The sequence below is a fragment of the Ornithorhynchus anatinus genome, chromosome 9 (genome assembly GCF_004115215.2).
Source record: "Ornithorhynchus anatinus isolate Pmale09 chromosome 9, mOrnAna1.pri.v4, whole genome shotgun sequence".
Taxonomy (NCBI): domain Eukaryota; kingdom Metazoa; phylum Chordata; class Mammalia; order Monotremata; family Ornithorhynchidae; genus Ornithorhynchus; species Ornithorhynchus anatinus.
In genome coordinates, this window is record NC_041736.1 from 31,551,713 (window position 1) to 31,608,778 (window position 57,066).

General features: G+C 44.9%; 1 protein-coding gene across 2 annotated transcripts; it reads right to left on the reverse strand.

Annotated features, from left to right (window-relative positions):
• Window positions 1–9,595: 9,595 nt before the first annotated feature.
• Window positions 9,596–48,347, reverse strand: APOB (apolipoprotein B). Of its 2 annotated transcripts, none has more exons than XM_007655840.4 (29): window positions 48,210–48,347; window positions 46,570–46,608; window positions 44,543–44,658; window positions 42,402–42,547; window positions 40,515–40,668; window positions 39,479–39,634; window positions 37,623–37,747; window positions 37,443–37,528; window positions 36,033–36,252; window positions 34,930–35,157; window positions 34,594–34,711; window positions 34,329–34,472; window positions 33,539–33,750; window positions 33,005–33,239; window positions 32,320–32,496; window positions 31,650–31,841; window positions 30,963–31,130; window positions 29,753–29,964; window positions 28,613–28,795; window positions 27,753–27,874; window positions 26,673–26,883; window positions 25,447–25,622; window positions 24,985–25,163; window positions 24,638–24,783; window positions 23,367–23,740; window positions 14,130–21,710; window positions 13,146–13,260; window positions 12,858–13,041; window positions 9,596–11,605 (listed from the first exon to the last, which is right to left on the reverse strand). In XM_007655840.4, exons 1-29 carry the CDS (start codon window positions 48,271–48,273, stop codon window positions 9,992–9,994), a joined length of 13,677 nt encoding a protein of 4,558 aa, XP_007654030.2. In that variant the 5' UTR covers window positions 48,274–48,347; the 3' UTR covers window positions 9,596–9,991.
• Between the last annotated feature and the right edge of the window lie 8,719 nt (window positions 48,348–57,066).

Genomic DNA, 57,066 nt, shown 5'->3' on the forward strand with positions numbered 1-57,066 from the left:
TTTATTATTTACCACTGATCCTATTTTCAGCTGTCAGAGACATCCTGGCATTGTATTCTCCCATCGAGCAGTGCTATTCGATACTCACTACTGCTGTGACATGTGAAATTTGTGTGACTGTTGTTTGCCAGCCTGGAATGGGGACAAACTCACAGAAACAAATGTGTCCCGAGTATTTTTTTTTCTCCTTTCTTCATCCTGTTATTTTTGGCATGGGGTGGTCCTTTAGGGCGAGTGGAGAGTGGCCTTAATTTGCAGCCTTTGACTCTGGTGGCTGGGTGGCTGCTGGATGCTAATGATCTGTCCATGTAACGACTTGCTGGTATTAATGAGAAGAAGCTGGGTTTCTCTTGGAGATCCAGGTTCCCACTGAAAGTTCTGAAAGCCCGTGGGGTATTCAAATCAGGTGGAAGCTCCACAGCTTCAATCATTCACTCATCCATTCATTCAATTGCATTTATTGAGTGCTTACTGTGTGCAGAGCACTGTACTAAGCGTTTGGAAGAGTGCCATATAACAATAAACCGAGAGATTCCCTGACCACAACAGTCTGGGGGGAGAGGGGCATTAACATAAATAAATTACAGTTCTATACCTAAGTGCTGTGAGGCTAGAAAGGGGGAATGAATTAAGGGAGTAAGTCAGGACAACTCAGAAGGGAGTGGGAGAACAGGAAAGGAAGGCTTAGTGTGGGAAGGCATCTTGGAGGAGATGTGCCTTCAATAAGGTTTTAAAGACGAGGGGAGTAAATGTCTTTCAGATATAAGGAGCGGGGTGTTGTAGGTCAGAGGCAGGACGTGGGTGAGGGGTTGGTGACAAGAAGGAGCATACCCTAGTGGAAAGAGCACGGTCTGGAGATCAGTGGACCTGGGTTCTCATTCTGGCTCTGCCACTTGCCTGCTGTGTGACTTTGGGCAGATCGCTTAACTTCTCTGTACCTCAGTTCCCTCATCTGCGTAATGGGGACTCAATACCTATTGTCCCTCCTACTTAGACTGTGAGCCCCTTGTGGGGTCTGATTATCTTGTATCTACCCAAGCACATAATACAGTGCTTGGACCAAACCAAGATCTCAGAGTTCTTTTGCCGAGTTTTGGAGCCATCCTTGACTTGCCTCTCTCTGAGCATGGGCCTGGAAGCAGTGGGCTGCTTTGCTCCGAGTTGTGGCCCGAGACATGTAGTGAGTCATCTTCTCTTAATCAATCTATATGGGAAAGGTTAATCAGGGTAATCAGGAGCTGGCTGCCTTGTTTGGGTGTCTTTTATTCTGGTGGAACTCTCTTCTGGTAGGTTTTTTCAAGTATATCTCTGAAAAAAACATTATTTTTTAGTAGACAAGTTCAATCGAAGTCTCACAACTCTTCCAACAACTCAGGCAGAGTTCCCCTTTGGATTCTGGACAGATTTCACATCTCTTTTTATTCCTTCTGAATGCCTGTCTTTTGAGTTTCCATTCTAGGTACTGTAGCGAGGGAATGCCTTCTTCTGTGAGTCTAATAATTTGAACAATCAAGCCCAATCATTGACTAAAATCAACCCCGCAAACTGTCTTAGAAACTTAAGAGCTAAGATTAGGACTAGAGTTAGGATTCTGTATTGGGTTTCATTCATTCACTAGTATTTATTGAGCGCTTACTATGTGCAGAGCACTGTACTAAGCACTTGGAATGTATAATTCGACAACAGAGACAATCTCCGCCCATTAAGGGGCTCACAGTCTAAACGGGTTGGTTTATCATGTTTATCATATGCCAAGCACTGTTCTAAGCACTGTAATAGATACAAACTAAGCAGGTTAGATATAGTCCTTATGCCACACAGGGGTCCCACTCTTAATCCCCATTTTACAGATGAGGTAACTGAGGCCCAGAGAAGTAAAGTGCCCAAAGTCACATAGCAGACATGTGGTGGAAGTGGGATTAGAACCCATCACCTTCTGACTCCCAGACCCATGCTCTCTCCACTATACCACACACCTCCAAAGTGAAGATGATACTCAAGGTAGATAGGGCTGAACAGCCAGAACCGACAACAAATAAAGCCGGACCCCTTTGACCCAATCACCTTTTGTATCTGTATAATATTTTCAATTGCCCAAATCATTTTTACATCAGCTACGTCATTTTCTTCTCAAAGCATCCCTATGATATCATAATCCCCATTTTCCAGATGAGGAAGGAAAGGTACAGAGAAGTACAGTGACTTGCCTGAGGCTATACAACAGGCCAGGATTAGAATACAGGTCTCTTGACTCTGAACTCATTCCCATTTCACTAAGCCAGCCTGTCTTATGTGAGACTCCGGGTGCCGTGATCTTGAAGAACTGTATCCTTGATCAAAGTGTGAAACGTTAAAGTAAGAAGAGACTATTTTCATTTGTAAGACTCTCAGTACCTGGTTTCTATTATTCCATGTCATTTACAAGTGTTAACAATATCGGATTTTCTTGGGCATCACAGAAGAAAGAGGGTGTAGCCACGAGGGTCTAATATTTCTGGGACAAAACCCCAGATTGAAAGCCCTGGTACCCATAGTGTAGAGTTCCATCCTGAAAATTATAGTTCACACCATATGTAATGTTGCTCATCCAACTCCTCATCAAGCAGAAACTCTTCACCATCAGCTTTAAGGTAATCAGATCTCTCCATCCTTCCTATCCACACTCATATCCTACTGCGGCCCGACCTGAACACCTCACTTTCCTAACACCAGTTTAGGATGTCGATCTCATCTCTCTCTCTGCCGACTCCTTATCCATGTCCTCGCTCTGGACTGGAACTCCCTCTGTCTTCATATCCGGCTGACCACCATTCGAAGCCCAACTGCAATTTTATTTCCTCCAGGAAGCCATTCCCGATTAACATCTTTCATCCCCATCCTATTCTCTCTCCTTCCTGTGTTACCTATGTACTTTTATTCATAATACTAACGATGATGGCATTTGTTAAGTGCTTACTATGTGCCAAGCACTGTTCTAAGCCCGGGGTGGAGGGGCGGGGTGTGGATGGAAAGGTAATCAGGTTGTCCCATGGGGTCTCCCAGTCTTAATCCCCATTTTACAGATGAGGTCACTGAGAAGTTAAGTGACTTGCCCAAGGTCGCACAGCTAAGTGGCGGAGGTGGGATTAGAACCCATGACCTTTGACTCCCAAGCCCGTGCTCCTTCCACTGAGCGTCATACCTCAAGCACTTTGATATTCCCTCCATCCCTTCACCATCCCTGTAATTTGTGAATTTACTTTATTGCCCGTCTTCCCCATTAGATTGTAAGACTGTGGAGTCAGGGGTAGTGTCTACCAACTGTATTCATTTCTCCCGAGTGCTTAGCACAGTGCACTGCACACAGTAAAGAGTCAATAAATATCGATGATTGCTCAATCAATCAATGATAAATACTAATAATTATCCTACCTGTAATTTGCTTGACTGTCTGGCTTCCCTTCTTGAAACGAAAAGAACAAATAAAAACCCCTTCTGGGTCACATGGCTGTGAGATTGATCTTTGCTGCGATTTTGCATTTGTCACCCACAGTGCTTGGTGCTGTTTTCTTTCTTTTCTAATTAGACGATAGTATTTATTGAATGCCTATTGAATGCAGAGCACACTGTCCTAAATGCTTGTAAGAGTTAGTAAAAGCACTTATTACCCGAGCTCTGCACGCAGTAATTTATCCGTAAATACCATCGACTGATGGATGATCCTTGCCTTCAAGGGGATTACATACTTGCAGGAGAGATAGACACAAAAATAAATAACGGATAGGAGCAAGAAGAAGCGGATCCAAAGATGATTGAGAGAAGCAGTGTGGCTCAGTGGAAAGAGCACGGGCTTTGGAGTCAGAGATCATGAGTTCAAATCCCAGCTCTGCCACTTGTCAGCTGTGTGACTGTGGGCAAGTCACTTCACTTCTCTGTGCCTCAGTTACCTTATCTGTAAAATGGGGATTAAGACTGAGCCCCATGTGGGACAACCCGATTCCCCTGTGTCTACCCCAGCCCTTAGGACAGTGCTCTGCACATAGTAAGTGCTTAACAAATACCAACATTATTATTATGATTGAGTGCTTATGGTAATACAGTATGTAAATGGATGCGTTAAAAATGTCTTACAGGTGGTTGTGAATCCAGAAGGGTGTTGTTGCTTCAAAGATGCCAAGATTGTAATTAAGAGAATATTCATTCATTCATTCAATAGTATTTATTGAGCGCTTACTATGTGCAGAGCACTGTACTAAGCGCTTGGAATGAACAAGTCAGCAACAGATAGAGACAGTCCCTGCCGTTTGACGGGCTTACGGTCCGATCGGGGGAGACGGGCGGACGAGAACGATGGCGATAAATAGAGTCGAGGGGAAGAACGTCTCGTAAAAACAATGGCGACTAAATAGAATCGAGGCGATGTACATCTCATTAACAAAATAGATAGGGTAATGTAAATATATACAGCTGAGCGGACGAGTACAGTGCCGAGGGGATGGGAAGGGAGAGGGGGAGGAGCAGAGGGAGATGGGGGGGAAAGAGGGTTAAGCTGCGGAGAGGTGAAGGGAGGGCGGTAGAGGGAGTAGAGGGAGAAGGGGAGCTCAGTCTGGGAAGGCCTCTTGGAGGAGGTGAGTTTTAAGTAGGGTTTTGAAGAGGGGAAGAGAATTAGCCTGGTGGAGGTGAGGAGGGAGGGCGTTCCGGGACCGCGGGAGGACGTGGCCCGGGGGTCGACGGTGGGATGGGCGAGACCGAGGGACGGTGAGGAGGTGGGCGGCGGAGGAGCGGAGCGTGCGGGGTGGGCAGTAGAAAGGGAGAATATGACCTGGGGAGAAGAGAAATTTACTGAGGAAAGCCTCCTGTGGGAAATATGATTCCAAAAGGGCTTTGAAGATGGACAGAACTGTGGTTTGGGGAATTTTAAAAGAGAAGGGAGTCCAGGTAGGAGGAAGGAGGAAAGCAAAGGATTGGAAGTGGAGAAGAGAATAAGCTACATGGTTAGGCTAGCTTGAGAGGAATATATAGTTTGAGCTGGAGTTTAGTAGGAGGAAGTGGGAGAAAGCCAGTGGAATGCATTAGAGCTAATGGTCAGGAGCTTCTGATTGATACGGAGGAGAATGGGGAACCATCGAAGGGACTGAAGATTAGACAGACTTGGGCAGAACGGTGTTTGAAAAAAATAATTTAGGCAACCAAGTGAAGTACAGACAGAAGAGGGAATAACTGGAGTCAGGGAGACCAGTGACAAGCTTGGTGCAGTAGTCAAAGTAGGGAATGATAAGCCCCTGGTTGATTGTAGTTATAGTTCGGAGGGAGTGGTTCCTGGAAATGGAAATGGAAAAACCGACGGGATTTTGAGACAGACCGAATACGAGGTTGTAACGCCCACACGACCTCTCCAGATTCAACTCCTTCCTCTCTATTTCAACTGCTACCAGGCTGGTCCGAGTACTCGTCTCTGTCTTAGTATTACGGGCCATCCGGGATGGATGCATGTTTGACTCTCCGCCCTATGAAATGTCAGTTGGGACTGAAATGTGACATACCTAGGACCTAGAATGGGGAATGAACAACTCAGAAAGGTGAGGGACAAGGTTGAAGCAATAAATTCTTGGTCTGCTCCAGAGGTCCTTCGTGGGCTTAGTAGCCAGGATTCTACTGTAGATCCGGACCAGGATTTATGTAGACTGCAGCCCTTCTTTATGCCCTGATGGATAATCGTGACTGAAGACGGTATGATCATTGGTGCCATATTGGCACTCAGTATTAAGTTTTCTGATCCTCATCAATGATATGTACTGAGCGCTTACTGTGTGCAGAGCACCGTACTAAGTGCTTGGGAGAATACAACAGAGTTGGTAGCGTGGCTCAGTGGAAAGAGTCCGGGCTTGGGAGTCAGAGGTCATGGGTTCTAATCCCAGCTCCGCCACTTGTCAGCTGTGTGACTTTGGGTGAGTCACTTCACTTCTCTGGGCCTCAGTTACCTCATCTGTAAAATGGGGATGAAGACTGTGAGCCCCATGAGGGATAAGGCGATCACCTTGTATCCCCCCCAGCGCTTAGAACAGTGCTGTGCACATAGTAAGCGCTTAACAAATACCAACATTATTATTATTATTATAGATTCCCTGCCCACAATGAGCTTATAGCCTAGCGGGATCAGCGTGGCTCAGTGGAAAGAGCCCGGGCTTGGGAGTCAGAGGTCATGGGTTCTAATCCCGGCTCTGTCACTTGTCAGCTGTGTGACTTTGGGCAAGTCACTTCACTGCTCTGTGACTCAGTTACCTCATCTGGAAAATGGGGATTCAGACTGCGAGCCCCACCTGGGACAGCCTAATAACCCTGTATCTTCCCCCAGCGCTTAGCACAGTGCTTGGCACATAGTAAGCGCTTAACAAAAATACCATAATAATAATAATGTCCAAAACATCACTACAGAAAAATCAATTTTTGTGGACGTTCTATTGATGGCGGGATAATCCGTTTCACTTCCCCCAGACTAAATCCCTGGGCAAATAGGTGCCTCAACTTGGCAACTAGAATATCTGGGCAGCCGTATTTAGGAGAGCCGCTGTTCGATCCTCATCGGGGAGGATTTACAAAACTGCCTTTTACGTTGACATTACCTGCTCCATCCACCTCAAGCCTGGTTCACCAGAGTATTGTGTCTGGTGAAACTTCATCCTCTAGATTTTGAGCGCATCGTGGGAATATGTCTACCAATTCTGCTGTACACTCCCAAGCCCCTAGTGTACAGTTGGTATTTGTTAAGCGCTTACTATGTGCAGAGCACTGTTCTAAGCGCTGGGGTAGACACAGGGGAATCAGGTTGTCCCACGTGGGGCTCACAGTCTTAATCCCCATTTTACAGATGAGGGAACTGAGGCACAGAGAAGTTAAGTGACTTGCCCACAGTCACACAGCTGACAAGTGGCAGAGCTGGGATTCGAACTCATGAGCCCTGACTCCAAAGCCCGTGCTCTTTCCACTGCGCCACGCTGCTTCTCTACAGTGCTCTGCACACAGTAAGTACTCAATAAATACCACTGATTGATTGATATTCTCACAGTGATTAGGATTTTCCATCTGGAGGATCAATTTTGAAAGTGTATGCATAGGTTACCAAGGCTTGCATTTGATGAGATTTGGTTCCAGAGATTTTCACTGTTAATGTTTTACTGATGAGAGACTGATGATTTGTTTTCTAAGGATAGAGCTGGATATATAATCGATCAATATTATTATAACGGTTAGCTTTCCCTATGTGTCAGACACTGTTCTAAGCACTAGGATGGATACGAGTTAATTAGGCTGGACTAAGCACTCGGGGGGGGCGGGGGAACAATAGCATTAAGAGACATGAGCAGCAAAGCAAAGTGGATAGAGCTCAGGCCTGGGTGTCAGAAGGTCAGGAGTTCTAATCCCGGCTCCACGTGTTTGCGGTGTGACCTCGGACAAGCCACTTCACTTCTCTGGGCCTCAGTTCCCTCATCTGTAAAATGGGAATTAAGACTGTGAGCCCCAAGTGGGACAACATGAGTTCCTTGTAAGTACCCTAGTGCTTAGAACAGTGCTTGGCACATAGTAAGTGCTTAACCATCATTATTAATCCATCTTTATTATTATTATTATAGGGACTGTGCCCAACCCGATTTGTTTGTATATTCCCCAGTTCTTACTACAGTGCCTGGCACATAGTAAATGCTTAACAAATACCACGAGAAGCAGAGTACAGGCCTGGGAGTCAGAGGTCATGGGTTCTAATCGTGGTTCTGCCACTTGTCTGCTGTGTGATCTTGGGCAAGTCATTTCATTTCTTTGAGCTTAGGTTACCTCATCTGTAAAATAGGGATTGAGACAGTGAGCCCCGAGTGGGACAAGGACTGTGTCCAACCCGATTTGCTTGTATTCACCCCAGCGCTTAGTATAGTGCCTGGTACATCGTAAGCGCTTAGCAAATGCCATCATTATTCATCTCAAGGAATTTAAAATTTCATCATTGAAAATGATCATTAATTTCCCAAGATGTGTCCCTTTAGTTGAATTTAAAGTCTTGCCCCAAGACCTGGAATGATTACATTTGCAGTTCCTAGCAAAGATTGCAGAGTTTAAAGTAATTATACTGATGTTGATCCTCTGCCCAACCTACTTATAATTTTCTTTCCAAATGAAGTAAGTGCTGAATCCTAGCTTTTTAGCCCACGAGGAAATTGATTTAACCTTCCCTACAATGATCTTTTTCAGCTTTCCTTTTCCTGAGCCCAATTTTAAAGTTCTTAGACATGAATAATTCCTGTTTTAACTTAATAAGAATTTTGTATCAATAGAGGTTGCAGGAAAATGTCCTGTGTTTCTGTTACTGTGGGGGCATTTTCTGGGATATGAACAGTTTCAAAATCGGTAAAGGCAAAAATGAAAGATTTGGTCAAGGAGTGTGGGATTGGATTAAGCTTGGCATAGAGGAGCAGCATGGCGTAGTGAAAAGAGCACGGGCCTGGGACTCAGAAGGTCATGGGTTCTAATCCTGGCTCTGCCACTTGTCTGACCTTGGGCAAGTCACTTCACTTCTCTGGGCCTCAGATACCTCATCTGTAAAATAGAGATTGAGATTGTAAGCCCCATGTGGGACAGGGACTCAGTTTCCTCAACTTCAAAATGGGGATTCAATACCCGTTCTCCCTCTCCTCGGTTGTAAGCCCCATGTGGATCAGTATCTGTGTCTGGCTTAATTCACTTGTATGTACCCCAGCTCTTAGAACAGTGTTTGACACATAGTAAGCGCTTAACAAATACCTTTAAAAGGGGACAGGAGAGGAGAAGGGAGGAAAGTTTGACCATCTACTAGGAAACAGAGTGCACCACTGATAGTTTTGGAAAGGATATCCAGGAAAAAATGATAGAGTGCCAGAAGTAGCTGATTGTTAGGTGGAGGGGATGAAGTGAAGAAATCAGACACCAAATATGGGGACAAGTTGCGTGGGAGGGCATTTTGGATGGTGTCTGTTAAAGTCTTTCATGTAGAAATCTGTTGGAGTCAGCCAAAACCCATCTTTCCCATTCACTGCATCTTATTTCCTGAATCTAGCTGTTTGTATGTCTACATCCAACTGATTATGTATTCTCTATTCCCGTGTCTCTCTCCAGCCTATATTCTTCAAACCTGCATTTATGTACTCTGCATTCCAGAATCTATCTCTGCATCCTTTTGTCTATGCTTCTGCCTCCTGATTCTTTCCATCACTCTGCCAGATGGGCCATCCACTGCTCTTGGCCCTCTAGGTCCAACACACAGGGAGACGTTTCTTCAGAGGCTCCTGAGGCTTCCATAAAAACCAATCAATCAAGAGAAAGGAGAGGATTCCACTACCCCAGAGCCTTGGGTTCGTCTACAGTTAACTGACATTCCCTCCCACTCCCTTTGTTCAGCATGCAGTCGGTACTCTGTCTTCTTCCTCACCTTACAAACAGAATCCCTCAAGTATCTGGATTTATTGCTCTTTGGTGGAACAACTTCGGCTTTCCAAAAGACTTCTTGAGCCTCCTTTTCCGTGTCCACTTCCCGCTCACTTATCGGCACTGCAAATTGGGAATCTTTCCTCACACATTGAACGACGCAGTGTTTACTAAAGAATTCGTTTATTTGCTTTGCCTAGTTCAGCAACATAACCTAGATTATATGATTTTGTCATCTATGAAGATATAACTCCCAAAGTCTAGCTATTCTGATTGCCGTCCTCTTTAAATACACACAGAATACAAACAGGCAATTTTCATCACGACACAAATCTATTTAGGTCTTCATGAGCTTGAGCATCTGTTCGGCAACCTGCTGAAAGGTCAACTCTCTATCGACAGTGTGATGTTCATTGAGACTCTGGAAGTCTTCCCATTTCTTGAAATCTTTTTCGAAGCCCTGCTGGGTCGATGAGCGAGTCGGTTCCACTCTTCTCCCGATGACGTCGTCTTTGAGCTTGGGAACTCGGTTAAAGGTTAGTTGTTCAAGTGGGTGAAGCACTTAGAATATTATCTCTCCCTGGGACACTTGTACATATGGATTTATGCTACCGGCTGTCTCGGTCCGAAGCTTCTGGAGTAGCTCTGTAAGGAACTTTAGGAACGCATAGAAGTTTTCAACAGTCAAGTCGGCGAGCCGTTTCGTCTCGGCAGCTAAGGTTTCGTACGATCTGGAGATCTGGTCAGAAGCATCCTGCAGTTTTACCTTGAATTGTTCGTGATATTCGGCAATGCTTCTCTGAGCAATGGCGGCCCAAGTTTGAATCTTACTGTACACGGCAGAAGACAACTCTGAGATCATCTTCTTCCCTTTCCCGTCGGCATCGGTTAGAATGCTTAAATATCTTTGACCTTCTTTGCTGATGAATTCATTGACCTGCTCCACTAGTTTAGAAGTCAAGTCAGCAGTGCTATTGATGACTCTGGAACTGAATGCCTTCAGAGTGACAAGAAGATTCTTGAACAAGATCACCGCCTTGTCTTCAATTTCATAGTATTTCACTGCCCATCCAACCACACTCGGATCAAAATACTCTTCCCGAAGATCCTTCACGTGCTGATGCAGCTGTTGTGCATTTTTGGAAACTTCTTGCAGTGTATTCTGAACAAATGCGTTCAGTGCGGCCTGGTATTCATTGATTTTGTCCTTGAAGACTTTGAATGCGTATGGGAGAAGATCGTTAAAGATTGGGTTGAACATTTCCTGGAACTCGGTTTTGATATCGTCAAAGCTCTTCGCCTTCAAGCTTTCAATAGCTACTTCCATGTCTTTGAAAATCTCTTGGACAGAATGCTGCAGGTTGTTGGCCACCTCTGAAAATTTGACATCCTGAAAAACATCAGGTGCTCGTTGGATTTCTTTTATGAAATATCGGGTCGATGCCTTGAGCACCTCTATTACTTCCTCTCCTTTGATGGTTTCGGATATACCAGGAATCTTAATCTTTATGTCCTTGAGACAGGAGGCATCCAGTTCTTCTAAATAAATAACCACAATATCCAAAACCTTTTGAAATTTAGAGATGGCCTGAACCAGGGCCTCTCGAACCTCTTTGGTCAACATGGTGTAGAGTTCTTCCCCCGTATATTTTTCTCTCTGGCCGGGGAGTTGGAACTTTGTGACCCTTAGGAACTCCATGATGGAGACAATCAGATGCTTTATTTTCTTGTGGTACTCCTTTAGGACATTCATTGTAGTGTCTAAAACGTTGTTTTTCAATTCCTGGTAATCAACTTGGGTTGACATATCCTGATAGACCTCTTCAACTTTGTCCTTCAGCAGCTGATATGCCCCTGCGGCCTCCTCAACAGCTCCTCTAAGGTCCGAAGCTGCCTCATTGATCTGTTTTCTTGCTTCACTGTAGGCTCCGTTAACACTGTCTTGCACACTTCTCTTCAGTCTGGAAGAGGCCATCCTGAGGTCCATGCCTGTGTGTTCCTGGTGATACTTATTGACCCAGTCGTACACGGCCGTGGTCATTTTGGGCACGGTACTCTTCAGGGTGTTCAGGACTTCCTCAGCGGCATCCTCATTCCAACTGATTTTGTCCTGATTCTCATCCGAGTCCTCGAAAATCACCATTTGGGCTATGTTGACTTCTCTCTCGGGAGAGGACTAAAAACAACCCCAAAAGGAAAAAGACATAGTTGAAATTCAGTCAGCCATATACCAGGGACTCATGCTCCTGGAACCTAAATAGAGGTAAAACCAGGCTTCCGCTCACGCCCACTTACCCACCAGTAATCTGTCAGTGGTAAATGAAGCCTTTCCAGATTAACCTCATTGACCCTGGCTACGCCGCTCGATCCTTTCCTCCCCCGCCTCCCTCCCGCCCTTCCCTCCCAACCTCCTACACCACCACCGTCAGTGACCCTAGGGTTATATTTTTGCCGGGTCTGCCCCGCAGAAAATCCTGGGTTAGTGAAGCAGCATGGCCTCGTGGATAAAGCACAGGTCTGGGAGTCAGAAGGACCTGGTTCTAGTCCTGGCTCTGCCACCTGTCTGCTTGCTCTGTGACCTCGGTCAAGTTCTTCACTTCTCTGTGCCTCAGTTATCTCATCTGTAAAACGGGATTTAAGACTGTTGACTTCCTGTGGGACAGGGACCTGATTATCTTGTATCTACTCCAGCGCTTAGTATAGTGTCTGACACATAATAAGTGCTTAACCACTATCACAGTTATTTTTATTAGTGCATCCTGGAGTTAGAAGACCTATCTATCAGTCATTAATGTCCATTCATTAATTCATTCAATCGTATTTACGTGCTTACTGTATGCAGAGCACTCTAGTAAAAGCTTGGAAAGTACAAATCAGTGTAGAGAACTTGGGAGAGTATAGTACAATAGATTTGGGTGACACCATCCCTACCCTCAAGGATCTTACAATCCAGATGGGGGGAGTTAGGCATTCCAAAAATAACAGATAGGGGAAACCCTCGGTTCTAATCCCAGCCCCATCCCAGACCATCCCAGCTATGCGGCATGTCACTAACTTCTTTGGGTCTCAATTTCCTCATCTGTAAAATGGGGATTCACTACCCTCTCCCGGATCCTACCAAGCCCTTCGGTGGGTGAGCAGAGATGTATCGGGCACGTGGGGGAGAGGGGACTAGGCTTTGAGTGATTCCAGAGCTCTCCTCTATCTTTTATGCACTGGGAAACGAGAATCATTAAAAACGACAGAGGAAAACCGCACCATTCCAGTGACTGGAGCCTGAGGAGTAGGGGTGGGCCTCTTGCTGGACCACTCTAACATGGACCCCACTGGAGTTCGCCTCATTTTTCAGGGTGTAATTGACCCCACACTAAATTCCCTATCCAAAACTATCCATTTTCTCTGTCTCCTTAATTGCCCACCACACTCACCCAAGGGCGGAAGTACAAGTTTCCCGTAATGGTGTCACTGCTGATCTGGAGAGCAGCTCCTAGAGTGCCTGTGGGCGGTGAGGCTATCGAGAAGGTAACGCTGTTGTCGTCTTCTGTGTAGTTCAAGTAGACATTGGTGAAAGTGGGGCTGGTGATGTCAAGAGCCACATTTTGATCCCAGTCACTACAACAGGGAAAGAACCAACGTCGGGTCATCAAAAGAAGAATAATGATCCATCCTAAGGGCGAGTTTTAACTGCTCTTTACGTGAAAAGGGTATATATTTACCAAAATCCGCGAAGGGTGAAATCCTCTTTATATTCTGCACTGAAGTCCCGGTGGGAAAGTGTACCCGTCACCTTCCCTCTTAAGGTGCCACCTTCTGTTTGGTATGTTGTTTCAACTGCAGAGGAGAGATTTGGTATTCTATTAGGACAGAAGAATATTTTGCCTCCGGCTGCAAATCCTCAGACATGCTTACGGGGGGGGGGCGGGGGGGCAGTTTAAAAGGAACAGGAAAAATTAAGAGGGCTGATGTATACTATCGTTACAAACTACTGCAGAATAGCTACTTTTAAAGATTTCTCTTAAGAATGGGATAATAATAATAATGTTGGTATTTGTTAAGCACTTACTATGCGCATAGCACTCTTCTAAGCGCTGGGGTAGACACAGGGTAATCAGGTTGTTGCACATGAGGCTCACAGTCTTAGTCCCCATTTTACAGATGACGTAAACTGGGGCACAGAGAAGTGAAGTGACTTGCCCACGGTCACACAGCTGCCAAGCGGAGGAGCCGGGATTCGCACCCATGACCTCTGACTCCCAAGCCCGGGCTCTTTCCACTGAGCCACGCTTCTCCATGCTGCCTGAAAATCACGCCTATGGCTTTTGCTTTGAGTTTCTGTCATTTCTAGACACGCGTTTCTATTGAGAATCACTCTATTGGGAAGCAGCATGGCGTAATGGATCGAGCACGGGCCTGGGAGTCAGAAGGTCATGGGTTCTAATCCCGGATCCGCCACTTGTCTGCTGTGTGACCCTGGGCAAGTCACTTTACTTGCCTCAGTTACCTCATCTGTAAAATGGGGATTGAGAATGCGAGCCCCACGTGGCTTGGACAGGGATTGTGTCCAACCCGACATGCGTGTATCTACTCCAGCACTCAGTACAGTGTCTGGCCCATAGTAAGTGCTTAACACATACCATAATAATAGTAATAATAATAATAATCACAGAGTTCATAGAGCAGATTTCACAATGTGGCCTTACCATTTATATCGTATTCCAGGAACTGGAGAGTCGAACTGCACGTCAAATCAAGAGAACTCTCAATGTGATCTCCTTGGTTTTTCACGCCAGCGCTCCACGTGATGTTATATAGAGGTGAGGCTACTTTGAAATCTCCAGTCAAGAATCCAAATGAAGGAATGAAAATTCCAGCAGGTATGGAGATTTTAACCGAAGGAATCTCAACTTTCTGTTCTGGCATGGTAATGGTTGGCAAGTCAAAATCCGCAATCCTATTTGCTACTTTGTTCAGATCTAACGGGACGGTTCCAATTGTAAAGCTTTTCGGGAGAGTAAACTGTGAAAGAGTTATGTGATACTCGGGTGACCTTATTTCAAAGAAGGGAATCTGAGCGTCATCGGGAGTGGTGTATTTTATCGATACATCGATTTGAGGGAATTTTACCTTTGGCAATGATGGTAAGTTTAGGTCAAATGGGGGCGAGCTTAGCTTTTTGGGGATTTTGGCTGTACTGAAATCAAGGGTGTAGGAGGGAACCTCGAGGGTTGTGAAAGGAACCCGGAAGGCTGGAGTCGTCCAGGGAGAATTCAGGCCTTTCAGTTTCAATCCGGGGATTGTGAATCCATCAGCAAGTTGATTCACCTTCAGAGGGAACACATAGCCAGTCTTGCTCTTGGTGTAAATGAGGCCAGTTGAGACATTTAGATACTGTTTCTGGTCCTCACTGGTGGTCACGTCCAGTTTCAAGAGATCCCAGATGCTTTGTTCGTAAATTGGCACTTGAATATCTTTCAGGAATCGCATGTGTCCTCCGACGGACCCGGCGATAACCATTCGGGCCTCGGCTTGGCCGTTTGACAACTGGACCTCGTGACTGACGTAGGCTGTTTGAACGTGACCCTCTCCTCTCCAGACGACTTTCTGGTTTTCTGGGTTGGCATTCAGCAGGAAAGCTTGTTGGATGGAGGCTTCATCTAGGAGGGAACTGGGCTGGCTAGCTTGAATCTGAAGGAGGGTGGAAACACTCCAGAGTCCAAGCTCTAAAGTCACTCGGCAGTTTTGATCTCCTTTCGTGGAAAAGACTCGCTGGAGCTGCAACTGGTTTTTGCCACTGTGTTCCCAAATGGCGAAGAGGCGCCTGATAGAGGCTTCCCCCGCAAAGTTTTCTTTTGCTTCCACGTTCCAGACACCATCAACTTTGGAGTGGCCCTCGAGTTTCACCGAAGAGCGTGCCCCCTTGGAGTTCAGGTAGGTGTTGGCTTCCTTCGTGAACGCTCCAGAATACTTTTGAGAGAGAACGGAGCCACTCGTGTCGCCTTTGGTTATTGACTCGACAGAAAAATAAGACGTCAGGCTTTCGAGGGTGAGCTTGTGCTCGAGGGCTCCTTTAGTACTACTCTGCAATTTGGGATAACTGAAATCATACTTCAAGCCAAGCAAGGAAGAGACGGTGGGTTTGGATTTCGTATTGCCATTTAGCTCCTGTCTGAAATTCATTCTCAAGATCGGCGTCTGTACTTTGGCGACCGTGGTCACGGAGGCCTCCATGTTCCTGCGGGTCAAGCTGACGGTGCTGTCGTGGTTTCCCTCCACAAACTTGTTGTTCAAGGACAGAGCCGTGGCCAGCTTCAATCCCCTCTTCCTTGTCAAGCTCGTTTTGCCGTCTAATTTGTACCGCAGCGCTTCGAAGACCGAAGAGGATGAAGACCTAAAATGGGCCACGATATCCGACTGATTATAAAGCCCAGCGTGCGTATTCAAGGTGATAACGCTTGATTTAAAGGAAAAGTCATACGTAATGTTCCCCATGGTAGGGATCAAAATATAATTGGCCGTGCTTAGGATTCGGAAACTCGGCAGCGTAATTTTGCGCAGGTTATTTGGGACGTGGAGGACCGGTAATTCCAAGGATGGCAGGACGAGCGTGTAGGACGGCATAGAGAAGCCAATTCCTGGGATCGAAAAGCCGGTGGTACTAATTTCCTTGGGGACCATGTAACCGAATGCTGGCAGCTCGGCGGTGAAGGGAGAGACTTCGATGTTGACCATGGGAATGGTGTATCCTGGAATTCTGAAGGTCCTGGGGAGTTTGTTGAGGGATGGCTCTACTTTAAACTTGTCAAACTTAATCTTTGCTTCATTGTACGACTTGGTGAGGAAATCTAATGCGTTGTCCCTGCCTTTCTCAAAGTACTTGTTCAAGGATTTGAGGTTTTGCTCAATTGCTTCGTAAACTGCTCCCACTGGCAAAGGGATCGCGTGCCAGTCTTGGTTCTTGTTATACTGGGCTTTGACATTTAAATCAAATGACTGCTTCGTGGTTTTCAAGAAGTCTTTCAGGCCTGTTTTCTCCCACACAGAGAAGTCTTTCACAGGGGGGGTTTGGATTGTGAAGAAAGGCAGAGGAATAGATTGCTCTGGAATGGTTAGAGGGATACTGAGGAAATCGAGGTTGGCGTCCCCATTCATTTCCACCTGCGCTTCAATGCTGTTCTCATTGTTTCCTGCAGAAAAGTTGTGGTTGTACCTGTACTGGTTGAATCTCCCTCCGGCTTGCCAGCTGACCTGCTGGACCCCCGAGTTCAGGACCAACGCGTACTTATTCAGGAAGTCAATCTTGCCCGACAACTTCAACGGGAAGCTAATTTTAACGTTTCCTTCGTTGTCGGTCGCCGTGCTGATTTCAAACGGCTGGGCTAAAAAGGAAAGCGAATTTCTTAAGGTGCCATCGACTTTTCCCTTGAGGTTCGCCTCGTGGTGGCCAGTGAGCTGCAGTTTCATCTCCCCAAGGAGCCCCGAGCCTTTGGCCGTCAGGACGCTTTGCCCCAGGTGCTGAGAGCCAACTTCGGACTGGACTTCAAATTTTGCAAAGCTGAGGAAGCCGGATTCAAAGGTCAACTTTTGATTCACTTTTAGGTGCTTGCCACTGATCTGATTGGACAGATCCAAGAGGGAGATTGGACCATCTACACTGAATTTAAATAGGGACTCGTGGGTTCCCTCGTCAGAGAAGTGCGGGCAAGCCCATTTCCAGGACCCTGTGCCCTCAGAGACGATGCTGACATGCCCAGCCTCCAACAGGGCCTTGACTTCATTGCGCAGATCAGCCTGGCTTGAGAAATCAGCTTGGGGGATATTTAATTTGTGGGTGTATTTTGTGTTACTCTCGAATGTCACCTGCTTCTGCAGCTTGACAAACATGTTGTTATTCAGCTCTAATACATTTTTCTCAGTGTGCAGGCTTGCCAGCGAATCAGCTGTACCCTGGATGGAGTTTCCTAGAAATACCACCTCGCTCTCATGCTGGGTCTTTAGGTACCGCTGGGAGAATTTTGCCGATTGCTTCAAGATGAGCTTTTCCATTTGGGGAGCTGAGAGGTGCGTGCTTGCATCAAAAGTGAAAGCCAGAAGGTCAGATTTGGATTTCGAATCCACCGTGACGGAGGCCACAAATTCTGGAGTATTCATCAGTGTGGTGGTGTTCTGAACGCCAGCGTTTGTATTCAGGGTGAAAAAGGGAGATGTTATTCTAAAAACGGCAGACAGCTTCCCAAAAGCAGGAAGAGCCACGGCACGCGGAACCTGCGGGAGCTGGTATGTTGGAATCTGAATGTCGGGCACTTGAAATTCATTTAGATTGAGCTTAGGGATCACAATTTCCGGGATCTTTACCTCCGGCAGACGGAAATCGGGCAAAGTGATTCCGGAGAAAACGAAATCTCTCATTTTCAAATCTCTAAAATATACTTCTGGCAAGGGCCACCGAAGCTCACTGGAGAGCAGTTGGTCGATTGTTCTGACAATCTTTAGTTTTAGCTCTTTAAAGTCAATTGTATAGGAGGGAACCGTAAAGGTGTCGAGAACAGTAAATTCGGGGGTGGTGAACCGAGATGGGACTTTGACCTCTTTCCATTTCTTTATGTTTATCTGAACGGATGGGATGTGCAAGTCTGTCAGTGGAACCCTGAAAGCCGGGGTCTGAAAGGTGGCTAGTTGAAGGGCCCGGAGACTGACTTCAAAGGCCGGGACAGTGATGATGCTGGTTTTGATCTCAGGGACTGTAAAACCACGTTCCACAAAAACCTTTAGGTTTTCAGCCCAGTTTTTCATATCATACTGCTCAGCCACTTTATCAATCTCCTTCGCCACAAAGCTCCATCGGTTAGAAATAAAAGTGATGACCGTATGGTAAGCTTGGCCTGCCTTCTGTAGGTATAATTGAATTTCCCTCGGAATGTCTATACCGTAGATGAGGTTTCTGAGGTCTTCGAGGATTTCCCGGATACTAGCTTTCAGATGAGCCAGGGAAGTTGAGCTTATGAGATCCCCGAACCAGTCAATTATGACTGTGATTTTAGTGTCCTTCAGCTTCTCTACATAATGAGCAATCACTGCATTGACATCTGCTATGTACACTTTTGCTGCTTCAACTTTCTGAGGCAGTTCTAGAGACTTAATTTCATCATTTATTTTCTGGGTAATCACCAGGATTTTGTTGTTGGTCTCATCCACAAACTGATTGTAATCAAAAGCGGCTACCTTCTTTATGAGCATGTCAAGGCACTGGTTCACATCCTCAATCAACTGGTCATAATGAAGTGTTTTGGCCTTCTTAACAGCATCATCGACAAAGCCCACTAATTTCTCAAAGTATATTCTTAAGTCAATTTTTTTCAGTGAAGCGGTCAGTTTCTGAAGTGTTTCCTTCAGTTTGTATTGGTCGGCCAAGTGCACTAACTTATCCATTAGGATGTGGATCTCTTTGTCTACTTCAAACTTCTTAACTAGTGCATGGATTTTGCCTCTAAAAGCACTGACTTTTTCCGCTACTTCATAATCCTCCAGAAGATTTATGAGAATATCTTTGATTTGTTCAAAAATAGCCTTTATTCTTTGAAGTGGAAAAGACACCTTCAATCGATCAAGATAGATTTTGAGATCTAAGGCCTGCACCTGTTGTTTCAGATTCTCAGCGTGATGTTGGAGGTCAATATTCTGAATCTGCACCTTAAGCTGTTGCAGTTTTTCTTGTATTTGAGCTTTGATTTGGTACTTTCCATCTAAATCCCGAACCCAGGAAGCGGTAGCGCTCCCCAATTTGTTAATATCAATGTTTTCGACAACTGAATGCATTTCTTGTACTGCTTTTATTGTATTTATTCTGATTTTATAGTGTTCATCAAGATTTTTCCATTTTTTAACGAGATAGTCAATAAAGTCAGTAATGGCCGTTTTAAAAGAACGGAGGTCATAATGATTTCTAATATACTGATCAAATTGTATCACATAACTTTGTAGCTGCACCAGGATTTTTTCCAAGTTGATTTTGGCATTATCCAGTGTCATCTGCAGATCATCCGTTGTGATTTGATAGCTGTCGGTGAAAGCGATTAATTTCTCCTTTGCACTTCTAACTTTTCCTTCTAGATCGTATTGATTTAGGTAGTCATTCACTTGCTGAGGGAGTTTGTCCAAAGCTGCTTGGTATTTTCTCACATACTGATTGATATTTATGCTCTTCAGGTATTTCTGTATGTGCTGCAGGGCGTTTAGGATGGCCTCTTGGATTTTTTGGAAATAAGCTGGGAGGCTTTCCAAGAATGGGAGATCGATGACGTGAACATGCAGGTTCTTATCGTATTTTACAGAACCAGAGAGGCTGAATTCTTGAGGCTGGCCCACAGTGTCCCTTAAAGCAAAAACATCGATCAAATTCACTGGTTCCGTTAGCAGAAGCGGCACTTTTATCGGCGAGTCCAACACCGTGAGGTCGGCTAGAGCTCTTCCGCTGAATTCCACCCCCACCTTATCTTTAACATTGTAGGCGTGAAAATCTTGGGTGAATTCATTTTGGTTCAGCTGGGTCTTCAGTTTCCAGATGCTCGACTGTTCCTCTGGAGTAAAGAGAGCACTGACTTTATTTTCGAGGCCTGTATTGATTTTTTGGCCAGATTCCAAGGAATGTCCGGAAGAACCTTTGAAATCGTGGGAGAGAGAGAAGGCAAGAGGCTCCCCTTTAAACAGCAGTTTGCTGTAAAGCTGTCCGGTATGCTCCCCCAGAACGCTCAGTTTCCCGTTGCTCGTGGTGTGAGCATCAACCGTAATGGTAAACGGGCTCAGGGCGGACCGGAAGACATTATTGAAATGCAGGGGTTTTGAGTCGTAGCTCGTACTGATGTCCACGGCAGAAGACAGCCCAGCGGCCCCCAAGTTAACTCTGTTGGAAAATTCTGTGCCCTGAACGCTGGCAATGGTGTCCGCTTTATAACTTGCCGTCAGATCGGCATACGTCAGGGCGTAGATGTGCTTGAATTCGTCCGATTTGTAGGACCCTTTCACGTTACCTGCGAGGTTGAGCTTCAGGGGCTCGAGTCTTAACTTCCCATTGTTGGTTGCAGCAAGAGTACCGAACTGGAAGTCATTGGTCAGGGTAGCCAAAAGTGAAAAAGGTTGCAGCTGGAAGTTGAAATTGTGCTTGTAGGACTTGTCGGAGCTAATGGTGTTCTCTAGCTTGGAAGTGAAGTCTAAGGTTAGACCAGCAAGGTTCAGATTATTGTTGTTCTCTAGCTTGATTTCTTTATACGCTCCCATGATGCCATTGGAAAACTTAAGTCCTTCTCTGTTGATTCTGAAGTCGAAAACGTTTTTGCTGTCGGCACCAAAAATTGTAGCTTGATAGAGACTCCCGAGGGCTATTTCCGTCAGGGCTACTCTTCCGTCCAGGGTGAATTTTGCGTTGTGTTCCCGGAAGCGACCGTTGCTTGTGACTTTGACCAGAGCACCTGAAGTACCGAGTCCGGCGTTCACTTCGTTCTCCAGGAACAGAGCGCTTAGCCGCAAGTTGCTGGTGGCACTGGTAGACAAACCATCCTGGCTAATTCTCAGCGTCGCTTTGTGAGCGCCTCTGTTGGTCTGATCGGTTCCGAGGAGGTCAGCGTTCAGTTCAAGGCCCTGGGAATTGAGGGAGCTCGAGAACAAGGCGTAGAATCTCAGGTTTTTGTAATCAGTCTGGGTCTCTGAGCGCAATTGAGCATTCTGCCTGGAGAGGGACACATCTATCTTGTTGGTTGCTGCAAAGTCCTGGAATTTGCCACTGGTGTCAGACTTCAGGGTCAGCTGGCTGTTTTCATAGTTCAGGGAAGCGGTGTTCTTTAAGGTGCCACTCTGAATATCCGAGGCAGAGGAAATGGACAGTGCTCCGTCAGCGTATCTTCCGGTTATTTGATTGGAGCCCTTGAGGTAGGGGGAACTGAACCGCAGATTGGATTCTCCATTTATGTGTTGGGTGTTGACATCCCGGTTGTATGACAGAGAGTAAGCGCCTTTGGCGACGAATGAGGATATTGTGAGCTGACCATCGATTTTCGCGTCTTTGATCGACAAATGCTGCTTCCTTTTTGAGTCAAAATTGGCAGAAACGGACACCTGTGTCCCCAAGGAGCTTGACGAATCAAATGTTAGGGAAGCTTTAGAAACTGGATGGTTTCCTAGAGTTTCTCTGTGATTGAATTTCAGACGGGAGTCCAGGAATTTGTGGTGCAGAGATCCATCCAGAGCAACGGTGAATGTGTTTTTGTAGTCATAAGTGGTTTCTCCAGAACCTAGGAAAAAAAGGAGAAAACAATTTGTTTTGATAAAAGTTTTTCCCAAACAAAATATAGGTCTCAATAAAATACGCTTAATGCCTTTCACAAATTCTTTCAAAACATTTAATTTCTGAGGTAATCCAAAAACCCACTGAAAAAAATAGAAATGCCCTCTGCAAACTGTAGTGGGTTCCAACCCAGGAGGTACCTGGGTAACTCCCAGGTTACAAGCCAAATTTTGCCAAAAGGTAAAGGGATAAAGCCCATTTTTGATGGCATGCAGAAAATCCAACATAAAAATGTTACATGAATCAACCAATCAGTCAAATTTACTGAGGGCCTACTGTGTGCAGAGCACTGTACTGAGTCCTTGAAAGAGTGCAATATGGCAGAATAGAGTGACACAAGAAAGTACTTGGAAATGCAAGGTAGCCTATTTTCATTCAACCCTTTGCTCCAAGACTCAAGGTTTTGGAAAGAGTCCCCATTTCTCACTCGGGACTGGAACTTGAGAAGCGATCTCTCTTCCACTTAGACTGTGAGCCCCCTGTGGGAAAGGGACTGTTTCTGACCCGATTAATCTTGGATCTACTCCGGCACAAAGAACAGTCCTTGACTAGTTATGGGCAGGGAGCGTGTCTGCTAATTCTGTGGTTACTGGACTCTCCCAGGCACTTAATGCACACTCGGCATATAGTAAGTGATTAATAAATATGATTTATTGATGGATCTAGCAAATGCCATTATTATTATTATTATTATTATTAGCAGTGACCTGATCTCTTTTCCAGGCATAATTATTTTAGCTTTTCTTTATAGATCTCTTCGATAGGTTTTTTTGATCCTCTATGTGGCTGTCTACATAATCATCTCAACATTTTTCTTACTCCTTTTAAAATGCTTTGAAACTCATTATTGGGGCCAAAGTTCTAAGAATCTAAATAGAAGCAAAAGTAATGGGAGGAATAGCTAACGGTCCCTACATTGGTCTATTTATGTGCTGGCTGCAAAATGCAAGTTGGATTGTGAGTTTTCTCAATATGACTGGCTCTGGAAACAAGCTAGAGCCACTAGTGATTTGCCTGGAGTCCGCAAGAAGAGTCAGCTCTTAAGAAAATTGCCCTCCTCCACTTCCTTCTTTTAGACTAGGTGTTTCCTCTCTTCTGTCCCTCTTTTCTTGTTGATTTTGTTGATTCTTTATTGTGTTCTGCCTGCAATCTCTGTCTTTTCTTGTGAGTTGCTTCAGAAAAGAGCTCTAGATCAGACACAAACAGTCAAGCTCCATCACCTCAACAGGAGTGATTTTTGCCCGACTGAAGTCAATATGCCCTCTAAAAATTCTCCACTCTTGGAATAACAAATGCAAAATAAGAACACATTTCCTTGCTCCTCCACTTGTCTGCTGTGTGACCGTGGGGAATCACTTGACTTAGTCACTTAGAAGAGAGATCACTTAACTTCATCTGGAAAATGAGGATGGATACTGTGAGCCCCACATGGGACGGGGACTGTGTCCAATCTGATTAGCTCGTATCTACCCCAGCACTTAGTTCAGTGCCTGGCATATAGTAAGTGCTCAACGAATACTATAACAAAATAAGGAAAAGGCCCTAAGCATTCCGAGATCTGTTTTAGGTCATTATAATTGCCGTATCGCTGAAAACGTCTTACCTTGGACATTGTACGAGAGAAGATCTACGATGGAATCGGCTTTCACATGGTATCGCGACTGGAGACTGAAGTTATCTTGGCTGGTGTTGCCCCCTGTATAGGAAGCTGACCAGTTGTAGAGATTACTGTACACGTTGGTCGAGAGCTCCAGGACACCAAGCAGGGGCACTTGCAGTTGATAAAACTTTGGAACAGCAAAGGGAGGAATTGTGAACTCTTGGGATGGCAGGTGGATCCCCACTGACTCCAGCTTCAGTTCTGGCATCCGTACGGACTGTGGGACCTTCATGTCTTGGGATGATTTTCCCCCAAAAGGTACTGGAATCGCGATTTCAAATTTGTTCTCATTCCATGAGTATTTGATCCGGCCATCGCTGTAATGAATCAAAGAAAAGCACATGTCAACCTCCCCAAAAAAGTTCAGGTAGGCTGTGTAGTCTCAGCACAGAAAAAATAATGCTCAAGAAAATTAAATAACAATGAGAATGTCATCTAATGCCTAAAAATACTATACTTTTCTCTTGGTTTTTATTCTTGAGTCATGCAGTTTAAAAATCTGTAATAATGAGGTTTATTGAAAGTACAAGAGGACTTTCACCCAAATAGGGGGGAGAAAAAAGCTCTCGTTTCTCTACAGCATGATCCCCATAATGCTTGATTCTCCCAACTGAAGAATATATAATCTTGGCTTCACAGGAAATTTACCATCTCTTTCCATGTACATTTTATCTTTTGCAAACCTTTCCATAAGATTAAGAATAATTATGAATAATAATAGTATTTTTAAGTGCTTACTATGTAGCAAGCACTGAGTCAATGCAGTGCAATCAAAGCAGATACAGTTCCTGTATTAACGAAACTGAGGCACAGAGAAATTTTTAAAAAATTGCCCGTGGTCACTCAGCAGGCAAGTGGTGGAGCTGGGATTAGAACCCATGTTGCTGAGATCAGGGCTGGAGATGGAGATTTGGGTATCATCCACATAGAGGACGCCATGGGAGCACATGAGTTCTCCAAGGGAGTGGGTGTAGACGGAGAATAGAAGGGGACCCAGAACTGAGCCTTTGAGGGACCCCCACAGTTAGGGGGTGGGAGGCAGAAGAGGAGCCCACAAAAGAGACTGAGAATGAGCAGCCAGAGAGATAGGAAGAGAAGCAGAAGAGGACAGAGTCAGTGAAGCCCAAATTTACCAACTGAGTATCTCAGATACCAACTGGTATCTCAGATACCACTGTATCTGAGAGGAGGAATGGCCTCGGGGTTTTCTGTACCTTTTCAAGAACAGATTCTCAGGGACTTGGAAATCTGGCAACCCCATCTTCTCCATGCTCAGTTCCTGTAGATTTCTTAGCTTCTTTTGCAGCGTCTGAGCATATGGAACATTCTTAGCAGCCGACTGAAGCCATGTGCTTGTTGCCTGAAAAAGACAGGAGTCATTTTCCAAAATGTCTAAAACAACAGATTAAAGTTAAACTGATCGAGGTTCCAACTCTTTTAAGCAGTTGGAATACCATAAAACCTACTAATTTGATTTTTCTTTGCTGATCAATTTGGAAATGAGAAATTCATTATGAAATTAAACACTGTAGATGAACATACAATGAACTTTCATACTTACCTCCACTGAGTTTGAAACAATGTGCCTGAAAGTCATATCGGGATCCGCGACTTTATGATCTAACAGGTCATTGGCATACTGATGTAAACTCTTAGAGATGTCCACAGGGAAGATGGCAGCCACTTTTTTGGTGTTAGTATTGCTTCCTGTATTCCATTCAAATTCTACCTTCTCATCATCTGAAAAGGCAAATGTAAAAATAAATTTCCATGCCTATTTCTTTCATGGGCTTATAGGTCTCATAACATCTTCCTTAAATTACGGAACATGAAAGTGAATGTAATTTCAGATAGTTTTTTTTTTTATTTAATGGTGCTTGATAAGTGCTTGGGCAGATACAAGGTAGGTTGGACCCTGTCCCACTTGAGGCTTACGGTCTAAGTAGGAAGGAGTAGGAGTTAATCCCCATTTTCACTGAGGCACAGAGAAGTAAAGTGACTTATGTTTAGAGTGTTTACGCACCGTAGTGGAATCCAATTTTCTTTGAAAGTGTCATCCCATAAGCAGTGGCAGAGGAGTCTGTTTGGAGCACCAGTTTTTTAAGGGACCGTTGGAACAATGTCTCAGTTCTGGCCTCAGCCTGTAGACGAGGAATGGATATGATGCCTCCAATCATTCCTTCTTCATTTCCATCAAATCTATTTTTTAAAAAAATAAGGTTGCAGTAAAAATAACCTGTTAGACTTTTTAGTGGTATGTGTTAAGTGCTTACTATGTGATAAATACTATAATAAGTCCTGGGGTGAACACAAGATTATCAGAGTCCTTGTTCCTCAAGGGGCTCACAAATATAAGCAGGAGGGAGTAATAATAATGTTGGTATTTGTTAAGCGCTTACTATGTGCCGAGCACTGTTCTAAGCGCTGGGTAGACATAGGGGAAGCAGGTTGTCCCACGTGGGGCTCACAGTCTTAATCCCCATTTTACAGATGAGGGAACTGAGGCACAGAGAAGTTAAGTGACTTGCCCACAGTCACACAGCCAAGTGGCAGAGCGGGGATTCGAACTCATGAGTCCTGATTCCAGGGCCCGTGCTCTTTCCACTGAGCCACGCTGCTTCTCTGGATTTAGGATTTAGTCCTCGTTTTATAGATGAGGAAACTGAGCCACAGAGCAGTTAAGTGACTCGCCCAAGGTCACCAGACGGACAAGTGGCAGAGTCGGAATTAGAACCCAGATCTGCCGACTCCTATGGCAGTGCTCTTTCCACAAGGCTGTGCTGTTTCTAATATAGAACTTAAGCCTGAGAAAGTGGTTGGTTTTTTTTCAGGATGAAATTCCTGCATGGAATAACAAGCTGGAAAATGGTGTCTGTGGGAGTGAAAATATGCAACTAAGCATTTAAAGTCCTTCAGATCCAATAAAGAACTGGAGGAAACTGTGGAAACTGATGAGGGAAATAGCTGCTTGACAGAGTCATTTCACAGATTCTAAATGGTAATTGAGGGATTTGGGCTCCCGTGGCCCCGCTGACCCCGGGATAGGCCCCCCACATGATAAAAAAAATGTGGTATTTTTCGTGCTTACTGTGTTCCAAACACTGTGCCGAACCTTAGGTAGACATAACTCCCTGCCCCACAGTGCGATCACAGTCTAAGTATGTGGCGGGATTTGGAATTTTACTATCCCTGAATTCCTAAGTACTTGTTCTAGCGGTTGGAAGGAAGCTATGTGAGCTTCAGAAATACCTCATTTGGCCAGTAATGGTAATTTCAGGGATTTTGTTGTTGTTGATGTCCAAGATCAGGGTGTATGCCTTTTTGTCCTGAGCCGAGTCATCCTTCACACGCAAATTGGCTCCGAAGTCAACACCAAATTCTGGAATCTGCAAATCACCAGTCAAAGACCTCTTGCCTCGGTTGTATCTCAGAATCACTGCAGCCTCAGTTAGCTTTGCACCTGGAAAAACATAATTAATAGGCTCTTCAAAGAACAGTATTGCTTCTCCTACTGGAACAGAACAAGAATGGAACTAGATTTGAACTGGAGTGAAACTAGAACCAACCTAAAAAGCTAAAATGCATATAAGTGGTCCATAATTAGTAGTAATAGCACCATATATAGGTTTGTGTTTATAAATATATATATATGTATATATGTATATATATATAAACGGCTATATATATAATAATATGACGGCATTTGTTAAGCACTTACTATGTGCCAAGCACTGTTCTAAGCACTAATATGTGTGTGTGTGTGTATAAACTATATACACCTTGCTCTCTCTCTCTATATATATTTATATTTATTTTTTAGCTTCTCTATTTGTAAATATTTTTTTGTTTATCTCCTCCATTAGAAGGTAAGCTTCCTGTGGACAGGGAACGTATCACGCTGCTGTGTTTATTTCCCAACAGCAAGTTCAGTACACAGCATGAAGTATGTATTAAATAAATGTATTATCAACCAATCGATCAACCAATCATTTATAATTATAAGTATTTATAAAGCATTTAGTGTGTGCAGACTAATGAGCTAGGTATTTGGGAGAGTCCAGTACAACTGAGTTAGTAGACACATTCCCTGCCCACAACAAGCTACAGTCTCCCTTCCAACTCTGCCTTCCTCTGCAGGGGTTTGCTTTGTCTTGATTTTCCTTATTAAAACCTATGGATTATGGTTTGTTTAGAGACATGTATACCCCAGAATTTACATTGCATTCAACATTGAGTTACTAAAATGAGAAAATATTTTCTTCTGATTATCGTAACATTCCCCACCTCAAGGATGAAATAAGTTACGAGTGCTGTATCACATCGTTTTACCTTCAGCTTGAACTCCAAATTTCAAACTGTCCACCAGGTCTTTTCCCTCTTTCTGTGATTCGTACTTCACACTTGCAGAGTACTCCTGCACTTCTCCTGTGGGTTGCAGTTCGAACTCAAACCTGAAGGTGTTTTAATGCAAAAAAGTTACACTCTTTCAGAACAGAGAGCAATGTTCTCATCAATTTCATGTGAAGAAAAAACCCCTTTTCTCCCATCTTGAGAAATAGCATGGTCTAATGGAAAGAATGTGGGCCTGGGAGTCAAAGGCTCTAATCCTGACTCTGCCACTTGTCTACTGTGTGATCTTGGACAAGTCACTTAACTTCTTGGTGCCTCAGTTTCCTCACCTGCAAAATGGGGATTCAGTTCTCTCCTGATGAGGTGTTCAACCTTAAGCTTTTATCTACCCCAGCACTTAGTATAGTGCCTAGTATATAGTAAGTGCTTGACAAATGATACATAAAGATATACACACGGATATGCGTACTATATATAATAATTATGATAATTATGGTATTTGTTAAGCACTTACTGGGGCTCACAGTCTTAGTCCCCATTTTACAGAAGAGATAACGGAGCCACAGAGAAGTGAAGCTACTTGCCCAAGGTCACACAGCGGACATGTGGTGGAACCGGGATTAGAGCACATGTCCTCCGATTTCCAGGCCTGTGCTTTTCCCACTAGGCCATGTTGCTTCCCATCTCTATATGTATGTGAAGAAATAAAAAAAAAAACTCCTCTAAAGGCAATTGCAATATTAACCTTGGTTGGGTCAGTACATTACATGAGTATTACATCATCTAGGATTTCTCTGTTTGCCTACATTTTGCGATTTTTCAGGTGCAACACTACTGACCTGGTATCTCCAGTCAGTGGGTAGTAAGGGGCCGCATCAGTAGAGCTCGCGTTGGAATAGACTACAGTGGTGCAGTAGTTTAGCCCGGTAAAGAAATGTTTGCACGTTGACTGCGACTGCCTGTTCTCAATGAAGGGTGGAATGACGTCAGTTTTGGTGGTGGAGACCAGATGAAGAGTGTTACTGGTAAAACAAAACGAAACAAAAATATAGTGAACATCGTCATCTTCAAAAGATTCCTAGTGCCACATTGCACATCCTTTGATTCTTCACAAGGTAATTATCAATTAGAGAAACCACTTCCAACTAATTACATTCTCAACTCCATTTTGGAAATTAGTACTACAAACTGTGACTCCATGAGTTGGGAACCAAGGCAGAATTTTAAGACATATCAAAATACCGATTGTTTTACCTGACGTAAACTTTGTTCCTGGGAGAAATAAAGGAACAAAGTTTACGTCAGGTAAAACAATCGGTATTTTGATGTCTTAAAATTCTAAGGGAGACTTTGTGGTATATTATTGGTCCTGGGATAAATAAAAGAACAATAATATACCACAAAGTCTCCCTTAGCTAAACCTCTGGTAAAGTTAGGAGCCCACATAAAGGTTGTAAGCTTGAAACTACTTTTAGTCGGGAACAGTAGGTTATTAATTTTTTAATCCAATACGATTCAAATCTCTGAGATGTGTCTGAACAGTTCATTTTCTGAGGCAGATTCGATTTGGGCAGGGAACATGTCCGCAAATTTGATTGAATAGTACTCTCCTAAGTGCTTAATACAGTGCTCTGTACACAGTGCCAAGTGCTTAGTACAGTGTGCTCTGCACACAGTAAGCGCTCAAGAAATACGACCGAATGAATAGTAAGCACTCAATGAATACCATCGATTGATTCAATTACACATCACATCATCCACAGTCAGGACAGTACTTCCCGGAAACGTAAGGAAAGCAAAAAGGATGATATAGATCCATCCAATAGAAAGTGAAGTGGAGAGCTGGTAATTTGGGGAATTAGGATCATATAAACAGCACTGTGCTCTTCCAAATGCTTCATACAGAGCTCTGCTTCATACAGTAGGGGCTCAATGAGTAACACTGATTGATGGATCAGTAGATTGGTCGATTCTGGTACCTGGCACTGAAGAGCTTGACTGGGCCCGTGGGAGATGGTATGATAAACTTGAGCTGTCCAGCTTTCAGAGTAACTCGTGCTTCAAGTCCAGATTCATGGTACAAGTTGGAATTCATCTGCACACCACTTCTAGCGAAGTCGGGAATGACAACTCCTATGTGTGTTACAAACTCAACGGACACTGCCGGTTTAGCGATCAGCTCTGCCTGCATCTGTGAGCCAGAAAAATCACTCTCTGAGTGTCACAAGAAGCATCACTCGATTTAACTCAGTTACAAGAGCATAGCCTAGTGAAAAGAAAATGATCCTGGGACTCAGAAGACTTGGGCTCTAATCTCTGCTCTGCCAATTGCTGGCCTTGTGACCTTGGGCAAGTCGATTAACTTCTCTGTGCCTCAGTTTCCTCAACTGTAAAATGAGGATTCCGTGCCTGTTCCCCCTCTTCCTTAAACTGAGTCCTGTGTGGACAGTGACTGGGTCCAACCCGATCTGTTGTATTGTACTCTCTCACGTGCTTAGAACAGTGCTCTGCACATAGTAAGTGCTTAATAAATACCATTGATTGATTGAATAATTGACTTACATCTACTGCAGTGCTTAGGGCAGTGTTTGACACATAGTAAGTGCTTAACAAAACCATGATAATAGTGGTTATGAGTGAGAAACCAGGGGTAGCATAAGTGTGGCCTGTTGGACCAAGCGCTTAGTACAGTGCCCTGCACATAGTAAGTGCTCAATAAATACTATTGAATGAATGACTTATGAGGAGCAGGAAACTCTGCTCCTCTGTGCACAGGATCTATTTTTTTAATTGCATTATGACTATTCTTATCATTTAGATTTCTTCTGTGCTTTGACAGCTTCATTTTTCCTTATTTGCCTGTTGCCGTCCTCCTCCCCAACACCCCTTATTCTTGCGAACCCCTTGGGTAGCCGGGGACCGTGTCTAATTCCCATCCAGGTAGTTCTGTCCCAGGAATAAGTTCAGTGCTTTTCACACAGTAGGTGCTTGGTAAATGCTACTACTATGACTTCGGGAGTTCCCCTCACTCCCACTGGTCATGAGGTAGCTGTACAATAACTGAGCCTGAGGCACTCAGCTCCTTCGTTGTCCACGGTACAGGATCCCCTTCACCTACTCTGCTAACTTCTCTGCTTTGTGAAATGAGTCTTTATGAATAATATGGTCACGGAAGGAATTGAGACTCACATTTGCTGCTTGAATCTTCATCCCTGCTCTGGCTCCCGGGGCCACTATTCCAGAAAATGCGACCTGAAGCGGCAATCCAGCTCCGGTTGGGAGATCGAAGTTGTTGTCCATGAAAATGTAGTGAACAAACAGATCACTCTGTGTGCCTTTCGACAGAGCCTCGGCAATCTGGTGGTCAAACCACAACAGGGTGTGAAACGTAAATACTACAGGTTGTAACAAAATGAGAGAACATTGAAGCGGACTCTTTAGGCGCATGATTGGTTTGCTTTATAACTGTGAAATCAGTTGGAATAAACGGGCTTTCTTGAAACAAAATTTCCTTCATCCCACAACTCGCAGCACACCTATCATTGACTTTAAAGCTTGATCATTCTGCCTTCCAAAGTTAGTGCATGAGCTCTGCTGCGTTGAAAACAATGACAGATGGGGAGAAAAGCTACCGTGTTAAAGAAAAAAAATGGCAAATGACTGTGGGGGCATCAGCCTCATCAAAAGGTTATTGATTGGAGTTCCTTAGATGTGGACAGTAGTTTCTAAAAACAATTTGGATTGGATATGGTGCCTGATTTCAGCCATGAGGAACTATTACTCTATCAGATATTTCCAAATGCAAATAAACAACAGACAACTTAGGGACACAACAAGAATTATAACTGCTTCCATATTCACCATTGAAATGCCTACCATTTGAGGAATTGTTTGCATGGTGTTAGCACTTTTGAAGAGCAGATGTCCTAGTAACTTTAGATCACTGAGTTTCAAATAGCCAAGTTCTTCGCCCAGAATTCGGAGGTAGGCACTGGCTTCAGGGGCTTCCTTGGATTGCACTTCCTTGATCAGTTTTTCAATATTGGCCATAATTCCTTTCATCATATCCTGAGAATCAGTCAAAAGAAAACAGAAAATTAGCTCTCCCCCCCAGTCCTGTGATTGTAAATTCTGAGGCCACTGATATCTTATGACATAGTGACTCAGAACTGTCAATACAGAATCTGATTATCTTGTCCCACACTTAGTACAGGATGTGACACATAGTAAGCACTTAAATACCATTCTTATTATAATTGTTTGTGTTAATACAAAATTCTTCTCTATCTCAAGTCCCACGACCAACACTCAAAGTTTAGGATAAAAAGCAAAACCAGAAACGTTGTGCCGGTTACGCATCCGGTAGATGCTTAATAAGTATGACGGTTTGATTGATTTTGTTTTATACAACTATGCATTAAGAATAAAGATCTGAATTGCTATCCCAAATGAGTGGGCACTAATATTAAGCCTTATGGCTCAATACAAAAATTCACTTTGATTTAAGTAAATTGCTTTCAAAACACAGTATCGAGAAGCTGGGTACCTGCTCTCGTTTGCCATCTTTGCTGTAGCCGAAATGGTCCTCCAAAGCCCTGGAAACCTGGTTGGGAACTTTGCCATCCACCCAATAGAGAGCCTGGGTGGCACTGTCTGGGAAGAATCCTTTGTTGCCAAAGAGGGCTTCCAAAGTTGGTTCAAAGCCCTTTCCCTCCAAGCCGATCTGAAGAAGAAACAGATCATAAGCATGGAAAAACATCAGGGTGCTCTACATAATTCCTACTCTCAGGCACATCCAAGAAAAACAAGCTTAAATTATGAAAAATTCTGGAAATCAGCATTAAAATAGGTCAGAACACTGGATGACAGAAGTGTGTCTATTTGTATGCCTGTATTTTTCAGTTACACATTACACCCATACGTCTGTAATTACAACTTAAAGGTAGGCACTAATTGGGTTTCAGATGCTAAATCATTCTCTCTCCTGGTATTAAGATCTATAGGGCTTTTGAAAACAGGTGGACAGCTGAAATCAGAAGTAAAGAACTGTTACTCTTCTATCCTCCTAGAAAGATGCAGGTACTTCACTTCTCTTATCCACCAAAATTTATTCAGGTTCTCAAAGCCAGTAGGTTCTACTAAGAGGATTGGAGATGCTGCCTGATTTCAACTTGAGAACAGGATGGCAGGGTTATTTTTCAGAACATATTTGTAAAGCACAAGACACATACCTCAAAGACATCTTCTGTGTGATCAAAGAGTTTTAGTGTCGTTTTGAGGATAGCTTCTTTAGGGAGGTAATGGTTTGGGTCAAAAATAAGATTTGCTTCAACTTTGGCTGAGATGGGGTCAAGATCTGGCACAGAGACCGTCTTGGAAATCTGATAGTTCCGGGAAAACTTTCTGAAGTCCATAGCCGTTGGGACCTGGGAGCCTTTAAGAGCTTCTTCTACTTTGCCTTTAAGACTGAGTGAAAAGATAAAAGAAATGTAAGTGCAGTTAAATAGGTGACCACATTGGCATTTTCCTTTCCTTCGTACTGACTTTCACTAAACTATTCAAGACCCGATTTACCATTGTTTATGCAGAAATCTCCCCTTCCAAGGACCTGATATGATTCTTTCACTTTTGGCTCCATATTTGGGGTGACAAAAAATATCACCCGATCGTACCACTTTCCAAAACAAGTCATCATTTACACGACCGTTTCACGGAACTCCGACGGGATCCCACCTGCCGGCGTTAAAGGATCCTCTCTTACTTACCCCTGGACGAATGCTTCATCGGACTCTAAAATGTTAGCGAGATGGGAAGCCACGAAGCTTTTCACTTGTTGACTGTTGTCCTTCAGGAGGGTCTTGGCAACTTTGTGGATATCAGACTGGGAAGGATCTCTCATCAGAATTAGGTAAGCCGCCAAACGTTTATCCACTGGAGAGCTGTTGTCTTGGAAAACCTGGAGGAGGACTCCCCTGACCTGGAACAGACATGGGAGATGAAGACATTGCTGAACTTTTCAGCTGTCCAGAACGGCGTGCATCGAACTGTTATGCGGTGGGCCTGTTAGCCACTCTCTGGCTTTGCCATGCCCATTCATTCAGCTTCCTGGCTTGATTACAGATGGTTTTCTACAAATTGGGAAAGCCCTTTGATTCCTTCGTGAACCACTTTGTCGCTGTGATTATCCCACTGATTATTTTGTATCTACCCTAGCACTTAGTACATTGCTTGGCATATAGTGTTTGTTCTGGATTTTCTCTCCCCTCCGATTTCTTGTAGGACCCCATAGATTTATCTCCAATGAGGCCCTGGGTATATCAAAGCCCCACCTGAATACCTTAAAAGTACAGTGGTTTGGGGATAAGTTTTTAATGACTCTTCACATAATCTTTCCAAAGAAGAAATCTGCCATAAGCCCTTTTTCACCATTAGGACAGCAAAGCCCACACTTAAGCTAGTAACTCTCCCAAAATCATAACACAGTTGGATAGAATCTTTAACACAACCCAGGCTACTGTAGCATGCTACCTTCTTAGTGGACTGTAAAGGATTTACCTCGTCAGTGAGTTCCATTTTTCTGAGAGCTTGGATTGCTGCTTTCTGAACGGAAGAAGAGGTTGGATTCGTGATACATTTCAGAATGGAAGACTTCATTTTGGGGTTCGCCAGATCCATCACCTTCCCCATGTTTCCAGTGACCTGGAGATGAACAAGACAATAAACCTGGTGCTGATTGTATGGGCGTGAAACACGTGAAAATTTGATGGTGCAAGGGAGCTAAGCAGTGGCTCTTTGTCAAGAAGAGCAGAAATGAGTGTACCTTCAGAGTCAGGAAGGTCAATTCTTCATTCCCAGAGCATTCGTTTCCAATCTGTGCCATCAGGTATTCCGCAATATCCTTAAGGTCTTGGGTCACCTCCTTGTTTGAGTCATAGAAACTGAAGAACAAGAAAGAGTCAGAGGCATTTCACGGGTGGGGGGGGGTGTGTGTTTGCACCCACTGAAATCCTCAGTCATATATTTACTCTCAAAAGAAATCTAAAAGAGACTGTGAGAGCTGGTTTCATCCAGACCTCTGGCTTCTTCTCGGGAGCCAATTTCCTGGCTGACCGAGATTCACCATCACCGAGTTAGAGTAAGATTGTCCTTGACTCACCTAATGACCACATGGCTCAAGGCGTAGAAAGTGGCTCGACTTTGCTGATCCTTTGCCGTCTTGAAGATATCTCTCACCCTTTGAGAACTCGGTTCAGGAAGCAGGCCAACTATGTAGGTGATTGCATCTAACACCAGAGGGTTGACTTTCTCCACTTTTAGCCACTCAAGTACTTGAGAGTAGCACTGCGGTTGACCACATTGCATCAAAGCCTGAAGAGTGATGGGGCTGGAAGGCAAAGCACAGGCGACATTGAGTGCAAGTAATTCCAGCTTCCATGATTTTAATTAACCCTTTTTGGACCTTGTCCTTGAGCCTCCCACAAACAGGAGGCTAGTACATTTATTTATCCACTCAGTCCTATTTATTGAATGGTTGGTGTATGCAAAACACTGTGCTAAGTGCTTGGGAGAAAACAGAATAATAACACATTCCTGTCCAGAATGAGCCCAAAATCTAGAGGGGGAAGAGAGTAAATCCAATTGAATGAATGAGTGAATGTGAGCCCCATCTGGGATATGGACCGTATCCAACCTACCTATCTTGTATTCATTCATTCATTCAATAGTATTTATTGAGTGCTTTCTATGTGCAGAGCACTACTAAGCGCTTGGAATGTACAAATCGGCAACAGATCTTGTACCTACCCCAGCATTTAGTACAGTGCTTGGCACATAATAAGTGCTTAACAAATACCATTTTAAAACATCTTTAAAAAAACAACAACTATCCACTGTGCTGATTGCTTTAAGATACATTAAGTGCCTCTAATTTGGTGTTGGAAACGTAAAGACTCTAGTTTGTTGTAGGCAGGGAATGTATCCGCTTATTGTCATATTATACTCTCCTAAGTGCTTAATACAGTGCTCCGCACACAGTAAGTGCTGAATAAATATGATCCAGTGAATGAACAAAGAAACATGTTGACTGTTGCCTAAAAGCTTTTATGCCCTTTCTCTACTGCCCTTTCCATTTGGCCCACGCCCCATTTTTCAGAAATGTTTATGAAATAAGAATCTTGATTTTCCTGTGTCAGACATCATAATGCCATCAACCTGAAGCAAGGAGTCAGGCTTAGTCTCCCATAAGTGGGGGTCCGGTACCTGGAGACCTCAATCAGCTTTGGGAGCAGCGAAAGCATCTCTTCTTCGTTCAGCCCTCTCAATCCCGTCACCAGTTTCCCGAAGAGGTTCGCGCGCTGGTTGCTCTGTTCGGTGGCGGACAGTTTCTGAAGGTCCTTGAGGGTCTTCAGCACATCCTCTCCCTGCTTTGGAGGTGTATTCTCGGTCTTCTCAAATGCTAGTCTTTTCTTTGGCAAGGAAGCTGGAGAGAGCGAAACCAGAAAATGCCATTGAGTTATTTTACACCAGAAGAATAGGCTTCTGACTTATGACAGTTAGTTAGGGGATTGATCCAGTTATAGCCCAGAGATGACCAGGACAGGCTGAAAGTCAGAGGACCTTGGTTCTAACCCTGGCTCTACCATATGCCTTCTCTGGGATTTTGGGCAAGTTCCTTGATGTATCTGAGCCTCTGTTTCCTCATCTGTAAACTGGGGATTCAATACCCGTTCTTCCTTCCACTTAGACCGTGATCCCCATATTGAATAGGGACTGTGCCCAGCCTGATTATCTTATATCTACCCCAGAGCTTAGTACAGTGTTTAGCATGTAATAAGCGGTTTAGAATAACAGAATTATTGTTACTATTGTTACTCATAAGTTGCTTCTCTAGCTTCCACATCTCCTCTGCTATCCCTGCAACAAATTCTCTTTTTCAGGTCTGATCAAGGTCTTGGGCCAACTGCCATTTGCCTCTGAAATACCTGTGGCGGTTGGCAAGGTGGTCATCTTATAATTTAGTCCCTAAGCCAGGTGGTAACCACCTTCTCCTGAATGAACAGTGGCTTTGCAGTCCTCCAGATGGTTAGAGTGAAAGCTTTTCGGAATGTCGTGAAAGGTGAAAAGCCTTATTTAGTTGGGCAGAAGGCCAGTATCTTTTGTGTTGCCCTGCTTTGGATAGTTGGGTGTGTTTTGAGATTTATGTGGGATTGTTGCTATCTAAATTCAGTCTTCTTCACTTGCTCAATCCCTAGATTTTCTCACATTTTGGTAAAGAAACAAACAAAAACATGTTATATAGTCTAGACGGAAGAGAGCCCCTGAGCTGCTTGCATATGTTGGGCTACACATGTGTCTTCTTAGTTCTGTTTTCTCCTCTGTAACTTCAGGATAATAATACCCACCCTTCACTTACTTACAGGGATGCTGGGTGGGCAAATGATAAATCAGAGTGGAAGGGTTTGGGAAAATGAAAAGCACTATGCAAATTCAAGGGTATAATGTGCTAATGTTAATCCATTGAAGTGAGCTGATCTATTGCTGAAAAGAGAAATCACGGGACATTTTATCCATTGTAGACTATACATTAAAGATGCCAGAAGTTGTTCTCCAAAAGTATTTTGGGTGTGTGTTAAAGGCAAGTTACCTGAAGATTTACTCTGATAGACTTACCTTCATCAAAAACTCTGTTGTTAATTTTGGGGGTATCTTCCAGTTTCAGAGTCTGTCTGACTTGTGTCATCATGCCGTACTGATTCCTAGGGAGCAGAGGAAAAACACATTTTGCCTTTTCCTGAAGTCACACATCACTGATGACGGTTATGAGGATGAATGAATGCAAGAGGAACCTACTTGTGGGAGAAGGGCAGGAACAGATGTTTCTCTGTGCAAACGACTTCGGACACGTGCTTCCTTCTGTTGTCCACTGTGTATTGGCAGGATTGGCTGCTTTTGATCAGCGTAGAGAGTGGGTTGTTCTGCAGAAAGGTTTTTTGAAATCCATCTTACTCCATTTGTCCCAGATATTGAACCTTCTTCCTGAGGAGTTCAGCCCCTTCCAGACTAATCCTCAGGAAGGAAGAAGGAAACTTCCATTTCTCCCCCCGTTACTGTATGGTCAGACCCATTTTACGGGTGGAGACATGGTGAAGACAGCTTAAGTGACTCTTCTCTAGCTAACAGGATGAACCGGCCACAGACCCGGGGAATGGGATTTGGGTTCTTTCCCCTTTTCACCCCCTCCTCCTATTTGCACCACTTCTGCTTAAGGTATACAATCCCAGACTGCCTCCTTGAGGGAATTTGATATCCAATTGACCTGTGTTAGCTTTAGGGGGAGAAGATGTACCATCCTGTAATTAGAACTCCCCGCCTTGTCGCATTTAATATTGATGATTATTTTAACAAAGAATTTGGTTGAAAGCAGGGGCAACTTGAGTAATATGGGGCACCCAGTAAGTACTCAGTAAATACAATCGATTGATTGACCTACAGAACACACTACTCCATGCCACAAAAGGGCAGGTTAGGAATGGGATGGGTGGGGCAACTCACCTAAACTCCAAACTCCTCTCAAGAGTGTAAGTGTGCAGGGAGTGTGTCTGATATATTGTATTCTCCCAAGAGCTTAGTACACTCTTCTGCACACAGTAAGTGCTCAATAAATATGATTGACTGACTGACTGTAAGCTCCTCGTTGGCAGGATACGTGCCTACCAACTATGTCATATTGTATTCCCTCGAGTGCATAGCACAGTGCTCCGCACACAATCAGCACTCAATATATATGGTTGATTGGTCCCCGGAGCAACGCGTGGCCAGGGACATGGTATCGAGGATGGAGCCATAAGTGTTTGTGGTTGGCAATGGGGAAAAAGAAAATGGTGGAGGACTGTGAAAGCCCTGTGGTCTCAAAATGGACCCTGAGTAATAATAACTACAGTATCTGTTAAGCGTTTACTGATTGCCCCAACCTTCTCAATGCTATAAAGTTTATATGGATGGTTTCTACTACCCATTGCTCCTGTCTGAACATAATAATAATAATATTGATTAAACATTTACTATATGCCAAGCACTATAGTAAAATCTGGAGTAGGTACAAGTTAATCCAGTCAGACTCAGTCCCTGTCCCACAGAGGGCTTGCAGCTTAAGAAGACAGAGCCGGTAATGAGTCCTCATAATAATAATAATAATGGTATTTGTCAAGTGCTTACTATGTGCCGAGCACTGTTCTAAGCGCTAGGGTAGATACAAGGTAATCAGGTTGTCCCACGTGGGGCTCACAGTCTTAATTCCCATTTTTACAGATGAGGCAACTGATGCCCAGAGAAGTTGTGATTTTCCCAAAGTCACACAGCTGATAAGTGGCAGAGCTGGGATTAGAACCCACGACCTCTGACTCCCAAGCCCGGGCTCCTTCCACTGAGCCACGCTTTGCAGCTCAGAGAAGTTAAGTGACATAGGAGCAAACAGCAGTCAAGCGGCAGAGCTGGGATTAGAACCCAGGTCCTCGGTCTCCCGAGCCTAGGCCACTTTGTTTCTCGAAAGGCTGGCTTCCAAAGGGACCACCTTGGTCATCTGCCTTCAAGACCACCTGTGGTGAGAAACAGCCAGGGCAAACGCCGGCCAGGACGAGGTCAGTTAGCGGATGCTAAACCTACGGCTGCTAATATACAATGCCGGTAATCGGGCGCGGACCACTTACCGAGCCTCTGATGAGGGCTAATGGACTCATGTCTCCGCTGATAGGACTGAAGTGGTCACACTGCTTCAGGTTTCGCTCAATCGTCATCTCCGTTGCTGTAGATCCCTTCCTCGCCTTGACCGTGATTTGGCTGGAACAGTTCCCGTAGACCGTGTCCTTAGGAAGAAGAGGGGAAACATCATCATTAGTTAGAGAAGGAAAACCTACACAAACTGAGCGGAGAGCAGATGTTTAAGTTGAAGAAAAAGTGCAACAATTCTGATCTCTTCTGGCTATTATATTGTGATAATCATGCCCTCTAAGAGGCTCTCCCTCCCTCACGGTTGACCTGGAGAGTTTCCAGTCTACCAGTCCCCAGTTCTACCAGTCTGGGCTATGGGAGGGAGAGTCAAGCAGAGGCCTACCCATTCCTTTCCTAGCTTGGCCAGTGGCTAGCGAGTGGAAGGCCATCTGTTACAAGTCAAAACTCACCCTTGCTGGGCAGCAGCGGCACGGGAGAGAGTTGAGGGCTGAGTTTATTGCACGGAAGGTGGGAGTGGTAAACCGCTTCCGGATTTTTTACCAAGAAAACTGTATGGATCCACTACCAGAACGACAGCAGATAGAGAGCGGGGCGTTCTGGGGGAGAGGTGTCCGTGGTGTCGCTATGGGTCGAAACAACTCGACGGCATAATACAGGATGAGAGGGAGAGCCCAGAAAAAAGATGTCACCTATCAGAGTTCCCGCCATTTCATCCCAAGGTTTTATCAGTGTTCAAGGCAGATCTGTTCTAATCAAGTCTGGAACGGGAACTCTGAAACCTAGCTCACTTCCTTCCGGAGGGCCAAAAGAATAAACCCTTAGAGACTGCGGGAGTCCAATCGGGATTAGAGCCTAAGGTTTGTTTGAACAATAGCGATTCCCTGGTTTCACTGAAAAACCCCTCATATCAAGTCATCGATCCAGTGATCTTCATCACTGAAGATAGAGGCCTTGTCCCAGTTTGCGAAGACTATGATAGAAAGAATTTCCACTAGTCGGGGTCCAAACGCTTACCATAGACAATTGCTGTTGGTCTTCTTCCGTCTCCTGGGGCAGCAGGAGGGCCGAAACGATGCCTCTCTTGATGTTCAGAATGTGGGTTGGCTCATCTCTGTCTGGGTACAGTGAGACCTGCTTGCCACCAGGAATGCTTAATTTAAGTTCATACCTATCCAAGAGAAGTCAAATGCTTAGGCAATTGTCAATGTAGTTATTGATCATTTCGATCTGTGCTGCTAACTTTTCTTCTCCCACCCATGACTTCCCAATGCCCTTTCCTTTTTACAGTCAGTTTTCTCTTGTCATCCTTGCCCTAGACGTTGTTACTCCTCAGCCGGAGGTCAGACAAACTCGGAGGTCAGGGTGAACAGAGTAGCAAAAGTGTAATTGGTAGTAATAGTGATGGCATTAGTTAAGCGCTTACTATGTGCCAAGCTCTGTTCTAAGCACTGGGGTTAGATACAAGGAATAAGGTTGTCCCACATGGGGCTCACAGTCTTAATCCCATCCCCATTTTACAGATGAGGTAACTGAGGCACAGAGAAGTGGCTTGGCCAAGTCACCCAGCCGACAAGTGGAGGAGGCGAGATTAGAACCCACGTCCACTGACTCCCAAGCCCGTGCTCTTTCCATTAAGCCACGCTGCTTCTCAGATATTAGCACCAGATGTTGCTGATAGCCGATACAACAGCTTAATAAAGAATGATCTTTTTGTGGACCATGTGGAAGGCATGTTTGTTGCTCACTGGTCTGTTATTCATACCCACCCCTAGACAGAATCTCACTGGTAGCTGTGACAATTTCAGATCCAGAAGGCTGTAGATATATATATATATATATGTGTGTGTGTGTGTGTGTGTAAATGCATGTGTGAGTAAGAATGCCTCATATTTTCACACTATGGAACGCCCTGGAAAATGGAAAGGATTTTCATCTGTTCCCTGTCCTGAAAACACATCCGTGTGTTTGTGTGAGTAGTTAAAAACCTGATCTGGGGCCAGGCAGCAGGAAGAGAGCAAATTGGGAGAGGGGCAATCTCTCTCTATGTCTTTTTTTTGTTCTCTGAACCTCCCTGTCCATCCTTCCATTGGCTTCGCCCAGGACAAGGGAGCTTCTGAGGATTTGCGATTGATTTTCCTGCTCCATCTGCCACTTGTATGCTGTGGGACCTTGGTCAAGACACTTGACTTCTCTGTGCCTCAGTTACCTCATCTGTCAAATGGGGATTAAGATTGCGGTGAACTGCATCCTACCTGATTAGCTCAGGTCTTAGTATAGTGCTCGGCACATAGTAAACACTTAACGAATATCATTAAAAAAACCAACAGCCGCTATTATTATAGGAAGCCCAAGTTCCGGAAGGAGAGCAGCAATAATTCAAACATTACCATGTGTATACATGCACATAGGGGTGAATCTAGTCTTGGAAGAATTCGAACTGTTTTTCAGTTTACCAACAGCGGTTGCTGATGACCCGGTCTACTTTTCTGAGTGATGCAGCATGAAATCACCCAGGATTCCTGAGTCCCCGGACTAAACTCTGGTCATTAGCCTCCATCACTTCCAACTAAGCATTAAGAGCACCCAAAGAAATGGAAATATAGTACGTGGGCCAATACGCAGCTCAACAGACACAACGTCTATTCCCGGTGAAAAGAGAAAAATCAAGATAGAGGAGGAATCGTTGGCCCGGTTCAGTGTACGGATAAACCCGATGACAGGAAGCAGAGAAAGAGGAATGAGAGAAGACAACAGATGGTCTAAACAGGCAATGAGGGCTTCAACCCCTCCAATTCCAGAGACCACCCGAATAAAGGTTAGGTGAACCAAGTCAACCCTGTGGAGCCCAAACAGTAATTCACCCTCCCCCGCCCCACCAAGCACACAGTGCTAAATCCTTACTTGGACATGGCGGCGGTAAACTCTTCCGAGTTCTTGGTCTTCTTCAACATGGCCTTCCCTTCTGTGTTGAAACCATAAACCTCCCTCAGGGTGCACTGGCTCGTCTTCAGGACGAAGCTGCATAGCTGGGGAACCTCCAGCTCCACCTGAAAACAAGATCGGTGGTTGGTTAGTTGGTCGGTGGGTCGGATTGCTGGGATTTGGAGCCGCTGGCGTCATCAGTTGTTTAAAATCCATAAATCTCCATTTGTGGATTTGAATTAGGCTGTAACACTCCTTCAGGGAAAGGATCTTAGCTGGTAAACGATCAGTCATCAATCTATCAATCATTGGTGTGTTCATAAATGCACTGCAGGCTCCCGGTTCAGTTCTGTAACCAATCAGTACACTGCTCGCAGATGGTATCCAGTACAGTGTTCTGCCCACAGAAGGCACTCAGTACAGTGTTTTTCCCCTAGTGATTCCTCAGAACAGTACTGTGCACGTAGTAGGATCTCACCATTATTCTCTGTACATAGGAAGGGCCCAGTAGAGTGCTTTGAATACTCAATAAATGCAGCTGCTGCTGCAGTTCTTTTATTTATGGTATTTGTTAAACACTTACTATGTGTCAGACACCATACTAGGCACCGAGGTAGGTACAAGCTAATCAGGTTGGACACGGTCCATGTCCCACAGGGCGCTCCGATTCTTTATCCCTATTTTACAGATGAGGTAAGTAAGGCACAGAGAAGTAACTTACCCAGAGTCCCAAAGCAGGCACTCAATAGAGATAGGATTAGAACCCAGGTCCCGGGACTCCTAGGCCTCTGCTCCACTAACCGGGCCACACTGCTTTTCTAAGCAGGTGGAGAAATAAACTGGTCCAATGTAGATATCAGAAACCCAAAATGATTGCCTGTTGGTTTTTAGTGACTTAGACTGTGCGCCCCCGAGTGGGATAGGGACTGTGTCCCACCTGATTAACTTGCAACTGTCCCAGAGCTAAGAATAGTACTTGACACAGAGTAAGCGCTTAGCAAATACTATTCTTAATCTTAAGGGAAGGGGGCAAAACCCATTCTGCACTACCACGAGCATTCTCAGATGAGGTTTTAACATTTCCAAGATGGCGCCATGGCTCTGGATGCCTTTCCAGATGGGGCTCTGTCCCCTAATTGTGGGATGGAGGGAGATGGGCGACCCAAAACACCGTTCAGAAACAACATAGCGCAGTGGATAGAGCAAGGGCCTGGGAGTCAGAAGGGCCTGGGTTCTAGCCCTGACTCTGCAGCTTGTCTGCTATGTGACCTTGGGCAAGTCACTCCACTTCTCCGGGCCTCAGTTACCTCATCTGCAAAATGGGGACTTTGAGCCCGATGATGTCCAAACTGATTACCTTGTATCTACTCTAGTGTCTGGCAAATAGTAAGCACTTAACAAGTACCATAAAAAATGAAATGCTGATCGTGGGAGTGGAAATTTGCAAGCCAGGCAAGCTGAGTCTCTTGACTACAAATAGCCAAAGATGAAATCAGGGCTACTGATAAAGACACGGTGCCACAGCCCTAACCTGAGGGTGGTAGGCCAGTAGGCCTGTCAGAAAATAATAATAATGATGGTATTTGTTAAGCACTTACTATGTGCCAAGCACTGTTCTAAGCGCTAAGTTAATCAGGTTATCCCACATGGGGCTCGCAGTCTTCATCCCCATTTGACAGATGAGGGAACTGAGGCACAGAGAAGTTAAGCGACTTGCCCAAAGTCACACAGCTGACAAGTGGCGGAGTCGGGATTAGAACTCATGACTTCTGACTCCCAAGCCCGGGCTCTTTCCACTAAGCTTGGCAGTGCGTGCTGGGTATCTCCAATGTCCCATCTGGGCATGAATCTTTACATATTCATTTGCGGGTGTCATTTACATAATCCTTTAGTCGATTCAAGCAATGTCTCTCAAATTCCTCTCCCCCCGAGACCCTGTCCCCTATTAAATCAAGAACAAGATCACTTCTTCCCGCTACCTTTATGCCCCCCCCCCCCCCGTCAAAGGCACGTCTACCAAGTCTGTGGCACTCTCCCCAGGATTTAGTACAGTGTCGCGCACACAGTAAGCCCTCAGTGACTACCACCGATTGAGAGGGAAGCATCCGAGTTGCTCAGACCTTGCAGTTAATCTTGGTGGCACTTCGTGAATCCGCTGTCCCGGTCACTCCGCTGGTGCTCTCAGCTTCATAGTTGTACACGTATTTCCTGAGGTGCTTGAATCTGGTCGCATCTTCTGAAATGAGAAAAGCAGAGAAACGTTTTAGTGAAGCTGCTAGGCAAAGTGACGGAATGGCGACAACGGGCGGATCGAAAGCCACTGTCTGAGCGGGCTGAGTTGACTGAGGTCACCCTGCCGGTCTATCCCACACTTCGGTTTAGAACGGGTGGAAAGACGAGGTGGATGTGTTCATTACTTTCAGTCTTGATTCCCGTTCCACGCTCTATCATTATCCCGCTGGGCAAGGATCATGTCTACCAGTTTCACTTTACTGTACTTCCCCAAGTGCTTAGCACAGTGCTCTGCACACACTAAGGACTCAAAAAATTCCATCGATTGAAGTTAGACCCCCGCCAATTAGAAATCCTAAAATTCTCCCATTGCTTGAGAAAACCCCTCTTCAGGTCCGTTGGACTGGGATCTTTATGTGGGGCAGGGCCTGTGTCCCATCTGAATGCGTTGCATCTACTCAAACGCTCAGTACAGTGCTTGGCACATAATGAGTATTCGATAAATACCACAGAAGGTCCAAATAGTGTGATGCTTGGCTGTGGCACGTCTGAGATCATATCTACCAGTTTCATTGTACTGTACTCCCCCCAGGGCTTAATATTCTGCGCAGGGTAAGTGCTCAAAACATTCCATCGATTGAAGTTAAAAAACCCCCAGCTAGAAATCTTAAAATTCTCCCGTTCCTTGAGAAAACCCCTCTTAAAGTCTGTTAGCCCGGGATCTTTATGAGCTTAGCACAATGCTCAGCACACACTAAGGGCTCAAAAAATTCCATGGATTGAAGTTAGACCCCCGCCAATTAGAAATCTTAAAATTCTCCCGTTCCTTGAGAAAACCCCTCTGAAACTCCGTTAGGCCGGGATCTTTATGAGGGGCAGGGACCGTGTCCCGTCCGAAAGTGTTGTATCTACTCCAACGCTCAGTACAGTGCTTGGCGCATAATAAGCACTCCCTGAATACCACAAAAGGTCCAAATGGCATTTGATAGACCACTGCCTTGGCCTGGTGGTTCAGTTGATGTCAGGTCCCTAAGAGCAGAGTGGTATTAAGCAGAGAACAGGCGAGGTCAAATCCCCAAACTCCAACTCATTCAATCTTTGACCCAAATAATGTGATGTGTTGCTGTGTCACCTGTCACGCCCCTGATTCTGCCTGACTGTTCGGTCGATGTCATGTGTATAATCAACAGGGGGCAGAGCAGCATTAAGCAGACAACTATTAGCGGGCGAGGTCAAATCCCCGAAACTCCAGCTCATTTACCCTTTGACCCTTCCGAGTCACTCTGGGCCTGATAAATGGCCAGGGATAAGTCGGGGTAGGAGCTCGGACCTCATTGTAAAGGTTAAAGTCGGCATTACCTAACACCCGATGTGATCATTTTAAGAAATGATTATCCCTGCGGCTAAACCTGTTTACTTAAAAATATGTCACAAGTCCCCGGGCGATAGAGATGAGGTCGGCGGATCAGATTTTAGGTACCCGCATTTTTACGTTCCGCCGAGAGAGAGAAATAGGGTCCTTTTAGAGGGAATACCCCAGAAATGGGTACCAGATCAGACACCAGAATGAGAGGGCTTGGCCAAGCTGGACACTTGTGTTAGGAAAATGGGACTGTGGAAGCCAGTGAAGAAGTGAGAGGGAACTTACAGTAAAATTTAAATGCGCCCATTACAAAGGATTCACAGTGGCCGCCTCTACCATTTTTCAAATGGACACAGCAGGTTTAAAACTATTCCACGCTATCTCCGAAGAGCCAAAGAACAGGATGTTAAAATTGAGAAATTAACCGCCCCCCAGAAAGAAAACATGCACACCAACACAGGTGCACCCTCCCCTAAGCCCAAACACACACACACACACCCCCCACAGACTGCACACACTCAAGATGCTGAATATACATGTATTAAACCTTACTTGGACAGCTGGCACCGGGGGCCTCAGATCCCTCCTCTTCTATAAAGAAAAAATAAATAAACAGATTCGGTAAGGTCTTTTGAATGCCATTTTTGAACCCAAATAGAGTATGCTTATAAAAAATATGACGCAAACATCGTGACTGAGAATGGAAATAAAGTAGGTTGATTTGCCTCAGTTTTTGCAACTGTAAAATGTGGATTCACAACCTGTTCTCCCTCTTACTGAGACTGTGAGTTCCATGAGGGACAGGGACTGTGTCCAAACTAATTAACTTGTACCTACCCCAACGCTTAGAACAGTGCTTGACACATAGCGCTTAGCCAACACTTTTGAAAAAAAACGGTCCCATGACATAAACTGTTTCCTAAGAGAGGCCGTTAGTAAACTATTGTTTGGCTTTATCCCGACAAAGAATCAATTCTCCAAAGAGCAAAGTCCAACCAACTTAACACTAACAACGGTGCCCATTTGATCCTTTTTGTAAACTATATTTTGGTGAAACGGTTTAAGCATTTTTTATTCACCTTATCCTCAGCCCCACAGAACTTGTGAACATATCTATTATTTATATATTTATATTAATGTCTCCTCTCGACGGAAATCTTCTTTTGGGCAGGGAACCTATCTACTAACTCTGGTAAATTGTTCACCCCACCCTCAGCCCGTCAGCACTTATATACGCGAACGCAATTTCTTTTGATGTCTATCTCGTCTCTAGACGGTTATATCCTTGCCGGAAGGGAACACGTCTACCAGCTCCATCGCGTTGTTCTCTCCCGACCCCTTAGTACAGTGCTCTGCACACAGTAAGCACTTACAGAATACCACTGATCGACTGAATTGGTTTAGAGACTTCAAATCTGTTCCTCTTAGTAAAAAAAAAACCCGAACACATTATAAAACAAGAGGAATCTTTTCCTCAAATCTTTCGAGATGATCTTCATCTACTCTAAAATAATCTAAATATCCCTGGTTTCATTGCAAATTGCTAGAGAAATCTAATGTCTTTTAAAATGGGAGGGCAACCACCCTATTTTAGAGGCACCATAGACATCATTTTGCTAAAAAAAAAAAAAGATGGTCTTTATTCAATGTTTACTATGGATCAACCACTGTGCTAGATACAAGGTCATTAGTTCTCAAGCGCTTAGTACAGTTCTCTGCACACAGGAAGCGCTCAATAAATACGGTTGAATGAATAATTAGTTGCTGCACAGTCCTACACAGGGATCACAGTCTCTAAGAAGTTCTCTCATTTTACAGATGAGAAAACCGAGGAACGGCAGGGGTTACGTGACTTGCCCAGTCAGCAGACAGGCGATCGGCAGAGCGGGGATCAGAACCCAGCTCTCCTAAATCCCAGGCCTGTGCTCTTTCCACTAGACCGGGCTACCTATGTTCAGGCTCTCAAGAAAATGGAAAATATTCAAAAACCCTTAGCCACGTCCCGCGTTCCCCCGCCTTCCATATTGCCATTCCCCAGTGACATCCGTTTCAAATAGGAGAGCCAGATCCCCTCTTCCAGTTTATCCAATCTCAGGCTCAGTCCTACAGACGGGTCTCGCCCTCCCATGGCTCCTCTGTGAGAGAGAGAGGGTTTTCAGAGGTGAAAGATGAGCAGAAAAGGCAATACTTACGGGAGGAAGGGCCGCTAGCAATCAGCAAAAGCAGCAGCAGCAGCAAGAGCCTCAAAGGGCCCATGGCTGGAGTGCCGCAATCCCTTTTCTTGGTTCTTCCCTGCTTCCCTTCTTCGCAAGCTGGGAGGAAGATAATGAGCACCTCAGGGGAGACCTGCATTTATATAGCCACCGGCGAGCAGCTGAGCCACCCTGTTTGGAAAGTCCAGAGCCAAATTGCAAAAGGTCCAAAGGTCAGAGTCCGGGATTCCTCCTTGCTTTTTTTCCACAGGCGGGCCCGACCTGAACCTTGGAGCAAGCGGGGCGGGCTGAGAACTGAACTGACTGAGCTTTTTTAAGTTTCTTTCCAAGACCTTGTCTGTCGAAGATAGCATCCTAGTGGAGAAGTGGTATCTTTCCTTTAGGATAAGGAAATTCAATCAGTCGGTAGTATTTACTGAGAGCTTACAGAACGCAGAGCACTGGGCTAAGCTCTTGGAAGAGAACGATACAAAGAGAATTTGGAAAACATGAGCCTTCAAAGAACTAGCAGGGTAGACAGCAAATCGACCAAAATATACGTAGATATATCTACAGGTATATTTAGGGTGATTTGCTGTATAATCCCTGAATAATGAAGGATAATTAGAATATCGATATATGAATATATATGCACACGTACACATTTATGAATGATAAGGGTAATTAAAACATTAATATACACATAATTTCTTTACGTTCAGGGGTAGGGGAAAGGTGAAAACAGGCACTGGGTGGAACCGGGTTCGAGTCCTGCGCCCTTTCACTAGGCCCCTCTACTCATACCAAAAGATAAATATTTCATTTATTTTATAATATTTATCGTTAAATATTTATTATCTGGGAAATTTCTACAAAATCGTTATGGAATTCTGATTAAGTTCAGATGGTAAGGTTTTTGAATGGAATATATAATCAGAACACTTAAGATGTTTTCCTTTAACAGTTTTATTGTATTTAGGGGAAAGGTATATCTATCGACTTGATACCCTTCAAAGAGAATTGCCCTGTTTAATTTTTTTGCTCATTCTGTAAGTAGAATCTCCACTTTTATGGCCATAAGGCACTCGATCACTCTCCCTCATGCCTAACTTCTCTCCCGCTACAACCCAGCCGGTTCAGTATTGTCCTCTAACACCGATCTCCGCCCTGTATCGCGATCTCGTCTCTCTCACCGTCGACCCCTTGTTCACGCCCTCCCTGGAGCTCTCTTCCCTTTCGCCTCTGACAGACCACCACTCTCCCATCTGCAAAGCCCTACTAAAATCATAAAGCTCCTCAGAGGCAGGGATCGTGTCTACCGACTCGTTTGTACTCTCCCAAACGCTTACCACAGTTCTCTGCGCAGAGTAAGCGTTCAATAAATACCATTGATCGGGCAGGGAACGTGACTACCGATCCTGTCACGTTGTACTCTCCCAAGTGCCCGGCACAGTGCTCTGCACACCGTAAGTGTTCAATAGATACTATTGATCGACTAGAATGAAGGCAAAAGAAAAGGTGAAGCAGGGAGGATGGGGAGGACTCTTCCATATAACTGACCGTCTTTCATTTAGAGGGAAGGAAACAGGAATTTTGGGCTAGGTAAAGGGTCTGGGTTGCTGAGCCTGGAGATGATAATACTAAGGGGTAACGGTTGAGTTGAAGAGGAAGAGGATTCCTTGAGGACACATTTACAGAGATCCCAACAAGCAGAAATGGACTGAAAACTGGGAAGAGAGAATTTGATTAGCTTGAATGAATTAGCTTGACCATTACTTGAATGACAGTTGTGACATTTCCTGAGTGCTCGCTAAGTTCACCGTACTAAGTGTTGGGATATGCTCCCTATCCACTGGAAAACTGCCGGAAGCAGCATGGACGAGTGGAAAGGACATGGGCTTGGGAGTCAGAGAACTTGGGTTCCAATCCCGGCCCTGCTACCTGCCCGCTTTGTGACCTCATTTAATTTCTCTGTGCCTCGGTTTTCTCATCTTTAAAATTGGGCTACTCCCACCAGAGCCCGGAAAAAGTCCTGAAATGTGCTGATGTGATGATTGTCGCAAAAATACAAATTGTCTATTCTATGGTATTTCCAGCGACGGCGTATGGCTCCGAAAGCTGGACGGTGAAAAAACAGGATAGAGAGAACATCGATTCTTTTGAAATGTGGTGTCGGAGAGGGCTTTTGGGAATACCGTGGACTGCCTGAAAGACAAACAAATGGATTTTAGAGCAAATTAAACCAAAGTGGTCTCTGGAAGGCCAAATGACTCGACTTAGATTAGAATATTTTAGACACCTAATCAGGAGGACCGATTCTCTGGAGAAGACACTAGTGCTAGGAAAAGTCCAGAGAAAACTTGGAAGAGGCAGACCGGCAGCAAGATGGATAGAGACGATAACGATAACGGAAGAACCGTTAGAAAGGTTGCGGATTATGACAGAGAACAGGACGTTCTGGAGAAACTATATCCACGGAGTCGCTACGAATCGGAAACGACTCGATAGTAACTCCTACTCCCACCTGCTCAGACTGTGAGCCGCAGATGGGAAAGGGATTACGTCCTACCTGATTATCTTGCATCTACCCCAGTGCTTAGTATAGTGCTTAGCACATGGTAAGCCCTAAAAGAATCCATAATTATTATTCTGCTCGTACTCTTTTACCCGTTGTATGTTTTGTGATTTATGTCAGCTTGCCCTACCCCGTTATTTCTTAAGGGAAGGGACTGTATCTTCTGTGTTCCTTAGTGCCCATTTTTAGTACTCTGTCCGCCATGCCGTCGATGGTGATGACAGTGAGAGGATCAGGTTAAACTCTCTAAGTTCCTTCCAGCTCTGCGATTCCATGACGATGACTATCACTGGTAGTCATGGTTGCCGGTGGGTGTGTCTGTCCAGTTGGCAAAGCATCAGGGGTGAATTGGCATCTGAGAGATAACAAGGAATGATGTCAGAGAGACGCAGATGGAGCAAAGAATCAAATACCCTTAACCAGACATGAAGGCATAGTCACACACACACACACAGACACATATGTGGTCATATGCAAACACACAAACACACACCCATACAGACAGATATACCCATAGACTTAAATATCTGTGCTCTTCCTCCTACTTTCTTCAACCTCTTGCACATATAATCTTCTTTGTAGTTTTTTTTTTTTGACAGTAGTATCGCCCTTTCTAAGGAAACAAAAGCCCAAGACCTGGGATCTTTTTCCACTTTGTTTTCTTTGTCTTTGCTGGTGCCTTCAGCCACAGGCCAACCGTGCCCTCTCCAGCCCAGGTCCGCCCTTTGCAGATCTTCTCCTACCTCCAGAGGGTGAAGGGATGTGATGGAAAGTGGAGCCTCCCTTGACTAAACCAATCCGAACCTTCAGTAATTAAAGAATCATAAATCGAGGAGATCACAAAGACCCAGGCACGCCCTTCCCAAAGGATCCACAGAGCAGGAAATGCATCTTTAAGCTGCTGTCCTTCAGAGGAGGGAGCTGAAGGATCAAGAAGCCCTCAGTAATAATGATGATGGCATTTGTTCAGCTGTTCTAAGGGCTGGGATACATACAAGGCAATCGGGTTGTCCCACGTGGGGCTCACAGTCTTAATCCCCATTTGACAGATGAGGTAACTGAGGCACAGAGAAGTTAAGTGATTTGCCCCAAGTCATACAGCCGATAAAGTGGCAGAGCCGGGATTAGAATCCACAACCTCTGATTCCCAGACCCGTGCTCTTTCCACTGAGCCGCGCTTTGCAGCTCGGAGAAGTTAAGTGACTTAGGATCAAACAACAGGCAAGTGGCAGAGCTGGGATTAGAACCCAGGTCCTCCGACTCCCAAGCCTGTGCTCTTTCCAGTGAGCCACGCTGCTTCTCAGCCTCTAGGAGTAAGAGGATGGTGGTGGTTGAAGGGCAGGTGTAAATCTGCACAAAAGAGGTGAGTAATTTAGTCATGAGGATGATTGTCTCTGTACACCGTAAACCCTTAATAAATATTATTACCTGTATTACTACTTGCAACACATAGACGTAAACATATTATACCCACATTACTTTCATGCTGGGAATCCAGTATCAATCAATATGTCTTCAGCATAAGTTTGAACTTCAGATGTATAAGACTTTTTAGATGCCACGTCCCAGGGGATAGAATCTAGGAAGAGTGTCAGAACTCCTGAGTTTCATTCTCAGATTAATAATAATAATAATGTTGGTATTTGTTAAGCGTTAACTATGTGCCGAGGACTGTTCTAAGCGCCGGGGTAGATACAGGGTAATCAGGTTGTCCCACGGGGGGCTCACAGTCTTCATCCCCATTTTACAGATGAGGGACCTGAGGCACAGAGAAGTTAAGTGACTTCCCCAAAGTCACACAGCCGACAGGTGGCGGGGCCGGGGTTAGAACCCATAACCTCTGACTCTTTCCGGGCTCTTTCCACTGAGCCGCACTGCTTAACTTTGGGGTAAATTACAACCCTGCTATATCTGTTACCTTATTTATAAAGAATGGAGGCAGCAATCCATGTACTTCATGCAACTCATAGGAACAGAACAATATCAGGTAATAATAATAATCGTGGCACTTGTTAAGAATTTAATATTTGTCTAACACTGAACCAAGTGCTGGGGTAGATATAAAATAAACCGGTTGGACACAGTCCTACGTGGTGCTCGTAATCAAAGTAGGAGGGAGGGAGAAGAGGCATGGAATCCCCATTTTAAAGATGAGGAAACTGAGGCCCAGAGAAGTAGAGTGACTTGCCCACGGCAGGCCAGTGGCAGAACTGGGATTAGAGCCCAGGTTTCCTGACTCCCAGGCCCATGTTCTTTCCATTCAGTTATCAAGTGCTTTAGTCAGTCAGGCACATAAGGCGCCTGATTCGTCCGTGAGATTTGTTAATTCAGTTCTGTGGCTTTTGAAATCGAGAACCCCCAAAATAACTCCTGCATTCTGGATTCTCTCATTATCCCCTGCCATCTCTTAAGGAAATCTGCAGCCTGTTTTCAAAATCCACCATCTCTACTTGTGCTTCTGACCTCGTCTTCTCACCCTTAAATACCTGTACCTATTCTTCTCCCTTTCCTGACCTCTAAACTGTCATGGGCAGGGAAAGTGTCCGTTTATTGTTATATTGTACTCTCCCAAGCATTTACTACAGTGCTCTGCAGACAGTAAGCGCTCAATAAATCCTTCTGAATGAATGAACTTTCCAAACGCTAACTTCCTGATAGCTCCTTCCCTTCCGTCTCTCATCACGTCCGCATTTCCTCTCTCCTAAAAACATATCTTTTGCCTCCCACTGCACCTCCCGTCGCCCACCGTCCGTCTTCCGCCTTCCATCGCCCCATCTCCCTCCTCCCGTTCCTGCCCAAGCTCCTCAAACAGGTGACACACACCTCCTGCCTCCCACTTCCTCACTCCCACCTCTCTCCTTGATCCTCTACACAATATGGTTTCCTCTGCACTCCACTATGACTGCACTCTCCAAGGTCACCACTGACCACCCTTTTGCATATCTAAAGGACTCTACTCTGTCCTCACCTTCCTCAACTGCCCGTGTAGCTGCCTGTGGCAATTTGGACGACTCCCTTCTCCTGGAGAACTATCAAAATTTGGCTTAACTGACTCAGTTCTGTCTTGGTCCTCCTCCATCTTCTCGGGCCTTCCTTCTCAGTTTCTATTCCTTCTCTGCCTCATGTACCCTAACAGTGATTGCACTTCAAGGGGTCCCTCCATTCTCACCCAATGGGAGAGTTTACTGCTTTCCAGAACTTCTTATCCTACCCCCCAACCCTGTCTCCCCACCTCCTCCCCCAATTTTCCCCAAACTGGAGACAGCACCACCATCCTTCCTGGCTCAGAAGCCCATAACCTTAGCATAATCTTTGACTCATCTCTCTCATTCAACCCACAATATGTCACTAAATCCCGTCTGTTCAACCTTCATAACATCGCTAAAATCTGCCCTTTCTTCTCCATCCCAACTGCTATGACATTAATACAATCATTCATCCTATCTGCCTAGATTACTGCATCAGCCTCCTCGCTGACCTCCCCGCCTCCTGTCTCTCCCCTCGCCAGTCCACACTTCTCTGCTGCCCGGGTCATTTTTCTACCGAAAACATTCAGGTCAGCTTTCCCCACTCCTCAGGAACCTCCAGTGGTTGCCCATCCACCTGTGCATCAAACAGAAATTCCTCACCATTGACACTCAATCACCTCGTCCCTTCCTCCCTCACCTCTCTGCTGTCTTACTGCAACCCAGCCCCCACACTGCACTCTGGAGCCAACATACTCTCTGTACCTCGATCTCGTCTGTCCCGTTGCCGACCTCTCGCCCACATCCCGCCTCTGGCCCGGAACGGCCTCCCTCTCCGTGTCGGACAGACTATGACTCTCACCCCCTTCGAAGCCTTACTGAGGGCGCATCATCCTCCGAGAGGCCTTCCCTGTCTAAGTCCTCATTTCCTCTTCTCCCACTCCCTTCTGTCGGTTAGATGTGCTTCCTTCGTTTACCACCCCCTTCCAGATCCACTGCACTTATGTACATAGGTGAAATTTATTTATTTATATGAATACCTGTCTCTCCCTATAGGCTGTAAGCTCACTGTGGGCAGAAAATGTGTCTACCAACCATGTTATAGTGTACTCTCCCAAGTGCATGGTACAGCTCTGCAACCAGTAGAGGCTCAATAAATATGACTGATTGAACAAATACTATAGTAATTACTATTATTATCCATAAGATTCAATAATCAGTCAATCAATCATATTTATTGAGCACTTACTGTGTGGATAACACTGTACTAAGTACTTGGGAGAAAATAACAGAATTAGAAGACCAGTTCCCTGCCCATAATGAGCTTACAGTCCAGAGATTCAAGAGACCCAAAGCTTTTCTTGGGTAATTGGAGTCTTTGCTCTCCACTTCCCTTGGTGGGGAGTAGGGAGCAGGGAGCTATTTGGTCCAACTTCAGCTCTAAACACAGAGAAGTGGCGTGGTCTAGTGGAAAGAGCATGGGCCTGGGAGTCAGAGGACCTGGGTTCTAATCCCAGCTCTGCCACTTATCTGCTGTGTGACCTTGGACAAGTCACTTAACTTCTCTGAGCCTTAATTACCTCTTCTCTAAAATGTAGATTGACTGCGAGTCCCATGTGGGACATGGACCGTGTCCAACCTGATTAGTTTGTATCTACCCCCTAGTGCTTCATACAGTGCCTGGCCCATAGTAAGTGCTTAATAATTACCACTGGAAAAAGAAATCTCAACTCTATTGTGCCTTTTTCATTTATGTGTGTCCTATTTGTGTCAAACTATTCATTATTTTTTAGTAATAATAATTGTGGTTTTTGTTAAGCGCTTACTATGTGCCAAGCACTGTTTTAAGCAGTGGGGTAGATACAAGGTAATCAGGTTGTCCCACGTAGAGCTCGCGGTCCTAGTCCCCATTTTACAGGTGAGGTAACTGAGGCACAGAGAAGTGAAGTGACTTGCCCAAGGTCACAGACTAGAAAAGTGGCGGAGGCGGGATTAGAACCCACGTCATCTGACTCCCAAGCCCCTGTTCTTTCCACTGAGCTACGTTGCTTCTCATAATAACAGTTTTGCCACCTCTAGCTCCTTTTTCTGATAAAAATCATCTTCCCTGTTCTATCGGTAGCTCTACATCTCACCCGGTTTCTTTTCTACTCACTGTGATCTGCAGTGAGTTTGATATATGGCATCAACAGAGCGAGTTGCACTGGGCTTAGCCTGAGTGTAAAATGATCCTGATAAGTTAAAAGGACTAAAACCTTCTTGGCCTAATCAAATTTGACTTCCAAAGATCCCGGCATATTGGAGAGGCCACTAAATATTAAAGGTAGAATGTTGTTGTGACCCAGAGGCAGAAAAATCAGTCAATCCATCAGTGTATTTATTGAACGCTCACAGTATAAGGAGCAATGAAGTGAATGCTCGGGAGAGTACAGTACAACAGAGTTGGTCGACATGGTCCCTGCTCAGCCTAGAAGAGAAAAAATGGCAGAAAACTAATAAACTGAGAGGGATGGGGTGGGTTTGGGGTCCGGGGGGAGCGTTACGCCATTAGGAGTGGTTATGAAACTTCCATGATTTAAGGATTTTTGTGTTCATGAACCTCTTCTCGCATCATCGACTTCATTTCCGGACCCCTGAGACTATACCCCGTGTATCTATCAATCAATCAATCAATCAATTATATTTTTTGAGCACTTACTCTATTAAGCGCCTGGGAGAGTTCAGTTTAGCAGAATTGCCAGACACGTTCCTTGCCGACAACGAATTAACCGTCTAGAGGGAAAGACAGACGTCGATACAAATTCTGGAGGTGTACTGAAGTGCCGTGGGGCTGAGGGAGGAGTGAATGGGGGTGGAATTCCAGGTGCGAGGATGACTCTGAAATGGATGGGAAAAGGGGAAATGAGGACTTAGAGAAAGGCTCTTGGAAGAGATGTGCTTTTAATAAGGTTTTGAAAGCGGGGAGAGTGATCGTCGGACGTGAAGAGGGAGGGAGTTCCAGGCCAGAAGCAGGAAGTGGTCCAGAGGTTGGTAGCCACGTAGACGAGCTTGAGATACAGTGTGTAGGTTGGCATCGGAGGAGAGAAGTGTACTGGTGGGTTGTAGTAAGAACGCAGCGAGGTAAGGTAGGAGGGAGCGTGGTGGAGGGCTTTAAGGCTTCCGAACAAATCCAGATGCCAGTCGGACAGTCGGTCATTTTTACTGAGCACTTACTTATCGAGCACTGTACCAAGTGCCCGGGAGAGTACAACCTAGCAATAAACGGACACGTTGTCTCACCACGGGTTTACAGTCTAGAGGGAGAGATAGACATTTC

Bases quoted from the DNA above. Each gene is read 5' to 3' on its own strand.
- APOB (XM_007655840.4), bottom strand. From the start codon at position 48,273: ATGGGCCCTTTGAGGCTCTTGCTGCTGCTGCTGCTTTTGCTGATTGCT. The intron at 28,796-29,752 runs GTACCAGAATCG...TTGTTTTACCAG, and splicing joins GTCAAGCTCTTCAGTGCCAG to TAACACTCTTCATCTGGTCT. The intron at 24,784-24,984 runs GTAAGTATGAAA...TGTCTTTTTCAG, and splicing joins TTGTTTCAAACTCAGTGGAG to GCAACAAGCACATGGCTTCA.